This window comes from Malus sylvestris, chromosome 7, assembly GCF_916048215.2.
Source record: "Malus sylvestris chromosome 7, drMalSylv7.2, whole genome shotgun sequence".
Classification (NCBI taxonomy): Eukaryota; Viridiplantae; Streptophyta; class Magnoliopsida; order Rosales; family Rosaceae; genus Malus; species Malus sylvestris.
The window spans coordinates 2259985-2320932 of record NC_062266.1 but is presented as its reverse complement, the minus strand read 5'-3'; the positions used below and the strand labels follow the sequence as shown (position 1 = coordinate 2320932).

Sequence of the window (60948 nt, the reverse complement as noted above, 5' to 3'; positions counted from 1 at the left end):
CAATAAAATGAAAATTGTAGCAACAGTGCCTCAACTAAAAATTCGTGACCATTAGTCCCTTTCACTCATCAAAATCTCCCGCTATGGTCTTTTTCATCAATTCCATTAGAACTACTATAAAAATAAGTCACGTGTCACACACGTGATGCTAAATGAAAGAGCAAATATGAAAAACCAACTTTAATCCAATTGGAGCAATGGTCCCTCAACTTTAACCCGATTGTAGCAATGATCCTTCCAACATGATTAATTTTGATGAAATTCTAATGGAGTTGACAAAAACCACTATAGTTGCACGTTTTGATAAGTTAAGGAACCAATGATCATAGACTTTTAATTAAGAGACCATTGCACCAATTTGGTTAAAGTTGAATGATCAATTCTACAGTTTTTTCTTCAATAAATTAAGGAGAAACGTGGGAGAAATAAACAGGACTGGTTCCGGATATCATATCTCGGAAAAAAAAGAAAAAGAAAAAACATATAAACAAGAGAATCAGTCAAAGAATCATTCAAAGTTGTCCATTTGCTGAGAACTGAGGGATTGATAGAAGCAGTAGCAGCTGATGGGCAGAAGTGTAGTGTTCCTTCGCCCATTCAAAGTGAGCCCAACAGGGTCCCAATACAAACACAAACCATTTGAAGTTCACGTGCCCCATGGACCCATCACTTTCCTCCCTCTCAATCTCAAACCAACGGCACCACGGCCAGAGGGCAGGCTTCAGTCTCCCTCATCCGATGCAACTAGATACGGTGATGTTCACATTATGACCACAATATGGATTCCAGGACACCAAACCTGAATCTGATCCGATCATTCATGTGACCAATAAACACGAATATGGGGGGTTCTGGAATACATTCCTGTCATCCGTTGCGTCGAGGCAGAAGCAATAACTCTTACTATAAATGGAAGAAATCATAAAAATTAGATTAGAAAATGTTAAAGAATGGTAAAAGGTGGGATTGTGGTTGCAACTGTTAGAAAAAAGTGCAAAGATTTGTGAGATCTTTCTTGTGACTTTTTCTCCCTTCAACTTGGCTTATGTGGTGTGTGTGATGACTACTCTCTTATAAACAAAAGACCCCAAAAAGAAGAACTAAAAAAAGAAAACCCTACAACTCTTCCACTCAAATTAGGCAGTCTCCAGACGGATTCTAACCGCTGAAGACGATAGGTTGACTCAGCCACCCAAACCCTTTCCCCCCCTTTAAATACCCTCCTCAACCATTTATTTCCTTGCCATTTGTACACCTCTCCTTTTTACTTTTACCCTTTTCTTGCTAAGAAACAACTCAAAACATTAAGCTCCTTTCACCTTCTGCTTCCTCCATCGCTTCTAACCGGGCAAAAAAAATGAGGTATCCACCCATTTACTTCCTCAAACAAATGAACATGCTTATCATCGAAGGCTTCATGGTCTTGCTCGTGAGCTGCTTAACCATTAGAACGAACCTTTGTTCTCCAAACACTCCTTCGTTGAAAACACTTCCCCTCCATGGGCATTTCGACTTCCATGAAGTTCACCATGCAGCTAGAGATTTCGGCAACAGATATCAGTTCCTCCCTGTGGCAGTGCTGCATCCAAAGACGGTTTCAGACATTGCTACTATAGTTAAGCATGTTTGGGACTTGGGTCCTCGTTCGGAGCTCACAGTTTCAGCTAGAGGCCATGGTCACTCGCTCCAGGGCCAGTCACAAGCCCACCGTGGAGTTGTCATCAATATGGAATCACTCAAAGGCCCTCAAATCCAGATTCACACCGGAAGTTCTCCATACGTAGATGCCTCTGGTGGTGAATTGTGGATAAATATCCTGCGTGAAAGCTTGAAATATGGGTTAGCGCCAAAATCATGGACCGACTACTTACATCTAACTATCGGTGGTACTCTGTCTAATGCTGGGATCAGTGGGCAGGCATTCCGGCATGGCCCGCAGATCAGCAATGTCCACCAGCTGGAAGTTGTTACAGGTTTGTTAAACTAAACCAGCGGGGAGGGCAAACATCCGTGGTGATGGTGATATATCACCACGGAAGACAAGACCAACGTCAAAGGTCAAACTTGCTCATGAAGCACGCCATTACTTTGACCTTGGTCTCATGAAAGATGATATAAACGAGTATCTATGAAATTTGTATATTGATCCCATACCATCAATTTTTACTAACAGATGAACTAAAAATGAGTGCAGGAAAGGGGGAGGTTGTAAATTGTTCAGAGGAGCAGAATGAAGACCTATTTCATAGTGTTCTTGGAGGGCTCGGTCAGTTTGGCATCATAACACGGGCAAGAATATTTCTGGAAGCAGCACCTGCAAGGGTAAAAGCCATGTATCATTGAGGCTAATGTGTCAAAACTTAAGCTTCCAGGTGGAGTACAAAGTGCCAGTTGCTAACCAAAATCTCCATTTTTGTGAACAGGTAAAATGGATTAGAGTCCTGTATTCGGATTTCACGGCATTTACCCAAGATCAGGAGCATCTAATGTCTGCAGAAAATACGTTCGACTACATCGAAGGATTCGTGATAATAAACAGGACCGGTCTGCTAAACAACTGGAGATCATCCTTCAATTCAAAGGACCCAGTTCAGGCCAGCCAGTTTAAGTCAGATGGAAAAACTCTCTTCTGCCTGGAATTGGCCAAATATTTCAACCTGGACAAGAAAGATTTAATAACCGAGGTAAGCCGCACAATGGCCTACGAGCAGTCTTTAATTCTAAGAAAGCAGGTGGAATTCGGTTGTAAGTTGACTATATAACTAACATCACACTCATACATCTCTTGCTGGCAATGGCATGCAGGAGGTTGATAACTCATTGTCTCAATTAAGCTATATCCGTTCAACGCTATTCGTGTCCGAAGTTGCATACATTGATTTCTTGGACAGGGTACATGTGTCTGAGATCAAATTACGCTCAAAAGATTTGTGGGACGTTCCACATCCATGGCTCAATCTTCTCATACCAAAAAGCAAAATTCACTCTTTTGCTAAAGAGGTCTTCGGCAATATCCTTACAGAAACAAGCAACGGCCCCGTCCTCATCTACCCAGCTAACAGATCAAAGTCAGTTACATCAAATGTGTCATTATCTCCAAAAGTCCCTCCTATGGCTTGTCTTAACAACTAATCTCTTAATTCCATTTTCAGGTGGGACAGCAGGACTTCTGTTGTCATACCGGAGGAAGATATTTTCTACTTAGTGGCATTCCTAACCTCTGCGGTTCCCTCGTCATCCGGAACTGATGGATTGGAACACATCCTAACTCAAAACAAAAGAATTTTAGAATTCTGTGAAACAGCCAAGCTTGGGGTCAAGCAATACCTACCCCATTACGCCACACAGGACGAATGGAAGGCCCACTTCGGTCCACGCTGGGAAGATTTCAAGCAGAGAAAATCTGCTTACGACCCTTTGGCAATACTTGCTCCTGGACAAAGAATATTTCAAAAGGCAATACCCTTCTCATGACAGCTGCGACATGTAAATATTATAAAAGAAGAGGCCCTAAAGGCATGTGGGGAAGTTCCTTAACCAAAAAGGTTATGAGCTACTTTATATCCACGAGCCTTATATGTGTGGCAGGGAGACTGCAAGCGCTTTAAGACAACGGGTAAAATAATTTTATACAAACTAGTAAGTCATAGTTGCAAAGGGACTGGAGAAACACCAGCTCCATAGAGGATGTAAATACTAACTCTTGTAAATATGGCTGAATAATATATGTCATCAATCCAGTTCATATCTCCGATCTCTTATCAAATAATTCCTCTCTCTAATGAAAAGAAATAAAATACTCAGAACAAAGCAGGGATCGATTCAGATGAAAGGAAAAACATAGAGAAATAAAAAGGAGAAAAGGACCCAGAAGAACAATTAACCTGTAGTTGCAATCTTCAACTTATTGCCTCCGTCACCTTGCAATATATTAATATCATATCTTGCTGCAATACATCCGCTAATCTAGGACAACACTAATTCATACGGAATTGTGGCAATAACTAACTCGGAAAGAGCTGGCAACTGCAACTGGTGGGAAGGGGCTTAGACCAACAAAGCATTCATTCAGATAATAAAATGATAATGTACAATATAAAATGACATTAAAGCAATTTCTTAAGCAATTTATTTGCATAGTCAGTAACTTCATTGGAATTTTTAGGCAGGAAATATGACATACAATGTGTGTGTGTGTGTCTGTTGTAGTAGCAAAAGGAAATTGATAGAGGTTACCCTTAGACTAGTACTGAACTGCGATAAACCTGATATATAACAGAATATCATAATGACTGAATTGAAGTATGGAACGCACAGAACAAATAAATTTACTGGTATTCACCCAACTAATTTGAAACAAAGATGCATAATCTTATCCTTCGTTTCCTTTTATTGGTTTTGGTTTTCTTGTTCTTCTCTTAAATTATAAGACTCACACAGCGTTGCAGGCCGGCATAGATCTCAAACAAAATCACTTTATCAGGATCATTTTTCTCTACAAAGTGAGAATTTCCAGTTTAATGGTCCCGCTAATCATATATAATATCCATGATTTTTCATTCATGTACATTCGAAGTCAACAGAAAAAAGGATCTATCAAGTAAGTGAATTAAAAAAAGGAGAACTCTTCCATCTTTGTCTCAGAAAGTTAGAAACGTATTCAGTTGTTCAAACAATTCATGTACCGTTTTAATCACTGTTGACTGTACAGCATAGTGATTTTAAAGTTCTTTGACACCAAGACCACCTTCATAATTACAAAATGCAGTGGTTGAGAATGGTTTCCTCTATTTCAAAAACCACTCAAAACACCAGTGACTCTCAGAAGACCAAAATAACCACAACATAAAGCGAAGCTTCAGCTTCACTCATGTTGTTGGACGCTAAGGACCTTTGCTTTTGAAGATGAATTTAAATCGTTCAAACTTCTCACAACGTTAGTCTGTTAAATAAAGAGAAGAGTTCAGTTATGAACACAAGTACTCTTTCCTTTTAAAGTACTCAAATATTGACAATATCACTGAATCCACTTTTCAATTATCTGTACAAACCACAGAATCTCAAGAACGATAACGCTAAGTACCTCACTTACCTTAAATAGAATATGGATGTCTCACTTAAAAACTTTGATAATTCTAATATTGCTTCTCCAGCGACTACAGAAAAAGCTGTTGGAAAATCTGACACAACAAAAAGGTCCATTTTCAGTCAAAAGCACCAAACTTCAAGCATTTCATCAGCGCCAATTGACCAGATATACCAATAAGCATAAAAATAACTAGTTATGAAAAGGATCTAACACATAAAAGAAACACTTGCATACGCATTTCAGAGCCACAAGTTTGTGGTCAAGGAGCAATTATTGCCCCATGAAGGGCACATAATACGTCAATGGAATGTGAGTGGTTAGGTTGCTTAGTGCACCAAATTGAAGTTGTACTTCACAGGGTTCTGTCAGACCTGATTCCCATAATGGTTGGATTGGAGATACAACACAACAACACAACAACACAACACAACACAACACAACACAACACAACAAAGCCTTTTCCCATTAGGTGGGGTCGACTGTAGGGGGATGCAACACGAAGACTTCCCAGGAGGTCACCCATCCTAGTACTACTCTCGCCCAGTTGGGATCCGGTGCATGTGAGTTAATATGATCACATCCCAAGGATTTGATGTAAGATAGGAATGCCGGTTGTCGATTACCTGACGCCCTCCCCCTCCTCCTTTATCCAGGCTTGGGACCGGCAATGTAAGATAAACTTACACAGGCAGAGTTTTGGATTGGAGATACCTTGGTATAAAAACAAAATACTTAATAGTACTAAGGGCCAATTTAACAGTACTAAGGGCCAGTTCGGTATTGTTGTGCTTTTATAAAAAAAATTGTTTATGCTGTGTCGTGAGAATACATAGCTACATGTTTAGTACAGGACATGTCGGAAAATACTATTTATTTGTCTGTTTGGCAAAAAGAGACAACTTTGACAAAAGAATTTAACCATAAAACAAAATATTGTGAACAAATATTGTGGGGGGATGCAACGCAAGGACTTCCCAGGAGGTCACCCATCCTAGTCCTACTCTCGCTCAGACTTACTTAACTTCGGAGTTCAGCTGGGATCCGGTGCATGTGAGTTGGTATGATCGCATCCCAAGGATTCGACGTAAGATAGGAGTGCCGATTGTCGACTACCTGACGCCCTCCCCCTTCTCCTTTATCCGGACTTGGGACCGGCAATGTAAGATAATAATACTAAGGGCCAATTTAACAGTACTAAGGGCCAGTTCGGTATTCTTTTGCTTTTATAAAAAAAATTGTTTTTGCTGTGTTGTGAGAATACACAGCTACATGTTTAGTAAAGGACATGTCGGAAAATGCTATTTATTTGTCTATTTGGCAAAAAGAGCCAACTTTGACAAAAGAATTTTAACCATAAAACAAAATATTGTGAAAAAATTACTTCAATGTATTGTAAACGGTAATATTTTGAATAGATGCCTACAATACCGTCAGCCAAATAATAGTTCCAACATAAACATCAGTAACCCGAAATTGTACAATACATTAGGTACTTGTATCAGACCAATTCACAAGAAGCCTCAAATAGCATAACAAGATAAGTTCACAAATATGATTTGTCTGTACGCTTTAATTACTCATGTTTGAGTTTACAAAATCACCACTTGTTTCAATATCTTAAACATTGGGATCCAAATGATCAGAGATTCATGTCGCCGGTTCCAAATGAAAGGCCTACAAGCATTTGGGACCTCTAAAGTATTTCTTGCCACTTTTATTGACAGAAGTTTAATACTTTTGGGATGGATCTGTGGGGCTTTCTTCTCCCATTATTTCCATAGGTAAGTTCTCCAATAACCAAGTGTGGCTTGTTGTATCTAGGATTGTTATGATCACTTACCTCTTTGAATTTAACAATATTCGACGCTTCGATGATCTGTGGTTCATGATCCCCCCCTAACCATATCTACTTATGACGTCTAGAAAGAGAAACATTGTCCAGAAAAACGAATCAATTAGTGAAGTTGTTAACTAATAAATCGTGATGTCAAGAACAAGACATGGCAACTCCAATGATTGACTTGAGATGAGCTGAAGAAACATGAAAAATTCTAGCAATAACAAGAAGAACGGATTGAAGTATGGGTTCGAACTCAAAGCTCGGCAATAAAAACCTCAAGAACATCAGGGCTAGCTACATATCCGAATAAAAGCCTCAGTGAATCAATTTTTTCAATTGGATCAATTTCAAGTGACAACAAAGAACCCTAGTCTAAATCTACTGCACCCAAATTAATTAACCCAAAAATAAAATCACAAAAACTAGACTGAAATATTGGGTTCAGTTACCTTGTCTCCCAAGGACAACTGGAGCGAGAGACCGACGGGAGAAGATGGGAGAGACGAACGACGGAACGAGAGGAAGGAGAAAGACAGGATATATGTCGTCATTTTCTAAAATAACTGAGGGTAATATAGGTAGTCCACTTTTTAGAGGACAAGGATTGTTTACCCTCCATTTTTCCAGAAAAAGAGTTTTTGTGTGGTCATGGTTAAGTCACGTTAACATTTTATATTATTTTTTTATAAAGATAATAAGACAAAAATAAATAGTAATATAAAATGTTGACGTGATTTAACCGTGACCACACAAACAGGAGGGTTTGAAAGGGCATGGAAAAATGGAAGACAGACAATCCTTATCCCTTTTTAAGAGCCGAAAGACTTACATAAACATTTCATCGTCTCCTAATTACTATCACTATCGTACGATAAGAATTAAATTCAAAACGTGCTATGTAAAATACGTCTCTAACCACTAACCACGCCGAGGTGAATCATTGGAAGGTGTAAAATCCTTTGAAATCTATCCTTTAAAAAAATTTATTAAAATCCCCTAAAATCCAAATTCACTACACCTGTAGGTTTCTCTCATTGGGAGGTGTAACAGACTGACCAACAGCAACCGCCAACAGTCTCCATTTCTGGACAACGTGAACGCGTAAGCTGCTGCCGCGTAGAAGGCAATTACGAGCACTGCCCGCTTGTTCTTCTTCCACTTTCTCGTTGCACACGCCAAAACCCACCTCAGCAAGTAGAGTACAGGAGTAGAGAGAGGAGGCCAAGCAAGTACATTTCACCCCACATTCTCGTTTCACACGCCAAAACCCACCTCAGCAAAGAAAACCCTTTGGCGTTTGTCGGCATAAGGAGTCAAATTTGACAGCTTTTTTGGGTGCGCGTTTGGATTTGGAGAGTGCCAATTAGAAGGAGCCAAAGCCAAGTCAGTCCACCTAACCGCGTCGGCAAACACAAAGCAGAGTTTGTTTCTTCTTCTTCTTTCCTTTCGCTTTGTTTGCGTTGATTGGTTTTGGTGGGCCTTGGATAGCTGCTGAACCTGCTGGCTGAGAGTTTGAAATGTTTTTGCTTTTCGTGTTGGAATACAAATCTTGTGTGGGGGTGATCTAAAACCCAATGATTTAAAACCCTTTTCGTTATTTGTTGAAATTTTGTAGAATCTGATTTGTCTTAGGGGAAAAGGAAGGTGGAAATTTCACAAAAGGGATGTTTAGATTTTGGCAGAAAACTCACCAAGAATTCTCATTTTTATTGCTAATTGAGGTGATTTGATGGTCTGAGCTGTGCAGTTGAGGGTGTTGTGAATCTAAATCCAAAATCAGAAGTGGGTTATTTCAAACTTTGTGTGTTTATTTGAATTTAGGGAGTTCGGTTTTGCAGCTTCGAAGAGCGAAGAGATCTTCTTGAGATTGGTTATTGACAGTTTGATTGTTGTTTCGTTTTTCGGAGAATATTAATATTGGAAGCATTTCTAGTGTCTGTGAGCATTTGTTCGTGTAATTGACTGTGCTAGTCTTAAGTTTCTTGGAGTGGAGTTTAGAAGAAAATGGCTGCGAGTACTGATGGAGTGACCGATAAGGTCTACTCAAATGGGTTGATTCACCACTCAAGTGACTCTGTTGAGGAGAAGCTTGATGAGCTTCGGCATCTAATGGGGAAAGCAGAAGGTGATCCACTTCGGATAGTTGGTGTCGGTGCAGGTGCTTGGGGAAGTGTATTTGTTGCTATGTTGCAAGACAGTTATGGTCATTTGAGAGATAAGGTCCTAATAAGAATATGGAGAAGGCCAGGAAGATCTGTGGATAGAGCCACGGCAGAACATTTATTTGAAGTGATCAATTCAAGGGAAGATGTACTGAGGAGACTGATTAGGCGGTGTGCGTACTTAAAGTATGTTGAGGCAAGATTAGGTGATCGGACACTTTTTGCAGATGAGTTACTGAAAGATGGGTTTTGTGTGAATATGATTGACACCCCTCTTTGCCCTATGAAGGTTGTCACAAATTTGCAGGAGGCTGTGTGGGATGCTGATATTGTGGTGAATGGGCTGCCATCAACAGAGACTCATGTTGTCTTTGAAGAAATTAGTAGGTATTGGAAAGAGAGAGTAACAATGCCAGTCATCATATCACTTTCTAAAGGTGTTGAAGCTGAATTGGAGCCTGAACCGCGCATAATTACTCCTACTCAAATTATCAATCGAGCAAGTAAGACTGATTCCATACTTTTCTTGAATTGTTGGCAATGCACTGGTAGCTAAGTTTCTGATACCTATTTTTTCCTTGTGCATTTCTTATTCTTGGTTGTTTTCTATCTGTTTCAACATTTCAGGTGCTCGTTGATGCTGATTTAGTTACCTAGTGTGTTATATAATTGTTTTAATGATCCCTGCCTTGAGTTGAAGGCCTTGAGATTCTTAGTGGGGGTTTCTTTCTGATTATAAAAGTGATCTTTAGTAATTGTTTTATGCAATTAGAGTGGTTGATACTTGATAAAATGGCTGTATGGTTATGATAGATATCCAATCAATTAATTTCTTGGTAAGCTTTTGATCCTGGCTATTCTCTTCTCTTAATTTAATTTGTACTGTTTTTGCAGCTGGTGTTCCCAATGAGAACATTCTCTACCTTGGAGGACCCAATATTGCCTCCGAGATTTACAACAATGAATATGCTAATGCTCGGATATGTGGAGCTGACAAGTGGAGAAAGCCCTTGGCCAAATTTTTAAGGCAGCCCCACTTTATAGTGTGGGACAATGGTGACCTTGTTACTCATGAAGTTATGGGTGGCTTAAAGAATGTCTATGCCATTGGAGCTGGTAAGATTTTGTTCTTCACATATCCTATTTGATAAACGTTAAGAGGTTTAGAACTTTTCTTGAATGAACCCTAAATGGTTGGACTGCATTGCAAATTAATGCATACTAGAATGACTAATTGTCTCAGGTGATGTAGTTTCATGAATTACAGAAGAGATGATAGTGAGAGAGAGACTACTTATGAACAAGGAATTGCAAGAGATGTAAATATAGATTATGCTAAACCATATCTCACTGTAGTTTTTGGCAAAGCTGAAATATTAGTAGGCTTTGATAATCAACCACAAGGTGCTGCATTTTTGTGGATAAAGCTCAGTTAGTCTTGAAATTGTTTCATTTATATGTGAGTGTGTGTGGTTGGAATTCTAAAATTATCTGCACTTCATTGATTGAAGGCTATAACAGAGTGACTGGGTCATGTTTAGGCTCCAAAAGTTCATTGAATGCCTCACTAATTGAAAGCATGAGTAGTTGGTGGTTCAATTTTACCTCTTGATTCAGTGTCATATAGACCTAAGTATGCATGTTAGATAAGGAAATTCTTATGGACCTCAAATATCCGCCTCTTTATTCAGTCCTGTGTTGTTGGAATTTTAAATTATCTGCACTTAATTACCTTCTTTAGTGGATCACATCACATGTCAATTGGAAGGTTGATATGTATCATCCTCGTCCCTTATGTTGCCCTGATGTATGTTAGTTATCTTTTTTATTTCGCGTACTAATGCTATCCTTATACAATGCGACAATTATAATCAATTGATTTTATCTCACTTTTAAGAATGTTTATTTGAAGGCTTTAATGTTTAATCAATACATTAATCTTTAAATCATCACTTAACAGGAATGGTAGCAGCATTAACCAACGAGAGCGCCACAAGCAAATCAGTATACTTTGCACATTGTACATCAGAGATGATTTTTATCACTCATCTGTTGGCAGAAGAACCAGAGAAGCTGGCAGGACCTTTGTTGGCTGACACGTATGTAACCCTGTTGAAAGGTCGTAATGCATGGTATGGGCAACAGCTGGCCAAAGGGGAGTTAAGCCTTGAAATGGGTGATAGCATAAAGGGCAAGGGAATGATTCAGGTAAGGTCTCAATCACCTTCATATTCGTGACTTCACAAGCATGATCTTTGCGTTGTATTATTGTTATTGTTTAAAGAAATATGGGCTTTGAACATGAACATAGAGAATTGACTAATAGGTTAACCTTTGTGAGGATTATAATGACAAGTCATAGCGATCACGAATCACATTCCAAAGAGTTATTTGATAAAATGATGTTCTGATGGCCGATAAATCATCAACATATTGGACCTTGCTGATTCTGCAGTTTAATGCTACATACAGTTGTCGCATGAAGGATCGCATCATATCATATCAAATATACAGTTTTTTCTGTCGTGTGACTGCTTTCTGTTGGATCTCTTGACGAAGAAAAGAAAAACTCTGTTTGGAGGTCTGCTGATGAGAATCCTACTTTTATCTTACAGGGTGTCTCTGCTGTGAAAGCATTTTTTGAGCTGCTAAGTCAGCCCTCTTTAAGTATCATACATCCCGATGAGAAGAAGCCCGTTGCCCCCGTTGAGCTTTGCCCTATCTTGAAGATGCTATATAGAATTCTCATAATAAGGTATTGCTTTTCGACATTCCAAATGAAATTAAGACAAATGCATTTTGACCAAGTTGGTTGAATTTAATGTGAATCTTACTAGAAGTGAATTTGATGTTGTCTCGTTATGTACATCTTTAGGGAGTTCCCGCCACAGGCTATTCTTCAAGCGTTAAGGGACGAGACCATGAACGACCCTCGGGACCTTATTGCAATCGCACAAACCCATGCTTTTTACAGGCCATCCCTTCTTGGTCAGCAGCTTTGATGTGAATTCTCTCTCCTTTGCATGTAATTTTATTAGTTCTCAAGCATGTAGCAAGAAGCACTGGCGTTGTGGTTTTGTATAGCAGTCTGCCGCGTGAATAATGTCTCAGGAGAACGCTTGGTTATCGGATGGTTTTTCCGATGGTGAATTTTGTTTTGGCAGTAAACCCAGAATTTAAGACCTCTCACTAACCATAGCATTAAATGATGATATTGGAAATATCGGCAGTTAAAAAACACGGAAATTTCGATGGAAATATCGGGATATTATCGATATCGATAAAAATTGAATAAAAACCACGGAAATTGTAAGAACTTTGCATGATGTTTATTTAGTCAATTATCTATTAGTTTATTATAAAAAATTGGAAGGAAATGCATTGCATGATGGATTTAACTGATTTAAGTTGATTATATAGTGAGCTGGTAAACATTGTGAGTGTAGAAAATATGTAGTAATTAATAAAAGAAGTTTAAACACACCATAATCATTTATATATAATGAATTAGTACAATATTTTACACTTTATACATTGCATAGTAAGATACATGAGTGACTTAGTACCATATAGAGCTTTTATCAAGGTTTAAAATATCGATGATATCAGAAATATTGGTAGTTCAAAAATACGGAAATTTCGATAGAAATATCGGAATAATATCGATATTTTAGACCTTGGACGTAGTTAAATTGGCTGACGGTATGTTTGTTTTTGCACCCAAATTCAGTACCCCTCTGTGGCTCTCTGTTAGGGCCGTAAATCGATTCGAAACAGTTGTTTGGCCCGTCAAAAAAATCCAACCTAGATTGGCTCGATTTTATGACAAGCCAACCTTGAACATTAGTATGTTTGGCTCTTAAAGCTCGTGAGTAGCTCGAAATTTTTTACGAAGGAGCTCGAAGTAAGGATTGAGCTCGGCTCAATCCTTCACGCTTGACACGTAATAAAATATGGTTTAAGGAAAACTAATGAAAATGACTTGAAGACTTTGAGTTTTAATGATAAGGACAAAATAAAGAGTAAAGTAAATAGTATCATGTTTGACTTTTTAGAATAAAAGTATGGTTTTTCGTTAAAGTGAACAGTACCGTGAACTTTTCGTTAAAATTCTCTAAAATATATGAAAAAAAAATATCATCCAGTCTTGATTAGACGTGGTGTAATCATATTATTTTATTTGCCTAATACGTATTTAGAGGCCCAAGTCAAACAAACTCAGCTAACAAAACAAGTTGGCGCCCAAAGAACCCTAAACATTCAAAAGCCAAAGTCCTATTGCCGAGTTGTTCATTGTTCCAAGTACTTATGTCTACTTCGAAAGGTTTACGCTTCTTACCTTAAAGTAGTGTGTTTGAAAGTTTTGGATAGAACTTTTTGGGGGCGTTTGTTTCACCTCCTTAGGAGGGACTGGACTGGACTGGACTACAGTCCCATGTTTGATAGGTGATGGGACTAAGTTAAGTGGGACTAAAGGGGACTCGTGTGGACTAAAGGCCTCCTTAAAGGTTCTTAGCGAGGCACTCCCCAAACCATGGGACTTGCTAAGACCGGTTTCTTCCTCCTCCCTGAGAGCCCTTCTGTGAGTTCTAGGCTTCTTCCTCCTCCCTGCGAGGGTTCTTCCACCACCAAAAAATGGCCAAATTTGTTCTATCACAAACTACAGCAAGCACATAACAAACGCAAAAATTCAATCTTTTCTCAGTTTTCCTACCAACCAAACAAAATTAAACCCAAAACCACATGAAATGAAAGAAATTAACCTCCAGAACTCCTCGACGGTAATGAAGGTGTAGATCGGGCCGATGGAGCTGCCCCAATCCTCCTGCTTGGACTTGGCGGACTTTGCGGCAGGGCTATTGAACCAGAAGGTCCAGGAGTGCTCCAGGGAGTGAGACTGCGGCGCAATTCCCTTCGAAGGCTTCGACGACGCCGAGTCTTGGTTGCCGACGATCTCTCCTTCTTCAGGCTCGTCGTCATCCTCCCTCGGCTTAGCGTTCGCCTCGGTCTTTAGAGGAATCACAATAGCAAAGAAAAGGAAAGGGAAAAAAAAAAGAACAAAAGGGGGTGATGAATGACGCTGTTTTGAGGGAGGAGAGAGTGGAAAGGAAAAGAAAAAGACGAAGAGAGGGAAAGGGTCGGAGCAAAATTAGGAAGAAATGGAGATGGGTGGTTTCAGAATGAAAAAGCAAATAGACAGTGGAAGTAATAAAATATTACTAAATATGTATTAAATAATATAAAATATTAATAAAATATAAATGAAAAAATATAATATTAGAATTTGTTGTTATCCTGTTGTTTAGTCCGACACTGCATCAAACGCTTCACTAAGACAGTCCAGCTTAGTCTAGTCTAACCCAGTCCAACTTAGTCCCTAAAGCTAGTCCAGTCCGAGATAGTCCGGTGCAACAAACGCACCCTTTATGTTTTATATGATCTATTATTGACATGTACTGCCATGTAACAAAATTGTTTACACAATCCAACCAACTTACAATAGAAAATAGCTCGAAATAGTTTGTGATTGGTATCGAGCTTGAACATATGAAGCTCGCTAGAGCTCGGCTCATATAAGTAGCGAGTCAAGCCTGAGCTCAATAATTGTTAAACCAGTGAAATTTAAGCACAATGATATTCAGTTCGACTCCCTCATTTAGAGCCCTCCTCTTTGTAATTTAAAACTTTAAATTAGATTATATTATCGATGTCTAACTACAATGATACGTCTCACTCAGTGGTACAGATATACATAATTAAACCGTTTGATTTTTCGGACCACTAAGTAATACTTTCAATGAAAGAAAAATTAAAGTATTGTTAATTAAATATAGAGAAAATTGTAGCAATGATCCTTATAACTTTAACCCAATTAGAGCAATTGTCTCCCAACTAAAAATTCATGACCATTGGTCTCTTAACTTATTAAAACGTGTAGCTATGATAATTGTCGTCAACTCCATTAGAATTCTTTCAAAATAACTCATGTTGAAAGAACGGTTACTCCAATTGGGTTAAAATGAGGGACTGTTGCTCCAGATGGGTTAAAGTGAGGAACTGTTGCTCCAATGAGGTTAAAGTTTAGAGACTATTTCTCTAATCGGGTTAAAGTTGAGGAATCATTGCTACAATTTTTTCCATTATTTGGTTTTCTATATTTGCCCCTTGATTCAGTCTCACGGGCATAACACGTGACTAAGTTTTAACGAATTTGACGAAAAAAACAATAGCTACACGTTTTGATAAGTAAAGGGACCAGTAGTCAAAGATTTTTAGTTGATGAACAATTTCTCCAATTGTGTTAAAGTTGAGAACCATTGTTGCAATTTCTTCTTAAATATAATATGCAAATTTATGCCAATATAGAAAGAGAAAAAAAAATATTGCAGAAGGAGCAGCGTTTTTATTACCGAGCAGGCCAAAATAACAGCGGAGACGGAAGAGGCATAGAGTGAAAGCGTGAAAGAGAAAAGCCGAAAGATGTCGTTGGTGGACTACCCATCTTCAGACGACGAAGTACCGGAGGAGGAGGAGGTTAGGGAAAACAAGGAAAACGAGCCACAACAACAAGTTCCCAGAGACATTCCGGGTCTTCCGACTCGTCCTCACACCCAGTAATTTCTTCAATTTCTTTGTTAAAGTTGAAATCTTTTACTTCTTTCGAATTTATCACTATTTTTTTATGATTTTATTTATTTGTTTATGATATTCTGAGTAATTTTTATTGTTTTTGTTCAATTTGTAGAAAAATTGTGTTGGGATGCTGTTATTTTTGCGTATTTGAGTTGTAAATAAGAAAGGAAAATTCAAGGATTATGGGAAGAAGCATATTGTAATTAGCTTAATTACAATGAGGGTTATATCCCCTCTTTAGGAAAATTTAGACTTTTCTCTTTTTAGAAACGATATTCTACACTAAATTCATCTAAACAATATTCCACACTGCTCTAGTCAACTTGGCTAACTCCCGGTCTGCCGGAAAATTAAAACTTAGAGATAGGCACAGTATACAAGATAATTTCATTTTTTTTTAATTTTTCTTGGGTTTCTATGTTGGTTGACAGAATGGTGTTGCATAATGTTGTATTAAATGAGGGTTTTTCTTAGCAGTCCTAAATTTTTACAGCTCGGAAAATAGTCACAGTGTTTTATATAAGCTTCTCCTTCCTCGAGTTGAATTTTAATTTGGTATATTTTTTTCTGTGTAATAGATCAGTTGTTTTATCACACCAGCAGCCGGAAAGTTCTGCCCGTTCATCAGCTCCTTCAATCCAGCAACTTCCTGATGCTTCGCTGCTCTTGAATTCTCCTGTTTTCTCATCCAATATGGTGAGTGGCAGCGACCACTCTTCTCGTGTTGCAGCTGCAATGGCTGAGAGTTCATCACGTAAGAGAGAGTTGAATGCATTTGCTTCCTCTGTTCCCCGCACTAAAGTTCCCAGAGGTAGCTTGCCTCATTCCAAGAATGTTCCAGATACAGTTGGTGGTCTGCTGGTTCCGCCTCAGCTTAGTGGAAGGTCAGTTTGAATATCTGGAATTTAAATTCTGCTTTTGTTTAACTGTTTAGCTATACTCACATACTCTTTTGTATGCTTTCATAACTTGCAATATGAGCTTTAATTTCTTGAATATTGCATCTTAAGTTGCTTAATCTGAGTAATCACAACTTCAGAATTCATGCAGTCATGATTTGGGATTTAAATGCTAACTTGCTATGTTGTTTTTGGAATCCCAACTAAACTCGGTTCACATAGAGATCATGCTATGACGATATTGAAAGGGAAAAAAAGTTTATAGATTTGTGTTAGCAATGAGTTTTGGTGAATAAATTATACGATTACAACGAGTGAATAGAGTGTGAAGTTGTACTTTAAAGTTTAAATTAGAAAAATTTATCCCTCATAAGTTCAAAACTCTTCCATATTCTCTGCAGTTACTTGTAATATTTACATGAGAGAGCCATATGCTGTATAACTTAAGACTTTTAATGAAATGGACTCTTTTTAATGGGTAAAAATTGCACACATGGAGTGTGCAGTAGTGGCTTAACACTTAACAGTCATGATGACTTAGTTGAGTGGACTCATTTTAAGTTGGTCTGTAATAAGAATCCTGCTCCACAACTCTATATTCTTAGGGTTCCGCAGTACTTGTATTGGTTCATCCTTTTGCCTTTGCTTTTACATGAAAAGATGTATTTGGGTTGCTTACTACTGCGCCATATTTGATTCCGTGACTGGATACGTTCTTCATGGGATACTCCTCGGAAAACATTTGTTAAGTCTGTCTTCAACTGTAAAGGGCCAGGTTTGTGTATTTGAAGGTCACTGTGCATAAATCTTGCTAAAACGATGGCTATGTTAAAGAATTTGTAGGTATAGATCAAATACAATTTTCTTGTGTTTGGTAAAGTTTGGAAATTGATTACAATTCTAAAACTGTTGGTCCTTTTTCTTCCTGATGGTGGCAATCCCTGAACTTGGCGTATTGTATCTGTTGAGCAACATTAAATATGCCAACTTTGTTATACGTCAGAGTTTTCGTTCTCATCATCGTTTTTTTCTCTTTTTTGGGTCCAGGAGCAACATTGTAACAGAAGATGTAGGAAAGCTATTTGTCAAAAAGCAAGCTGACCATTCACCAAAGTAGACGATATCTAAAGGGGTGATGATGTAGTAGGAGTCTTAGTTTATGTGGTTTCTTTTTGTTGTTTTGGAATGAGAGTCGGGATAATGTCTTTCAGAATCACATCAACTACTGAGGATTTTAGTTGTGTACAATATAAAGAATGTTAGAGGACCCTTGTATTGTATTTTTGTTCTAGCTTGCCTTAGTTGTGCCACAACAGTTAATTAGTTCTGGATCAATGAGTCAATGACAATTATGTTTTGAGAGATCGAAAAGTAGATTTTTCTGCTTCTGATGTTTTTTTTCTTTTATTTATTATTATTATTTTTTTCTTTTCATTTATGAGGCATGCTTGGCCGTGAGGCACTGGAGTTGTAGGCTTGTAGCTTGTGAGTTTCTGGAGCGACTCAAAATTTAAAGCAAGTTCAATGCCTTGTCCAATTTGATGGTCTATTTCCCTTGATTTGATGAAGAAATTGTTTCCTTTGGTCTGATCAAATGGCTTACCCTTGGATTGTTGCTCATAGAAAAAGCAAACCCTTCTTGAAAGGTGGTATTAGAGTATTCATGGTATGGCTGGTGATATCATCACTCTTGTTAGTAGAACATCATCTCCGAATGGAGTTTAGTAGGTAACAAACCCGAAAAGAAATGTCCCCTAGACTTTTTGCGCATCAAATTTTCTGTGTGAAAATGAGATTAGGAAACGGTTTCTTCATTCTTTTTAACTAGAAGAAATGGCTTCTCGTTCATTAGTTTAAGTTCGATTTACCTATAATTGTATGTAAATAACATTTTTGTACACATTTTATGACTGCAGTGCTGTAATTCCCAATACTCTTTTCTTCTTGTTACTGTTTTTATTCATCTTCACATGAATCCTCAGTTCTTCACCCCAAAATATTGATTAATACTCACAATTACTTGATACCGTCGAAAGAAAACTACGAGGCCTGAGCTTCTCTTGCCAAGAAGATGTTCTTCTCACACAGGGATGGCTTGCAACCAACATGGATGTCGTGCACATAAAAGGTCAATCAAAGACTACTTATTGGGGGCGAGTGACGGATTATTTTCACAGCTACAAAACATTTGCAAGTGATCGAGAGGAGAGGTCACTACTACAACGGTGGTCAGCTATTCAACAAGCAACCAAGAAGTTTTGTGAGTATGTTACTCAAGTGGAAGAGAAGCACAAATACGGCGTGAATGGGCAAGATAAGGTAATCTTCTTTTTCTCAATGTTATTTATGGTAATCATAGTTTGGTAGATTTAGTAATGATCTTTTTTTCTTCTTCTTTGGGCAGTATTTTTATGCGAAACAGTTATACGAAAAATTGGAAAAGAAAAAATTTCCTTTCGATCATTGTTGGAAGCTGTTGAAGGATGCGCCAAAGTGGTTGGATGATATGCGGAAGCCCAGGAAAAAACCAACAAATAGAGGAAAAGGTACAAGTCTTGCTCCTGAATTCTCTTCTCCTTCTACTTCAGAGAGTTTGATAGGTCTTGTAGAGGACGACGTCCCAAATACTGAATCTGGGAACACAGAGAGGAAGAATGTCCCAAATACTGAATTTCGGAAAAAGGAGAGACTGCAAATAAGGAAGGATGCCCCAGATGGTAATTCTGGGAACAGGGAGAGACTACTTATTGGGAATGATGCCCTGAATAGTGATGTTTGGAACAGGGAGACACCACCGAAAAGGATGGACATCCCAAACACTGGTATTGGGGATATGGACGTCCTAGTTACTGATTTTGGGAATACGGAGAGACCACCCATGAGGAAGGATATCCCGAATACTGATTTTGGGAGCATGGAGAGACCACCAATAAGGACAGACGTCCAAAACACTGATTTGGAGAACATGGATGCCTCAATTACTGATGTTGAGAACATGGAGAGACCGCCATTAAGGAAGGGCATCCCAAATACTGATTCTGGAAACATGGAGAGACCAACGACGATGATGGACGTCCTAGATGCTGATTTTGGGAGCATGGAGAGACCACCAGTAAGGCTGGTTGAGAAACAAAAGATCGAAGAAAACCAAAAGAATGACGATGCAAATAAGCAAGCCGTGGATCTCCTACACATGATGGAGGAATGGAGAGACCAAGTTAATGAAGAGAAAAGGCAATATCGGTTAGAGAAATTAGAGATGCTTAGGGAGAGGCTTGAGATGGATAAGGAGAGGCTTGAGATGGATAAAGAGAGGCTTCGACTCGACCGTGAGGACAAAGAGGAGAGAATAATGTTGATGGATACAAGTATAATGCCTCATCAGCTTCAACAATACTATCATCGACGTCGAATGGAAATTCTTGCTAGAGGAATGGGTGGTGTCTGAAGATTACTTGTTGCTTTGTAATTATTTGCTATCTCAGCGTACCTTGTTTTTTCCTTTGATAGTCAAAACTAGCGTTATATTTAGCCTCGAACGTTCATCTCGCTCACTACTCTCACTGCAACCCAATCTTACTTACCTAGGAAATTTGCAGTTGACCCAACTCGACACAGCATGCACACTCACCGCCATCTCTACTGCATATACGGTATACCACCGAAGCTCACGCATTCAATTTGACCGCCAACCAGCGAAGCCCCGCCAATCAACTCCACTGTGGCAGCCGAACCCAAGCAAGCATCTCCACTGCTTTCTCTAAAGCTTTTGATTCTATCAGGGGCCTAGCTCCTTTCAATTCAACTGAGCGGGAGGAAAGGGGTAGGTTTGTGACATCCCACATCGTCCAGGGGAGTGATCCTTAAATGTATATTCTCATCCCTACCTAGCACGAGACTTTTTGGGAGCTCATTGGCTTCGGGTTTCATCGGAACTCTGAAGTTAAGCGAGTAGCGTGCGAGAGCACTCCCATGATGGGTGACCCATTGGGAAGTTCTCGTGTGAGTTCCCAGAAACAAAACCGTGAGGGTGTGGTCGGGGCCCAAAGCGGCCAATATCGTGCTACGGTGGTGAAGCGTGCCCGGAAGTGGTCCGCCCCGGGTCGGGATGTGACAATTTGGTATCAGAGCCTAACCCTGGCCGCGTGTGTGCCGACGAGGACGTCGGGCCCCTAAGAGGGGGTGGATTGTGACATCCCACATCGCCCAGAGGAGTGATACTTAAATGTATATTCTCATCCACGAGGCCTTTTGTGAGCTCACTGATTTCGGGTTTCATCGGAACTCTGAAGTTAAGCGAGTAGCGCGCAAGAGCACTCCCATGATGGGTGACCCACTGGGAAGTTTTCGTGTGAGTTCCCAGAAACAAAACCGTGAGGGTGTGGTCGGAGCCCAAAGCGGATAATATCGTGCTACGGTGATGAAGCATGCCTGGGAAGTGGTCCGCCCCGGGCCGGGATGTGACAAGGTTGCTTTGGCGGCCGCAGCCCGGGTCTTGGTGCGTACTGGCTCGCCTAGTCCCTTAGGACACGAGTTAAGTTTTCACCCTTTCGGTGTCTTAAAATGTAGTTAACAACTTAATAGCAAAGAGGTTAATAGTTGAAAAATGAAAGCAAACTGTATAAAACTCAGCCTGCAAGTAAATATTAATCCTCCTGGGTTTTCCTGCTCCCAAAAATACAGTTCCCAGATCAAGTGTGTATAAATTGAATTTGAATAAAGACAGCGAAATGGCGAAAGGAAGGCCGATTTCTAGCTGATCTCAATGCAGACTGAAATGTACAAAAAAAAATGACGAGAAATGGTGTCCAAAAATGTTGCGCAAACATGCAACGAAACAATGAAGAGATTCCTCCAAAATTCTGCACAAAAATCATTCACGAGCAAGCTGTTTCGATCTTTCATGCATTGTCAGGGCCACGGAGGAGAGGTTCGTAGACATCCTCGTGATTCCGAGGAGTTTGTTGTTTCCTGACAGAAACAGGAATGAACTTGACGACGACAGCGACGAGCAAACTTACAGCGCCGATCAAGACGCTTGTTAACCACAACTCCCAGCTCAGTGGCACGGTTTGTGCAAACTTTCCCAAGAATTCAACGATGATGATCTGGAAAACAACGGTGCAGATCATCACCATCATGAAGGTGTAACTGCTGAACATGCCACTGAACACATTGATCTTCTCCATATCACGACTGTTTATCTCGTTGAATACCTGCAATACATGCAAAATTAAATCCCCTTTGAGCAAAGCAAATAAAATATCAGATTAAAAAAAAAAAAACTAATGAAAAAGGTTTGAAAACTTTGAGTTTTAATGATAAGGACAAAATAAAGGATAAAGTGAATAATATTAGGTTTGACTTTTTAGTGTAAAAATGTGGTTTTTCGTTAAAGTGAACAGTACCGTGAGCTTTTCGTTAAAACTCCCTAAAAAAAAACCCGTAATCTATTGTAAATGACCAATTTACCCACCACTTTTGACGTCACCCACATTTTATAGAGATGACACATTTGAGAGAGGAAAAAATAACAAATAACATTTAATTGCAGGCCATTCCTGGGCATAACATTGACCAAAACAAAAAGTTCAGAAGGAAAATCAACGGTAAGGTACAACAAGTTGATGGGGAAATTGGCGAAATACTCATAAAAAACTTGGGAAAATCTGATGCAATGTTTCTGAAAATAATTTGATAATTATTTTAATAGCTGAAACAATCATGAATTAAACAGATAAGAACAAAAATAGTACAATGTATATGTAAACACGAAAATTCATGTAACGAATAACAGTAGTACCTGGCAAAACACAAAAGAGTTGAATATGACGGTATTGAGAACGAAATTTGCATCGGAACCAGTTAGCTTCAAAAGCCGGATTCCGCAAAACTTGAGAACCAGAAGGACAGCAATTTGGTAGATACTCTGGCCAACAATGTTCCTCCACATGATCCCGGTTATGAACTTGACGTTCCTTCCGACCGGTGGTCTTTTCATTAGGCCCTCGTTTGGTGGCTCCGTAGCCAGCGCCAAAGCACCAAGAGTATCCATGATCAAGTTCACCCAAAGCATCTGGACAGCCGTGAGAGGCGCGGATCCTGAAAGTTATTTCGCACGATCATTACCGCCTGCAATGCATTTGGTAAATATGTACGTTGAAAGGTTTTGAAGTAGTTCCGCAGATGAACAAACCTGAGACGCATGCTGAAACGAAATTGAGCATCAGAGCTGCGATGTTAACTGTTAGTTGGAACTGTACAAACTTTTGAATGTTGATGTAAACCGCCCGACCCCATCTTGCAACGTTCACTATGCTTGTGAAGTTGTCATCCATTATGATAACATCGGCATTCTCTTTCGCAACCTGTGGACCGGCAGATGTTTAGCCGATTATTAGCATTTAAGAAGAAACCAAATTGTGTAGGATGAGGTCTGTAACAAACCTCAGTTCCCGCAATACCCATGGCAAGTCCGATGTCTGCCTCGTGCAGCGCAGGAGCGTCATTCGTCCCATCACCAGTTACTGCCACAACTTCTCTAAGCTCATTCCTCAACTGTTTCACCAAGGTGTGCTTGTCCAAAGGCAAGGATCGAGCCATTACCTGCACAGAGAAATTTTCACTAATTTCCTGACAGAAAATTCATCCGGAAACTACTTCCCATTGATACAAATGTGAATTTAATGTTAAGAAGTTACTAAAGCAATAGAAAAACTAAAACCTGCAGTTTCGGAATTATTTCCGCCATCTCCTGTGAGCTCTTATTTCGGAAATCTGGCCCTTCTATAGCCAAACCACCTTCTGTCAAAATACCACACTCCGTAGCTATGGCTTTAGCCGTATTAATATTGTCACCGGTGACCATCCTTACAGTAATCCCAGCATCTAAACAAGTCTTCACTGCTTCCCTCACTCCTGGACGCACAGGATCCTTGATTCCAACAACAGCTATTAACGTATATTTATCGTCAGGAATACTGTTTTCACCAGAGGAATCATCTATATTCTTGAAAGCTAAGCATAGAGTTCTTAAAGCTTCACAAGAAAAACCATTTATGATATCTGAGATATTCGTTCTTTGCTCGTCTGATAGAGGCACAGCTTCACCATCAGTGCCAACAACATTATCACACATTTCTAAGATTATTTCTGATGCTCCTTTGCAGAATGCTCGTTTCTTTCCTCCATCAGGTAGAGCCACTAGCACCAACATCTTTTTCCTGACTGAATTGAATGGTTCAACCGTAAGTATCTTATAATCCTCACTGTAAGATTTAAAATCACCTCCCAGAAGCATTCCAAATTCAATTATCGCCGTCTCTGTTGGAGTCCCCATAATGCTATTCTTTCCATCTTCCCCCTTGACTACCTCCGCGCTTGTATTCAGAAAGATGGACTGTAAAAGGAGGTTATGTACTCCTTCAGAAGCTGACTTCAACATGTCATTGTTCTCATTACTCGTTATAGTCTTGGTTTCGTTACAGACCCATATCTTGTTCACAACCATATGATTTGTTGTCAAGGTTCCAGTTTTATCTGTGCAAATACAAGTAGCAGAACCCATTGTCTCACATGCAGAGAGATGCCTCACAAGTGCTTTATCCGACATGAGTTTTTTCATTGCAAAGGCAAGACTTAATGTCACTGCCAGAGGTAGCCCTTCTGGGACTGCAACAACAATTATAATGACGGCAGTCGAAAAGTAATTCAAAAGCATTTGTGCATCTTTGGAAGACCAGTCTTTCATGTGATGGTGAACCGCCTTGTTTACTAAAAACCTTGAAATCAGAACTATAAATGTCAGCACCGCGAAAGCCAAACCAATTTTTCCAATAATGGTTGCAACTCCATTAAGTTTCACCTGCAGTGGTGTCTCATTGTCTCCCCCTTCACTCAGAGTAACCATTAGTCGTCCCCATTCGGTCCTCATACCAACTGATGTCACCAGCATTTTACCAGAACCATCTTGCACTTTGGTTCCTGCAAGAAGAAAAGGTCTATCTTGATTTATGTCCACTGGCTCACTCTCGCCTGACAAGCTTGATTCATCGACTTGTAAGCTGTGGCCTGATATGAAAATACCATCAGCTGGAACTTGATCACCGATGGAAAGATGAACAATTTCTCCAACCACCAAATCGTAGATAGAGACCTTCTGTCTACGTCCGTCTCTAGTCACCTGAACCATTATGTTTTTCTTCTCCTTGTCCAGTTCTTTAAATTGCAGTGACTGCTTGTAGTCGCTAATTGCAGTCACCAACACTACTAACAATATGCTAACTATTATTCCCAAGCCATCATACATACCTTTCGGCATTCCTTCAGTTGCAATTCCAACACCTATAGAGACCGCAGCAGCAACCATGAGGATAATTAAAGTTAAATCTTGTAAGGCTTCCCAGAGAAACATCAAGAAACCTTTAGAAGGTTTCTCTGCATATCGGTTTAAGCCAAATATATTCTGCCTAATAGGTATCTTGCTTGAAACAACACCATCTTTCAGCGATACAGAAACCTCTCCTGCTAATCCTGATACTCCTCCGTGTCCTTCCAAACCCTTCGTATCATGAGATCGAGCAAAGGATGCAATTTCTTCAGGATCAATGCCAAAACCAGCATCTTTTACTTCTTTGGAAAGATTATATCCCCCACGATTGCCAGCTGAATTGTACAAAAAATTATACATGACTTAGAAAGGAATCAGAAGTTTGAATGAAGGAGATGTTACTATATAAGAAGGATATAATACCATCGATGAATTGCAATGCCGCTTTTTGTACGTAAAGAGCTACACGTATCTTTTCCTGACAAGAATCAACAGAAGCATAGCGAAAATGGTAGATTAAGAAAATAATTCAACCAGTATTCAGAGTTAAATGAACACGCTTTTCATGCTTAACAGATGCCTAATGCCATCAAACCTGATGCAGATATAATCATATATTATATATCTATTTAACATTGACAAGTCTAAATTTCCTGCCATTGAAGTATAGTTCGATTGAAATACTAGTCTGATGTGCTGACACTGCACGCCATATCCTCACACAAGCATATAAATTTTTTCCTTATCAAATGAAAATCCCGACTTTATCAACATGAAACCTTCATTCCTTTGATTTTCATTCATTTTCTGTCTCACTATGAAAGCGTGACGCTTTCAAATGGAGGAAACACAAAATCAACGAAACCGACACCAAGAAACGCAATTTTCTGAACAATGTGCAGCTTCATGGCATCTGTGGTTGGATTTTTACCTCAATACACATTATGGGAATTTGAGCCTCTTCGTCCCAATTTCTCCCTAGGCCTTAGGCCTCCATTGAACTATTTCATTGTCATTGGTATATTCAACTCCATCAAACCCTCTTCTATTTGTACCACTTTCATATACTTTTTTTGGCGAAACAAGGAAGCCAAACAGCACAAAACAAAGGCACAGAAAGAACTTAGCCCGAGAGTCTATACAGATGACTCTTATTTCTCGAAGCCCCACAGATCATCCATCACTTTCGTATACTTGAGACAATCACTTTCATAGAGTGAAAAAATATTTCTTCGATGGTTTAATTGTTTAATTAAGCTTGACATTAGTAACCCCCATGAGCATAAAAAACCATAGCTACTATTCAATAAATAAGTTTAATGCACAGTAATAAAGAGATTCAACACGAAGACCTTTAGAAAATAATAAAGTTTATGAAGATAAAAACATAACTGCTGAAATAAATTCATCAAACTGTAGCAACTCTACTTAGGGAAAAGTTAAGACACCTCTTTTTCTTTCAGAGTAAGAAGAAAAAAAAAATAAGCACAAATGTTAAAGTTAAGCTAAGAGCTTAACGATTGAGATCAATAGAATTTATCTTCGCTTTTCGAATTTGTAACAATGTAGCGCATTTAGTGGCTTCGTTTGTTGCTTGAGAAGAGGGTTTCATTTTTTGGATGGTCTTGAGCCTTGACTTCAGATATAAACGTTTCCATTCAAATTTTATCTTTTTCTTTCAAAGTAAGAATAAAATATATAAGCACAAATGATAAAGTTAAACTAAGAGCTTAACGATTGAGGTCAATGGAATTTATCTTCGTTTCTCGAATTTGTAATAAGGCAGCGTATCTAGTGGTTTTGTTTGTTGCACTGGAAAGGGATTTCATTTTTTGGATGGTTTTGAGCTATAATAATTGTTTAATACTTTAACTTTTGATGTAAACATTTTCATTTGAATTTAATAAAATTCTTACCTTTGGAGTAACAAAAGAAAAAAACCACTAATTCTTGTGGGTCCCAATATTCACAGGTGGGTCCCACCTTTGTAAAGCTCAAAAAATCAAATGAAACGATTTCATTGAACGATACGGACTCTGCAGCTTTGTGGCTGCCTAAACCCAGTATCAGAGGAGAATTTTTTTTGTGGCCGAAAATATGATGAGGTACATCAAGTATTCTATTACAATTAATTGAACTTTCTTTTCAAAAATTTTCAATTAATTATATTATTTTATCGATACACTAACAAGTCTCCCGTATCATATGCCGCCTAATGGACTTCTGAATAACACCACCACCACCCCTAATGGACTCGTGGATTTTGACCCCTGCCACCTCTCAAAGAATGAGGTTTGCTCACCCGCGCACATGGATATGTGCATGATTTGTGTAAATAGTGTATTGACAAGGTATACTAACTAATGGTCCGGATCTCTTTCCTCCAAAGCCACCAAATCAAGTGATTCAGGTCTTTGAAATTTGATCCAACAATTTAGTAAAAACTTTTAAAAGTTATAATAATTTTTTACCGTTGGATCAAATTTCAAAGGCCCGGATCACTTGATTTGGTGGCTTTGGAGGAAGAGATCCAGAGATGATCTCTTTCCCTAACTAATGTATCGTTATGGTAAAATTATTATTCTATTAACATAATGGTGCACTGTTCTAAAAATTATCGCTTAGGACTGCCCTGATTAGTCCCTAGACGTTTAAAATTTAAGAAAGTGCGCCTAGACCCTGTTAGGCACTCTCTTAGGTCGCGACTCTCACTTGGACAGAAAATCAATAACTTTCTTTGTGCATTTTGTTTTGTCAATAAAATGTAAGAGACTTCTTGAATACTTGGATGAAAACTGTTTGGGCCCAAAATAATAGTTTGGGCCGAGGGTAGGATCACTCTCGGCCCAGGAGGCCGGGCGGTAAAAGGACCATGGATCGGTCAACCCGTGGGAGTCCAAACCTAGGGCGGTTAAGACGAATCCTCGTGCAATAGGGAGTCTCGACGGGATCGGATATCCAGGAAATTAATCCAGCTTAGCTAAGGACTAGGTTCATAGTCCTAATAGGTGTAGGACTGGTCGAGGTGATCCGGAGAGGGAAACCTAGTCCGAGTAGGAGGTAAACTCGGACTCAAGGTTCAGTACTATAAATAGGGGACGCTGTGCATCAGGAAAAGCCCCTACAAAATCAATACAAAATTGCCCTGCGCAAACTCTCACAACTTGTGATTTTTCTTTTTCTTTTTCGCTGACACATCTTCCGTTGGCATCAACAGCACTGTGAAAGCAACCGGTGATATCTTAAGTCGGCATAGATAGCTCTGTCACCGTAGAATCAGCCGATCTCGCAGCATCTTCCGTTGGCATCAACAGCACTACGGCGAGGACGACTGGTTACCTATCCAAGTCTCGGTCGAGAAGGATTTCCGAATCCTTATTGGTCGAGGTCATCTCATCAGCCTTCTCGACGAAGTGAGGTGTTACCAGGTTATTGTATTCGGCACGTTGAAAGCCGAATTCGGTTCGTGAACTTCGCATTTTAGCAGCCTTGTCTTCAGGCTCTAGAACCCAAGAGGCCGAGAATTGTTCCTTCCTCGGCCGCAATCGCAAGACACAGAAGTCATCAGCGCGCTCAACGCAACATCAACAAATTTACTTCTCGGCCGAGCTCGGCCGACGAGTTGGCACGCCCCGCAATCACCGAAGGACGTAGTTAGCTTAGAAAATACTCGGCCTGCGCGCCACGTAGGCTCTGTAGTTTCTAGGGTCAACAAAAACTCATTATGTATTTGTTCTCTATGTTTTCAATATGTTATAATACTTTATAATCTATACGTCATTTATTTTGCAATTTATGTATGCCAATACATTATTGCTAGCCTATTATGAGGCTAAGCACACCCCCTACTCCTTAGTGTAGATAATATCGTTTGTTAAAAAAAAACATTTATGTGTTTTTTTATAATATAAATAGGCACTTATTTATACAATATATAATAGATTTACTTATCCCCCTCCGCCTAGACCCCCGCCTAGGTCTGGCCTAACCGCTTAAGCGTTTGGTCCCAACCGACCGCCCGACTAGTGGTTAGCTCTTTTAGAACCTTGAATGTATGTCGTCAATACACTACGTATCTATATTATGCACATCAGCACAATTCCGATGCGCAGTAAGAATTAATGCTCAAAGCACAATGCAATGGCACATTGTGCATTGGATTTTAGCACCCAAAAGAAAAACAAAATAAAAGACAGTTTGTGGAGCAATCATGCAACTCAATATTATGCGCATCATGATTAATTAGTTGATTACTTGATGATATGTTCATCATCAAAGGCATTTCAAAGCCAAAGATCATACAAATATTATAACAAACAACACATCTACTACAAGTCACTTCTCCCTCACAAGTATAATTATCTAAGACTCGCAAAGGCCTGTTTGGTTTCCAAGAAAATCTTAGGCTCCAAACAAGAGCACAAACACAAACAATAAAAAATTAACACATGCATCTCATCTATTCCTCTGATTTCGCCATAAATTTGTGAAGCCAAAACAGAACGTGACATGCAATTAAAGTAACGAGCCATCGAGTAGTTTGAATGTGACAAACACAATGGCGAGAATCGAAATAATTAGTTGAAGAAATTATATATAGGAACTACGATGATCCAGATATTGAAAGGAACCTGGAGGTTCTTGCGCTTCCGCTCGTCCTCGGCGCGCTTGGCGAGATCAGCGACCATGCGGAACCTTCGGGTAGGATTCTTGACAATGGAAACCGCGGATCTCCACCGCTTCAGGGCCTCCTCGGACGGCCGTTTGGGTTCGACGTCGAAGTGCGTCCGCAAGTATTCCTCCATTTTCTCTCTCATGATTTCTCTCTCTCTTCTTCTGAATACGACGACGATGACCACTCTGACCGACTCGCTCTGTGTGAATGAGTTCGTTCGGATCTGTGAATTAGTTCGTAGAGAGAGATAGAGTTTTATTTGGTGTTATAGAAACGTTCAAAAGGAAGCCGACAATGGCGGGAATGTTTGTGTATTAAGAGTATGTTTTGCACAAAATCTCGAGGGGAGATATTATCTATAAATTACCGACTAATTAGCTCAAAACTAATTAGCTAGCTAACCAAAACTAATTAGCATGGAAGGCGAAGCCAAGATTTTGTAGCAATGTGGGCGTGACAAAGAAGTTCTCTAGTATTAATTAAAATACGTCTGTTCACAATTATTTCATACATGTTTTCATATTTATAGTCATATGCATGACTGATATATTGTATCAAATTTAATTTCCGATATATGATTTTAGTCATTTGAAAAGGTCCAAATTCAAATCTCCTCGATGAAATATTTATAATCTAAGGGTAATGCTATATAGACTAAAATTTTAAACTAAATGATATGTCAACAGTAAAAAATAAGAACATTAATCAACACTTAAATAATAATTCAATATTTTCTATAAGAAAACAAAGTTTGCTATGTATAAGTTAAGCCGAAATGAACAATAAGCAAGTGTTTCGGGTACTTAATCCATTTATTGTATCTAGTGTTCTAAAAATCAAATCACATTTTATTGGCAGAAAACACAATAATTTTTTTTTAATTCATATGATATTATCTACATTAAAAAGTCAGGAAGTGGGCTAAGCTCACAATAGGCAAGCAATAATTTAGTTCGAAATTGCTTTTGGTCAGAATCAAACCTAATACTTCTCACTTAATGAAAAAAAATATTACAGTCTACCCTACACTGTAATATTAAGTAACAACACAATGCTTTAGAGAAAGAAAAATCACAATGTTATGGATTCACTGTGTCCTTCACAATATTATTATAAGTGTCGTGCTTTTTCCCCAAGCCTTTCACAATTCATTCATTTGATTGATACTTTCCCTTTTTTGCTCATATTGATCCTTGCTTTGGGTTTAAGGATTTCTTTCCTCGTTTCAGCTTGGAAATGGCCATCCAAATAAGTTAAGGAATAGCAAAAAAAATTTGTTGTTTTACGTACGCATTTGCCCTTTAAAAGAAGGGGAAATTAAATTAGGTATAGTGTATTTTTTTGCTCACCTCTACCGTGAAGGTGATGCTCACCCAATACTGGTTGTTATAAATTAGTTTAAATTTCGAGTTTCATGTATTAGATCAATTAAACAAACTAATCAAACGGAATTGGGGTGAACATCAAAAAGGGAAATATTGACGAAACATACTCTAATTGTTGTGTGATATGAGATGCAAGTAGTGGATTGCTTTAATGTTTATGTTTTTTCTTTTCAACCCACTGCGTTCCGGTCTCAAGCCATCTATCTTTTTGTACTTTACATAAACTTAGTATAAATTATCCTATAGTTTCTCAAAAAAAAAAAAAAATCATCTTATATGGGGTGATATGGGATACTGCAATCTAAGTCAAAATCTGATCCAAGTTCAATTAATCCAGTTACAAATGGGATACACATGACAAACCTAAATTTCAACCAACGAATACAAATGGTATTTCTATTCTAAATATTGCTAAGAAGAGAAGAAGAAGAAAAAATAAATAAATAAATAAAGAGTTTGACGTAGTGGTTTAAAAATAATTAGCCTAACTAGTAGGACAATCCAACACTTACAACACGAATTGGCGTTGACGTGCTAGATGACAAGCATAATTAGAGAACCAGTATTAACAACACGATCCAATCATGCAACCTCAAAATACTCCACCACCACCACAACCTCCTACACCGCCGTCACCACCACCGCCATAGCCTCCTCCACTCCCACCACCCCCACAGCCTCCACCGCTGATGCTGCCAACATGACTATTTACGGTAGCTACAGCAGTTGAATTAGCCAAAGTAAAACCAGCTGCTCCCAAAACAGCCACACCACCGTCTTTGGTTCCACCACTTTCAACATCGCGGCGCAGAGATCGTTGATAGGAGTGGTATGACACGGTGCCTGGTGATGATTCATCCATCACGTTATATGTTGTATAAATATAGAAACAAGAAAAAACTAATGCAGCAACGATTGCAACCCCAGTAGCACAATATGCAGCGAATGGCATCATCTCGCACAAGTTTATCGTTAAAAATAAAGGTTTTACGATAAAATTCCAGAATTCTTTGATAATCTCACAGTATTATTCTTTCTTCCCCATCTTAAAGCAATTTATAAGAGAACAAAAGTAATAAATAGGAAATAAAATCAAAATAAACCGTCCCTAAAAAAAGTAAGCTTGGTACCTAAGCGTGATTGGAAGTGATTTTAAAATGACTGAAAATGTTTTTTATGAAAATGTTTTTTGAACTAATCCTTAATAAAAACACAAGTAAATTCCGGATGAACACTTGAAGTGTTTTTAGATCCCAAAAACATTTTCTATAAAACATTTCCAGTCATTTTAAAATCACTTTCAAACACTCTAAAACAAAGAATCTTTAATTAAATCAAATCAAAAATAATTTATATTTTACTTTTTAACACCCCCTCAAACTCATTATTTAATAAAATAAAATCCGTAATTAAATGAAGTAGATTTAGTCAATAATTCTCAATATACGAGAAAGGGCGCGTAGTGCACGCTTTATATATACCTTACATATTGCGGATATCAGATATTTTTGTCACGCCCCATTCCAAGAAAATTGAGAAATACCAATTTTCGAATTAAGGCATGATTGATTTATTTAGAATCATAATTGCAAAGCTCTTATTACACATTGAAATGTGTTGCACGGACTCCATACTCTCCACCAAATACTTTGATAAATTTTATTCAAAACTTACATGTCTATGGATTAAATTAATTGATTGGCATGCTAATTTAATTGGGTGATGCTGTTTATCTTGTACACTCAATTGAAATTCAAGCTAGCATGGAGTGTTTCTTCTTAATGGTGTAAGTGTATATTAAATGGTAAAAAATATATAATGTATTAATTTCTTTTTTCCTTTTCAAAAAAAAAAAAAATTAAAGGCAAAAACTAACCATGGTTAATGTTTTAGATGTGCGACACAATTCTACAAAGACGGAGCTGCATAAAAACTAACCATAGTTAATGTTAACGGAGTCTATGTTCGCATCTACTTGTTGGCAAACTCATGTCATGTGCCGTCATAAGTTTGACAGGGTGTTGAAAAATTAGTTATTTATTTTATTGTTATTTATGATTTTCTTGTGGGCCAAGGATAAAGATTTCTTGCCCATTAAGGTTTAGGGTTTATTTTATGTTTCACTATATATATGAGTGTTTGTATTCATTTATTTTATATAAGTCTGACAAGATATATTCTTGAAGGGTTATGTAGTCGCCTCAGCGATTTTGTAATTTTTCTTTGTTTTTCGTCAATAAAGAGATATTTGTAGTTTTATCATATGGTGCCGTTTGTTCGTTTGCGCGGTCTAATGTCCTAACTTATGAATTAGTTATTAGTCAATCTTAAATCTGGGTAGATGAGTTTATGAATTAGATCCCATTTTTCTTGTTATTTTACTGGTTTAGTACATGGAACTTGTTTGTTAATTTCTTTGTACTTAATTAGATATCTCAAATGTTTTCGATTTGACTAATATTTTGCAAGGATAATTTATAAGATTCAACTTGAAAAATAGACGGTTCAAATAGTTGAAGTTCAATATGATGGAGCCCCATAACTAATTTCCATTAAAAAATAAATAAAAATATATTCCCTTAAAAGCCTCAATATACATATATACATGATGCTAGTTTTCAGAAGGGCATCAAAAGAACTTATTGGCTATTAGATTTCTTTATGTTCCGAGACTTTTAATGAGATTGCTAAGCGTGGTCGCGGCTTGTGTGTTTTAATTTGTACATTTCTTTTATTTTTTACATCCTTCATACCTCATTTTTTTTCTATGTATTTACTACTAACACGGAAAAGTGAAATAACAAAATCGAAAACTAAAATAGCTATAAAATGAGTGTTCAAAGTGTTTCTAATGCATTTTAAAGAAAGAAATGGATGACAAATTTCTAATTTTGTCCAAATTAAAGGTTATTCACAGGAAAAAAAAATATTCCTACTAACACCACAAAAATGATAGAATTAAAAAGTACAACTGCTTTTCACGAGTAACATTTAACATGAATAAAATAAAAAATTTGTCATTTATTTCTACTCACTTTTAATATATAAATAGTCATATCCAAAGAAATTTTTCTATAATTATACATACAAATTGATACACCACGACCAAAGTCAAGACGTATTGGCCATCACGTGAGGGTAACATAGCCAAGTGCGCAACAGAAGTGTATACGATAATAAGAAAATGCGAATAAATAAAAACCAACCTAAGCTAATTTAACCAGTGATAATGACACGCTCCGATCCCGATATTCTTTGAAATTCCAAGATAAGCACGTTCTGGCCGACATCCGAAGGTGACGAAAGCCATTTATTGAATGCAAGTGCTGAGAACAAGGAATAAATAAGACTTATAAATATAAAAGATAATGAATATGCATTTTAGGAACGTGTTCAGAGCATACAACTAATCTAGAACGCTTAAATAATTAATATAAAATTGAATGAACAAATGAATGGGTCCTATACCGAGAGGACTCGAAGATGCCGATGCGGAAGTGCCTTGACGTCGGGATTGTATGCCTCGATTCTAAATTCTGAAGGGGGCGCAAAACAAACATAAGTGGACCAAGTTGATATATATATATATATATATATATATATATATAATAAAACAGTTATCAACATACTAACCCCCAGGTTTTATGAAAACACATATATATCATGATAAACATAGGTTTTCCGAAACCTAGCATGTTGTGCAATGTCTCAAATCATAACTTGTATGTATAATAACCACTAGTGAATGTTTAATAACTCTCCAGGCCCCATGCCGGCTCCCCGTCTCTAAGCAAATAGTCAGAGGAAAGTTACCCCCAAGCACCATGCCAGCTCCATGTCCCTGTGCTAATAGCCAGAGGAAAAACACTTCAGGCCCTATGCCAACACCATAACCGTCACCCGAGACAGATCGGAATCTATCCATTCGTCCTGTAGCGGAATAGGGACCACTAGGTAAGTACAAAACCATTGAACATATATATATTGAAAAACAACTTCATAGTATAAAGTCATCCATCATCTATACTATAAAGAGGTGTTCGAAACATGTTCTAAATATCATATCGTCATCCATCAGATATTCTATAAGAACACGGGTTATAGGAAAAATAGTAATAATTCAAAATAGCCTCAGTAAGCATGTTATCTCAAAGCGTTTCATAGAACATAATTGCTAAATCATGCTTTTCCATGTATGCATTTCTACTATTAAAACATGCATTTTAGAAGGGGTCCACTCACAGATACTTTGCTGCTGAAGAGTCACGCAAACTAGCAAAGACGGAGACGCCACAAATAATTGCCCCTAATCACATAAAGGGTCAAATTAATAAAACTCTATTATAACAATTGAATTTAGGAAAACGGATATTGGAAACGGATTTAGGACATCGAATTACCCTAAGAAGTGTCCCGGGTATTTTTCCATGAAATATTCCACCAGGTTGGGCTTAGGGTTAGGTTTAGGTTAAAGGGTTTAGTGGGCCGAAAGCCCTAGGTTCAAAGGGTTTGGGTTTTGGGTCATTTGGGCTGCAAGGCTTAGGTTAATAGAAATGGGGCTTGGGTTAGGCTAGGTTAGACGATTAGGTTTTGGGTTTGGGCCAACTACATAGCCCAATTGTTTAGGCTGGGTTTTTGAAAAGGGTTTAAAAGGTTTTGGGTTGAGGTGACCCGTTTTCCAGCCAAACCATTATGATTTGACCGGCGTGTAGGGTATCAATCTCTTCATCTCGTCGAGTACTAAAACTTTCATGTTTGGATCACTTGATTTGGTTAAGTGACGAATAAGTTATGAGCGTTTGAAAGTGTGCCAAATCCCTGGCCTGAAATCGAGTCACCTTAACCCAAATCGGGGGTGTGGAACAAGAAGAAAGAAAGGGAGAGAAAGTGATGGGAAGAGAGAGAGAGAATTGTGTGTGGGTGTGTATATGTTAGAAATAAAAAGAAATGGAAGAGTCGGTGGAACCAAATCAGAGGTGGGCCCCTTGGCACACCAATTAAGACCCAAAAACAATTTTAAAAGAAAAAGATCTAGCCTAAGATGCAATTTCACGAAAATACCTTATTCGTTCCAATAAAATCGGGACGGGTTGTTACAGATAATAAATAAGTGCGTGAAAGTGGTCAAGTACCAAATACAAGTATTCAGAGCATAGGCAATCCAACAGTGCAGTCAAACCAAGTAAGTGCTAATTATACAAAATAGGGATAAGATCCCTACTTATTTATGGATATGTCAGAACTGCCGGGAAGTCCTCGTGAGCCACCTAAAGATGATCAGCTACCTAGAACCTAGAGGGGTGCAAAACAGAAGGGTGAGTGGGCAAAAACAAAACGTTTGAAGCACACATTTATCTTTTATGAACATAATAACCCCTCATTGTAAAACCCGTATAATTTCCAGAAAATAATACTACGTATATATGAAAAGCAATGCATAAGTGCATTGATACCCAAAATATGCCATGTCATAACGTTTCAGCTCTAAATCATGTAAGCCAGGTGTAGAATCAATATAAAATAACATGTCAGTTGGAGTCACCTAATGTGACCTATACGACTGGAACCATAACTCATCAACCTAGGCTAGCACACGAGTCGGAGTCACCTGATGTGACTTGTACGACAGGCTAGGTATAAATATGTACGCTCAAGTGCTACGATCACGTGAAGGCTGTGCGATAAATCGCGGGTCACCTAAGAGTCGGAACCACCTATTGTGGTCTATACAACAGGCTGGCACCAAACTTGAATCTAAGGTGATGTGCTGTACAAGAGTTGAACGATCACATGAAGGATGTGCCCAAATCCCCGGGCAAGAGCACTAATACCGGGTGCAGCCTTGATGAGCTCTAAATAAATACATGCGTACCAATGCAACACAACCCATTCAATCACATCATACTCACCTGAAGCTTACATGAGTTTCCACAGCATCACCCAATATAATTCACATGTAACAGTGCAATACTTAAAATGCAACTCATTACGACATGGCATTCAAAGTATAAATCATTTAAGAAAACGTTTTGGAAACCATATCATATATATATATATAAAGAAAATGCCCACTCATTGATAAGTAGCAGGATCGTAGCCCTCTAGCCTCGCTTGTCCACGCTCGTCCTCAAGGTACGTCTCACTTATATGTGAAATAACTAATTTTACATTAATTTTAAAGCACATACACAAACCTAATGAATAACTTCTCATATGTTGCTCAAATAAGGTGTTTGAATATACCAACGTGATCTACTCAACAACATGAACACCCCCATATTTTTAGAATAATTTTTAGACGTCACACGCGCCCTCACGTGGCGGCCATGCGCCCTCATGTGGCAACCACGCGCAAGCACATACCTGACACACTGACGGAATCCCTAACGGCGTTAGGGAATATTTCGTTAAATAGTAGAATATTCCATTAAAATCCTAATGGAGTTACCTGACACCGTCAGTATATTCCATCAAAGTTGACAAAATATTCCTCTTTTTCTCCGATGACTCGCCGGAATCCTCCGTTGGCCGCCGTCTGTTACGCCGGAAACTAGAAAAACTTCAAACTTCAATATCTCTTTCATTTCATCACCAAAATTCATAAATCTTATATGAATTTGAAGCCCTCAACTAGTAGATCATAACCTTACCTATTAGAGATCCTAAAACCGACGAGAAGTAGTTGGAATAAAGCTTGGAAAAAATCCGGCCAAATTGGAATTCCATGAATCCTCTTATCCCCATGTAAACTCCACCCTAAAACTACTCTAAGGTCTCTATGGAGTTGATTAAGAGCTTCCTTAAGCTTTAAAACTTCGTGGAACGTCCACAATCACGACAAAGTAACAAAGCACCTCGTTGGGGCTCGTGAGTTCTCGGGTTTTCGACGTCTATTCCTCAACCTAATAGTATGGATGAACTCGTAACCTTGAGAGGAGTATGATGATAGTTTCAGTAGGGTCGATCCGTGGACATTTTGGTAAGTTTGAAAGTGATGGTCGTACGGTGTACGGACAAGGGAAATTTTGAGAAGATGAGGGAGAGGGTGAAGGGTTGCATGTGTGTATGTGTGTGCGTGTGTGATGGGTTGGCCAAAATAAAAGGGGTCACAAGCCCTGATTGGGCTATGGGATTTAGGGTCTAATTAATTGGTTCAAAGGAAATAAAATAAACACAAAAATTCTAATTGGGCTACATAATCCCAATAGACTACATCGTGACTGACTTGTTGATTAACTAATACAAGCACTACTATATATAGTGAAAACTAAAGCAAAATCCTAATCCTTAAAGGATATAGAAAACTCTAATATCCTTGTCCCACAAGGAAACCATAAACAAAAAATAAAATAATAACTAATTTTCCAACACCCCCCGTCAAACTCATGGCGGTACACGTCATGAGTTTGCCAACAAGCAGATGCAGATGCAAGCTCCGTTAGGCGGACAAGACAAGACGAGTTCCGTTAGGCAAACAAGTCAAGACAAGCTCCGTTAGGCGGACACGACAAGGCAAGCGGTTCAAGCGAGCAAACAAATAATCCAAGCGAGCAGGCGAGCGAGTGAACAAGCAATTCCAGCAATCAACAAGGCCCAACTAAAGGCCTTCAAACAAATCATAATAGCCCAACAGATTGTGGGCTCAATACCTTTTTTTTCTTTTTTTTCTCTTTTCCGGCCTTCTTTTTTCTTATTTTTTATTTCCTTTCTTTTTCTTCTTTTATTTCCTTCTTCTTTCTTTTTCTATGCGAACAAGTGCAAACAGCAGCGAGACTTTTGGTTGCAGACGACAAATGCTGGTAACATCGTTCGATGGCAATGGCATTCTAGTGCAGCGGTTGTTCCAGTAGGTTCGAAACTGCAGTATAGTACAGGGAGAGGACAAACTCAATCCGAGTTTATGGTTCTCGGGTCGAGCAGCAGCGGTGGTGGGGCAGACGGGTTCAAGGGTTCAGGTGGGCGTGGTGGCGGGTTTGATGTAGGTCTGATGTGGGTTCAGGTGACAACGTGATGTTGGGTTCGTCGGATTGAGTTCTTCAGGTTGTGGGTCGGGATTTCTGGCAACAAGGATTGTAGCTGTGCGTGTGTCGTCGGGTCTCAAGTTGGGTACAAGGTGGTGCAACAGCAAGTGGCAGCATGATGTGGGCACAAGTTTGTCGTCTGGTGATAGTGCAAGGTTCCCGTCAATCGTCAGGACGCATCAAATCTTTCACAGCTTCATATCAGAAGTAAAGGCAAACGGGTATACTGATAAACAAATACCAACCCAACCAAGCAGATTAAATCCTGAAGGATTGAACCTACTCTGATACCAAGTTGAATATCAGAGTGCGCAACGAACGAGACTAACAAAATAATAAGAATATTATTAAACAAACTGAATGCCGAAATGACTACATAATCCCAAGAGACTACATCGTGACTAACTTGTTGATTAACTAATACAAGCACTACTATATATAGTGAAAACTAAAGCAAAATCCTAATCCTTAAAGAATATAGAAAACTCTAATATCCTTGTCCCACAAGGAAACCATAAACAAAAATAAAATAATAAGTAATTTTCAAACATTCCAAGCGTACCTTTGATCTGTAGAGTGAGAGCCTTTTCCCACAGGTCCCTCGAATCATTATGGCCGATTTTCATCTATGTTCGACTAATAGGTCTCACAATCAAGCAAGCTTATAATACTCTCAACAACAAAAATTTTAGCTTGAGCCTACTGTCACACACCTCCGTTACTCTTTAGGACGCATCTGCTCCAAATAAACTACCCACCTCACAGGCATCCTTAAGCAAGAGAGTGACCTTTCCGAATTGGTGTTGTGTGTCACCATGTCCCACCTACCCTACACATTCAATCAAGGTTGTCATTGCGAAGCTATAGTTACATGCATATGCACGCACACACATATAAATTAGGATCAAAGGACACAAATATAGGCACAATTTAATATACTTTTTTGTGGTTCTCATTTTGTAACATTTTTTCAAAGATCTGAACCATCAAATATTTCAATTTTAATTCATAGATCTTTTTTGTCAAAAATTAGATAAATTCAAAACCATTAAGACATCTTTTGTAGTGAAAAATTAGACAAATACAATTTTAAAAAGAAACACCTAGATGACTATTATTTAATCCAAGAGTCATATAATTTTACAACTGAGTAATTTTTGGTAGAAATAATTTTTGACTAAAACCTAAAAATAGGCGATCAGATTGCTGCATATAATACAAAGTGAGCCCTAAGGATATGTCAAAAAAATGTGTCCCCACTCTTTATACAATACAGATTAGCACATCGAGCCTTGAACCTTCCCTCTTTAATCTTAAGCTTATTTTTTTAGCAACCGTGAAACTCAAATTTCATTTCATTTTCGTCCGTGAAATAAAAATATCACCATCTTACACTTCCTAAAACTAGATTTTCATCCCAAATTGTCTAGATCCTGCTAAGCTGCTTATGACCCTTAACACAACGATATGACGCCACTTGGATTTACATATTAAATGAAAGTTTTAAAGTTTTAAAATACTAAATTCATAAAGAAATTGAATAGAAAAACAGAAAAATATTGTATAAAAATCAGAAAAGATAACAAAAATATGGAAACTATTGAATTTTGATGTATATTTGCTTGATGAAACATATATATAGGGAAGAAAAAGATCATAAGCCTAATTTTGCCTAACTTACCTATCTTGCTTGACTAACCTAACTTGCCTAACTTTGAACAAGAAACCTAACTTGCCTAACTTTGAACAAGAAAGTTGACTAGCCTAATTTCACTAGTCATCCAACACCATTATTCCAACATGTTTATTTCATGCATTTTAACACTCCCCCTCAAGTTGGAGTGTGGATGTCGATGACACCCAACTTGCTAATTAAGACCTCAAATTGTGCCGAGCTTAGTGGTTTGGTGAACAAGTCTGCAGGTTGATTCGAGGTCCGTATGTAAGCTGTTTGCACCATTCCCATTTGAATCTTCTCACGTACTAAGTGACAGTCTATCTCTATATGCTTCGTTCGTTCATGAAACACTGGGTTCGAAGCAATGTGCATGGCAGCTTGATTATCACAAAACATTGTGACTGGTTGTGCATGATTTACTTGCAAGTCCTTCAAAATGTTTCTTAGCCATATAACTTCACAACAAGTAGTAGCCATAGAACGGTATTCTGCCTCTGCACTAGAACGAGATATTGTGCTTTGTTTCTTCGTTTTCCAAGATATCGGTGCTTGTCCAAGGAAGATACAATAACCAGTTATTGACCTTCTAGTGTCTTTACACCGAGCCCAATCAGCATCACAAAAAGCTTGTAATTGTAGTGAACCTGTAGAAGGCAAAAGAATTCCCTGTCCAGGAGATTGTTTGATGTACCTGAGAACCTTATGCACCGCTTCAAGGTGTGGTTGTCGTGGCTTGTCCATGAATTGGCTCAACATATTAACCACATAAGTCAGGTCAGGCCGCGTGATGGTTAAGTAAATCAGCCTCCCTACAAGTCGCCTGTATGAAGAAGGATCATGTAGAAGCGTCCCATCAGTTTGTGTAAGGGACAGGTTTGGTTCCATTGGTAATCGTGAGGGCTTCGCACCAAGGAACCCAGCATCTTCTAGTATCTCCAATGCATATTTGCGTTGGCACAAGGCAATCCCTTGTTTAGATCTTGCAACTTCTATCCCCAAAAAGTATTTGAGTTTTCCCAAATCCTTTAGTTTAAAATGTTGGGAAAGGAAGAGTTTAGTCTCTTCAATTTCTCTCAAATTGTTACCTGCAAGTATCACGTCATCAACATACACAAGTAATGCTATGAAACTGCCTTGACGGTTTCGGACGAACAATGAGTAATCTGACCATGATTGATGAAAACCAGCAGTCTTGAGAGCACTAGACAACTTGATAAACCATTGTCTCGAGGCCTGTTTTAAACCATAAATGGATTTGTGTAATTTGCATACTCGTGTCTCCCCCTTTCGTCCGAACCCAGGAGGCAGGGACATATAAACCTCCTCGTATAAGTCACCATGCAAAAATGCGTTGTTCACATCAAGTTGATGAAGATGCCAGCCTCGTATGGAGGCAATACTCAGGAGGACGCGGACGGTGGTGAGCTTGGCAACTGGAGCAAAAGTTTCCCGATAATCAAGCCCCTCAATTTGACTGTAGCCTTTAGCAACGAGACGAGCTTTGTAGCGTTCAACACTGCCGTCAGGTTTAAGCTTCACCTTATAGATCCATTTGCAACCGATGGGATGTTTGTGAGGTGGTAAGGGCACAAGAGTCCAAGTGCGATTGTCATGAAGGGCAACAATCTCTTTTTGCATGGCGTCACGCCATTTTGGATCCTGAACAGCCTGCGAAAAACTGGTGGGTTCTTTGATAATGGTGAGGGTGGTGAGAAAGGTTTTGTGAGTGGGGGATACATGGTCATAAGATAAATAACAAGATATGGGGTGAGATGTACCTGATGACTGGACCATGCTTGTGGAAGATGTGGGAGCAACACGGGAAGGGAGGGCCACCTCAACATGAAAGTCCTGCAAAAATGTGGAAGTTTTGGTCGGTCGAGTGCTACGACGGAGTGGAGGTGGTTGGTCTGGTGATGGAGTGGTTGGAGGTGGGGAAGAGTGTAGGGTATGTGAAGGTGGTGATAAGGTATCTGGTGGTGGAGTTGTAGTAGGTAAAGGAGATGAGAGTGGTGTGATGTTGGCAAGTGTGGGAGAGGTGATGTTTATTTCTTCGGGTGCAAGGCTTAAGGACGACTCAATGGGAGAGGTCAAGTCAAACGTGATGGGTGAGGGTGTAATGTTTGATGGAGATGGGGCAACGGAAGTGGTATGATTTTGGAATGGAAAATGATCTTCAAAAAAAACAACATCCCTAGAAACAAAAGTCTTATTGTGTTTTATATCAAACAATTTATAACCCTTTTGACCATAAGGATACCCAAGAAAAATGCATTGGATTGCACGAGGGTCGAATTTAGAGGGCCTTTGGGCGTGTGTAGAAGCAAAACATAAACTACCGAAAACCTTTAAATGGGAATAGTTAGGTGCTTTGTGAAACAGTTTTTCGTAAGGTGTTTTACCTTGGAGAAGTGGAGTGGGTGTTCTATTGATGAGGTAGGCTGAGGTTAAGATTGCATCCCCCCAAAAACGTTTTGGCAAACAAGCTTGAAAGAGCAAAGCCCGAGCAACATTGAGCAAATGCTGGTGTTTACGTTCGGCAACACCATTTTGTTGTGGTGTGTTGACACAACTAGATTGATGTATGATGCCTTTGAGAGCATAAAATTGCTCAAGCTTAAACTCAGGGCCATTGTCACTTCGTATGATTTGAACTTTGGTATTGAATTGAGTCTCAATCATTTGAATGAATCCGACTAAAATGTCTTTTGTGTCAGATTTATGTTTCATCAAATAAACCCAAGTGCTTCTAGTGTAGTCATCTACGATGGTAAGGAAATACTTGGCACCTGAAATAGAAGCAACTTGATAACCACCCCAAATATCAATATGCAATAATTCAAAACATGATTTGGTAGAAATAGAGCTCAAAGGGAAGGGTGATCTTGTTTGTTTGGCCAATGGGCAAATTAAAATTTTTTCCAAATCACAAGCCTTATTGTTAAATAAAGGTAATAACGAAGTGGCTTTATGAGATGGGTGTCCTAGGCGTTGGTGCCAAAGCTTTGGTGAGACGGTTTGAATATTGTTGCATGTTCCTTTCTTTGATGGGTCGAGGTAGTAAAGTCCATCCCTTTCAGTTCTTGTCCCAATCATCTTCCCCGAGCGAAGGTCCTGAATGACACAAAATTGGGTGAAGAAAATGGTGACATATAAGGAATCATAGGCTAGTTTACTGATAGATATTAAATTCAACCTAAAGAACGGCACACATAGGACATTTTCAAGGATAAGATTATGAGAGAAAACAACTTGTCCAATGTGAGTGACTTTGGCAACGGAACCATTTGGCAGTTCAACTGTATGATTTTCAACAGCTCGTGAGTGTGTAAGGAGACTAGGACTGCAAACTATGTGATCTGTGGCACCACTGTCCAGGATCCAAATGCTTTTGGTTCCTTTACATGAAAAAGAGAAGGCTTTACCTGAAAGTTCTTCATGACTATGAGGATTACTGACTTGATTGGCAAATGATGATTTGTTCTTGTTCAACATCTAAAGGATTTGCTTGCAGTCCTCCTGAGAGAACGGGAAATTAGGCACTGTCTCTTGCTTGTTACTTTGTGAAACTTGATTCCCCTTTGAAGAAAAGAGACGATTGGATTCGGTCTCTGTGGCTGCTTTCCGTTTTCGACAGAAATCGAAGGTGTGGCCTTTCCATCCGCAAAAAGTGCACTTGAGATGTGCACGACAATTTTTGGTGATGTGATTGGTTTTATTGCACTTTCCACATCGCATCTCCTTGTCTTCAGGTGTAGGTTCTCGCGAGAGATTCTTCACTGCAAAGACAACAGTTTCTAGTTGTGTGATTTTCCCATTGGAAACCTCTGCCTGGCGTTCATGTCGAAGGACCAACGCATATGCCTTGTTCACCGTAGGCAGTGGTTCGAGAAGAAGAGTATTGCTTCGAACCGTAGCATACGATTCGTTCAGTCCCATAAGGAACTTCATGGTTTTCTGAGTTTCAACATATGAGTTCATCTCATTCTTTGTTCCACAACTGCATGCTGGAATGGAACACAAAGTATCACGTTCATCCCATAAACTTTTAAGTTTAGTGAAGTAAGAACTTACACTCATATTGCTTTGGACGCAATCATGGATCTCATTCTCAACATGGAACAGCTGAACTACATTCACATGTGAGAACCTCTCCTGCAGATCGGTCCACATTTGTCGAGCATCCTTGTAGTTGATGACACTCCCTGAAATCTCCTTTGACATGGAGCCTAGTAGCCATGTCTTGACCAAGTTGTTGCAGCGATTCCATTGCTGCAGCTCCTCAAAATTATCCTTACTTGGTTTGTTGATCGTCCCATCAACAAAACCAAGTTTGTTCTTGACCGTTAAGGCCATACTCATGGATTGAACCCATGTGTTGTAGTTGTCTTCCACCAATGGTTGTGGTACGAGGATTGCACCAGGTTGATCCGAGTGGTGGAGATAGAGCGGGTGGTTGGGATTTTCCCATTTTGAATGAGAGGCCATGCCTAGAATGGTTGACCTCGTGGCTGCTTTAGAGCTGTGTTTTGTGGTTTCTCCCAGATCACAGCTCTGATACCATATTGAATTTTGATGTATATTTGCTTGATGAAACAATTACAAGATGAAACATATATATAGGGAAGAAAAAGATCATAAGCCTAATTTTGCCTAACTTACCTATCTTGCTTGACTAACCTAACTTGCCTAACTTTGAACAAGAAAGTTGACTAGCCTAATTTCACTAGTCATCCAACACCATTATTCCAACATGTTTATTTCATGCATTTTAACAGAAACGGAGAGAAGGAGAAGAGGAACAGACGCGCGGGGGGGGGGGGGGGGTGTTTGACTTCGGCGACCATTTGTTGGCGACATAGGATTGCGTCGGCAAAGGTTTTGTGATAAAGTGGTAAAAAGTGGTGAAATTTATGTTTCGAAAGGAAAAGTGAGATTAAGTTTGAGTTTTATTGGGCATACTAAAAAATAAGCTTTGATTTTATATGTGCACCAAGAAACTTGTGTATCTTTATATTCTGAGCTACTAGAGCTCCATGGATCTCATCGGAAGACGTGCTTTGAATTTGGGTGGCTGTTGGAGTGCATTGAACAATATTTAGTAGAATTACGAGAGCGCTCATCGCGGGAGGCTTGACCACCTCATTTTCATTCGCCTTTTGGTTCTTTGATTCTACTTCTCCATTCCTCTTTTTGGTTCTTTGATTCTACTTCTCGGTGGCGGCAGCTTCGTGGCAATGGAGTGGCTGTTAATTTGGGTGGAGCCGGCTGCTTTTATGTTCCAAATCTAGTGTTTTACGTTTTGGGGTTGTTATGGCCCCTCTTATCGAGCTTGTTTCCCAGTCTTTGAACTTTCCTAAATCCTAATCCTACAATATTCTAATAAAAAAATTAAAATGAAAAAGCCAAAAGAGAATACCTTGGATCCTCTTCCGGCATAATCATGTTCGTTTAGACGTGGTACATGCATGAAAGAATGATGATAGAGCAGAGCAAACACAGCTTTTCTTTTTTACTTTCTGCATTTTCTCATTTGGCATTATTAATTTTCATACAATCATATCCCAAACTTTACACCCAATTCTGGGCCAATATTCGCCTTTTCTCCTCTAGGAAATCATACCACATCGGCACCTACTAGTTTTTTTTCTTTTTACACAATTTTTATTCTTATCATTATGTTTCCAAAAAATTATTCAAATATAACGGACATGATTAAACAAAAAGGTATACAACGAAAAGTACAGTTAATTTCATAAGCTGTTGTCTTATTTATGACTTAGGCAATCGTTACTTTAATATGTAAGTCATATTTTCTTTTATTGAATTACATTCATATTTGAAAAACATCAAAACTGTTTGATAAAGACATTACACAAAATTGCACACGTATAGAGATACATAAACCAAGTGCAACTAATCAAAAAATCTTATAAGGAAACAGTCTTGTTCTTTGTGTTAATAGCACAGCAAAAAAATTTCTATGTAACTTCACCACTGTCGCATCAGTGGCAAAGATGAAAATTGTCGGAGGAAGGGACAAAACATGAAAGGGTAGAAGCTTCTGCTTTATTTTTGTCACTCTTCGTAAAAATATATTCAGTTGCGAAAACTCGTCGAACACTTTCACAACCGTGTCCATTTCTTTTCATTTGAAATACAATTCAATCAACGCATAACCACAAACGTATTCAATGCAACCTTGCCGTGCATCTTCACAAACCCATGTATTATTTTCTCATATATGAGTGCCTTAACCTCACACACACCTTCAGAGTAGTGGGAATGGAAAATTATCAGGCTTATCATCATTGCTTCTTGACTCAGATATCATGTTATGCAAGAGATACAAGGTATATTCTCATCGATTCTCTCTACCGTAGCTCCTAAGCATGGCATTCAAAATAGTGACAGTTAAGTGGGGTGTTTCATCAAACACCTTGCAAGCATGACCGAGTGACTTATATAATTTATAAATATGCCTATTCGGCTCTATTCCCTCACTCAACATTGCATTAAAATACCTCTTGGCCATTATCTACCGGTTGTGATGCATAACGGCCTTAAATAGAGCCTCATAGGACTTGAAACTTCTCCGCACACCCAATTCCTTCATACTATCAAATAACTTAACAAACTCTTGACTAATAACAATTTTCCTTAACAACGTTGTTCGAATATATTTTTTTTTTTAATCCTAGTACCAAAATGACGTTGTTTTGACCTGAGTTTTTAAAAAAATATAAAACGCATAAAAAGTAGCAAAGCATATAACACAGAAGCAGCGAAGTAGCACAACAGATTTCGACGGCAGTTCAAAGGATCTAAAAGGCGAACTCCTTACTCTCAATAGTGATTTCCAACAATCGAAGGGGCGGCCATCCCTCCTTGTCCCCATGTAGCCTCGCTCGTGTATATCATGGTAGTATCAATTCATTCAGATAACACATGTATTTATTTGTACAGAATATACATTAAATTTAACAATGAAATAATCATATCGTCAAAATATATTATAACACGATGATTACTATTGCTATATGTTGACACCACATTGTAGGGTGACAATCAACAAATGTCTTGCCCCGTTTCAGTCTTTTTAGTGCGCTACCGCATAAGGTAACCTCTTTTTCTTTTTTTCTTTTTTTTTTTTTTTTGGGTAAAAAGGTTACCTCATTTTGGCATTACATGCCAAAGTAACCATTCATCAACTGAAGTCATGCGCATAATGGCCTAACTTAGTATTCTAGTTACACAAGTAATCACCTTTCTTCAACTTAATAATCATGCCATGCCTCATAATTTAAGTTCATTAGCATATAGTTTATATAAAACCCGTACCAAGCCAAATGCCCAAAGAATATGCTCAACAGAATTAGGGCTACATTTAGCCGCTTCACCTAGCAAACCAGCATCAATGGAGAGACTTATGGCTCGTTTGAAAAGTGATTTTATATGATTGAAAGCGATTTTAGATTTCAATCATTTAAAAGCACTTTTAAACGATCTCCTCAGCCATGCATGACTGGAGATGAAAAAAATGTAACTCTATTCTTTAAAATATTAATTTTGAAAGACTAAAGCATAATTAAAGCAAAAATGTTATTTTTACCATTTATTTGTACAATCACTTGTACCATCTCTCTATAGAGATGAAACACACATGCGTTGTCGGATTTTACCTCTATTATAAAAAATATAAAAAATAGTACAAGTAATTGTATAATTAGATGGTAAGTATATGACTACTCTAATTAAAGACTACGTACGTTTAGCCCTCCATAACATTAATTATCCTTCAACACTAAGTAAGATTTTTGCTTTTACCCCTTTTCACTCCCGTCACTTTCATCTATTAATTTACCGGAGTTAAAACAACGAACCGAAAACGTCATAGTCAAAAGGGGCCAAAGACTTCAACGACTTATTAATTGCTGAGCCCTTCATTCCAAAACCCTAATCATAAATTCCCAAAACCAGTTGGGAAACAGCGCAAGGATATGGTCTTACACGGTAAAATAGTAATTTTGTAGTTACCGAGATATTTTGCCTACCTATTTTTCAGACAATACTAAGAAGATCAAAACTAAATATGTATCATTATAAATAATAAATACGTTAATAAATACCAAACTAAAATTATCCACGTTTCTCACCACCACCCATATCCATTTTATCCGGAAAGAGATCTTTTCCGAATCTCTTTCATCAAGGCAACCTGATCAAGTGATCCGAACCTTCTAAATTTTATCAAACAGCCCATTTATTTTGATTCCTTAAAAAATATGATAATTTTTTACTATTGGATGAAATTGGAAAAGTCCAAATCATTTAATCTGGTGATTTTGGTAGAAGAGATATGAAGAGAATCTCTTTCCATTTTATCCATCTAACTTAGATTTATTTTAGAAAACTTTAATGAAAAGGTACGGTTCACTTTAACAAAAAATCACATTCTTATATTAAAAAATCAATCATAATACTATTTTTTTTATTTTATTTTTATCATTAAAATTCTAAATTTTCAAATTTTTCCCATTAATTTTTCTTTTATTTTACTGGTCAAGTAGGTTAGCTACAAACTCCGAGCCAAAGAGTAAATAATATATCTTGCAGTTACTGCCAATTTTGTCACGCATTCACAAAATAGGGCTACGGAGCCCAAAAGATTCCAGTATCCGTGCACTTTTGTCATACGTGTGGGCATCACATCTACTTTTAGATCTATGCATGTCCCCTCTCTTTTTCCTGTCAATAAAAAGAGAGAGAAAGTAGAGAGAGAAAGCTTAGAGAGAGATAGTGGCATGGCATAGATTGCTCACATGGGTGGGGTATTTGGTGCGTAGGGACCCAACCCCCAATCTGGCATTATATAAATGAGTAGGACCCGCTTGCAGCGTCAGCAATCCCATGTGACACTGTGCACTGCGGTCCCCACTCAGCTTTGGTCCTTAGGGCCCCATGTATCCCGCCAATTACAAAACATGAAAAAAAATAGAAAAAGCTTTTCACAAACGGACAAAATAACAAAATAAACTTTGAACTCGTTTAGAAAGCACATGGATCCATTGGTTTTAATCCATAAAGTGACTATTAAAATTTGATCGACTATAAATAAAAATTCATTTTAAAAGTTATAATAACTTTAACTGTTACATCAAATTTTAAAAGTCCGAATTATAAGCTTTTAAAAGGATTGAGAGCATTTTTAGTAAAAATGTTTTTAAAACTAACTTTTGATAAAATATAAAACCAATTATTTTTGGTAAAAATATTTTTAAAATCAATCCTTAATGAAAAGATATTTTGAGAAAACACTTAAAAACATCATTAAAAAATATATAACTGATGCTTCCTAAGAATATTTTCTCTAAAAACAATGTAACAACTTACATGCGACTGATTCACTGTCTCATAACATGTAATCTAATAATCTTATGTCACATGAACAGGAGCTTAGACGTGCCTGGGATTAAACCGGAAGACCAAATGACAATAGACATGCATGAGATTAGCCGGAATACCACATGACAATGAACACGTTTCATGTAAAATCGTTAATATATATAAGGGCAATGAGGGTATAGAAAAGAGTAAAGGGTATCAACTTGACTTGTTTCATTTCTGATATTGTTCCTAAACTTTTCTTACTGTTTGATAACAACTACAAGCAGCAGGAACACATGATTGATAGTGGTACAAAAAAATTTCCCAATATCTAACTGGAGCTCATCTGACAGTAATTTATCCTTCTTCCCGAGCTTTCCCTTCATATCAGTGAATCAGCCTTTGTAGTTACAAACTTACAAATTTACTTTTTACCTCTTTCTTTCTTCAGCTTAGCTTCTTCTGGGTTCTTCTGCTTCTGCTGTACAAAGATTTTGATTACACTTGAAATAACAGAGACTAACAGTAACACTCGTCTAGCACTAAACCTTTGGGCAAATGTTTCACTTGGAAGGGTGAAAATTAAAATTACAGTGCCAAAAGTTACAACAAACTAACATTTTTTTTTTTACCGTGTCTCCTTTTCTTTTAACCTGTGGTGCTTTGATTTCTTCCGACTTGATAAAGCTAGTGCAGAAAATGGGGGGAGTAGATGTGACCGAAAATAGTACAAACAACAAATAAAAGAAGGAAAAGGTTAATGGGGATGGGACGGGGACCCACTTCCTTCCTTTCACTGCCCTTTTTACGTATGCATTTTTGTATGGTAGTAACTAGTAAGTAGTATTGTTGGGTATTTGGATGGTGGTACTGCTGCTGCTGGCGGTGTGATGGTGGTGGTGGTGGTGGAGAGATTGGATATCATTTGATTCTCTACAGATTGTCGGGGGTGGCTTTTGTTTGGTTATACTTAAAACATGTTGACCCTCCTGCAAAAAAAGACAAATTAATCATATAGATTAAGTGTTTATCTAAACAAAATCTAATCTTAGGTTTGAAAGTAACTTTTACCTAATTAAGCTTGATTAGGAAGTTCCAACCGGGCATTTCGGCCCGGCTCCTGTGCCGGCGTACATCCCTATGGCTCCGTGGCCGGAGTTCAACCTGAAATGTAATTAAACCTTGCACGTTATATATATAATTCACTTCACACCGTGATGAAATGAAAAAAAATTGAGAGTACGACATTAGGGTTTACCGTGGAATTTGGCAGTTTAAAGACTTGAAGGATGCCATGTCCAGGGTGGAAGACGCTGGAAGAAGGGAATTTGCCACGTTAATATTAGCGGTTGCAGCTGGGGCATCGGAACCATTGGCCTCGCTAGGCCCATTGGGGAAGGCGGACAAGGCGTACCCTCCAGCGGCCTTTGTTGGAGATGCGAAAGGACTATCGGGAAGATTGTGCTCCAAGCTGCAGGAACTCAATTGTATAAGCTTCTACACATTGTCCTTACAAATTTGAAATATGGGTAAACTTGATGCATAACCCGGCTTACCCTTCGAGCAAGTCACCAATCTCATCATGGGGGGTCTCCTTGCCACTACTATTGCCACTTTGGCTACCACTGCCATTTTCGTCATTGTTGGCAATTGAACCTTCACCTAGAACAGCGGCAGCTGCTTCCTTAAGCAGCTGATCGGCATCCACTGCTGGAGTCATGTGTGGCATCGGAGAAGAATAGTTATCTGCAATCAAGAACAAATAAACATTACCAACTGCATTGAACCATGACACGGTTTTGTGACCAGGGTATGAGTGACAAAATACGTACCGTGGGGAACTTCTTGGCCGCTGTGAACCGAAGGATGCACCAGGTTTTGATTGAACATGTTGGGAGACTGGGTAGGGGAGTGAATCGGACTGCTGGCAGAAAGCGTGCAGTGGTGATGCTTCTTGACATCAAGTAGCTGCAGGCCCATCAGTCTTCGACTTTGAATTTCAAGTGCTTGCTGCAACTCAGCTTGCTCCTCCAGCTTCCTTCTCCATAGCATATCTTGAGGATTGTAAAACATCCTCGGTCCTAAAATAAAAAACAAAATAAAAAAATAATTAAGCATGTGACAGAAATGGAATGCATATCGTCAATGTGTGAAAATTAATAAATATTACAATGTAAATATTTTTGTTTAATTAGCTAACCTAGTTGGAGATCATAAGGGTCTCTAGCATCCAGCCCAGTAGGTGTACCACAGGGAGACAAATCTCCTCTTTCTCCTTGTTGCTGTTGTTTCCTGGAAGATTAATAACATGCAAAGCAGCATTATTAGCTTATTATTCACTAAAATATAATTTAATTAAGGTAATGATATAATAATTAGTGGAAAAATTAAAACAAGATCAATTGAGAAAGTGAGAGTTCGTGTACTTTTCATGAACTTTGCCCTTCTCCTTGTAAGGCTTGACAAGCACTCTTGCATCACAAACAAAATGAGGGTTCCCTTTGGCCAAGATGAGCTTCACCGTCTCCGGGTAAACGAATGTAACGAATCCAAACATCCTCTTCTGCTGGTACGGGATTCGCACGTCTTGAACCGGCCCGTAAATACTTCATTGTTTGCCGATCAAGGACAACAAAAACAAAGGTCAGCAAAACGAAAACACCCCGTGACCTTCAAACTGACACTAAAACGGAACCAATAAAAAACAAAAGAGAAGAAATTAACCTGAAATAGTTTGAGACATCTTCCTCTCTGAAAGTGCTCTCGGCCGGGAAAGTCAGGTATATCTGCCTTGAAGCTGGGTTCACAATCCCCGCCCCGCCATTCATCGAAAAATCGGATCTTTCGAGGCGGGATCGGCTGAATTTGTGCATATCATCACCCATCAAGGCAGCTGCTGCAGCCCTACATGTACAATCAACAGAAACGATCAACTTACATGTAACGCAAATGATTAAAGATAAGAGCTTTAATTAATTTCTAAAAACAGATAATAACTTCTTTAAATCATGTACCTTTGGGCGTCAGTTTGTTGCTGCTGAAGAAGGAAGTTCATGCACTTGTAGGAGTACGGGAAGGAGTTGGCTGACGCCGCCATGAGCTGAGAAGCAGCAGCAAGTCTCTGCTGCTGAGCGGTTTTAGATCTAACAAGTGCTTCGTGGTCCATCATCTCAAGCTTGCTCGGCGACCCAACAACCACCTGTCCACCGCCGTCGACGACGGCGTCTCCAAGCCCGCCGCCGTGCAAGAATCTGCAGCTGGCTCCGTTCTTGCAGTAGCCTCTGGCGAAATACAAGCAGGGTTTCCACCCAAACCCTGAGTTGGGGTCCTCCAAGCTCACGTCGCTGACTGAGCAACTTCGTCGGTGGAGCGGCCCACCACCGCCACCGCCTCCACCACCCCAATTAGCAGAGGCGTGGAAGGAGGGGAAAAGGTTCGGATCAGAAGCGGTGGTGAGACTGGGACTGGAAGACAAGTCGGACTGAGGGTAGAAAAAATCAGGCGACTTGGGTCCCACCATTGGTGGCGGACAGCCGTCGTTAAGGAAGGAGAGCTGCTCTTGGAGCTGAAACTCATCCATCACATCAGTTGGAACTCCTCCATAAAAGCTGTTTATTTCTTCTTGGTTTCTGAGCTCGGAGAGAGCAGCCCAGGAAGCCGAGGAAGAAGGGTTTGGGATAGTGAGAGAGAGCCTCGAGGCGGAAGAGCAAGAGTTCTGCCTGGAGATAGCAATGGGGTTTGTGAAGGGGGAAGGAGAAGGAGGGGTGGAAGGAGTAGAAGAAGAGTTCGATGATAAAGGCACTCCCAGCTCCTTCCTTGCCTTGAGAATGACCGAGTGGAGAAAAGCTTCAGGCCCAAAAGCAAGCCTTATCATTTCCTTCTCCCCATGGTCTTGTATCAGAAGTAGACCCATGATTTTTGAAGCATTTTCTGGGTCCAAATTTTGGATCCTTGAGAACACAATTCTTGTAGCTTCGTAGGAATCCATGGCGGATAGAGAAGTTGGGTTGGTGTGTGTCTTGGAACAGGAACTGGTACTTCACTCGCACCACCAACCCTAAAAAATTTCTGTGTTTCTTGGGAGGAACAAGTGAAAATTTCAATTTCTTTTGCTTTTTCCCAACCCTTTTACCTACCAACTTGTTTTTGTGATGAGTAGGAGGAAGAGTACAACAGAGAGAGAGAGAGAGATAGAGAGTAGTGTTCTCTTTCTCTTTCTTTTTCTTTCTATCTTAATATTCCTGCAAAACCCAAGAAAAATTAAATAAATAAACAAAGGTAGAGAGAAAAGGAAAAAAATTATGATAAAAAAAGTTGGAGTGTTAAAAGTAGTATTCTCGTGTGGTTTGATTGATTAAAAGGAAGCAACTAGTAGCTGAGGCTGGAGAGAGAGAGAGAGAGAGAGAGAGACTTTATTTCTCCAAAAAGCAATTGAAGAGGAGGAAAGTTGGGAGGACTCGTTAAGTATAAAGAAATAGCAACAAAATTGAAAAGTTTGAACTCAACTGAACTGAAATAAAATCAGCAACAAAATAATCAATTTTTTTTCGAAGTTTTTGATGCCAAATTGAAAGCTGAAACCAAAATCTGTGACTAAAGTAACGCTTACCCACGAAAGATGAAAGGAGTAGGAGTGTTGCTGCTGTTCTGGTTTCTGTGTGTCTTCCTGCAGCTCAACTACTTGAAACATATTATTTGCTATAAATTGTATAAAATCCCAATCTTATAGCTATGGAAAATCCGAGTCAAACTTTTACTACAAAAGCAAACCACCGCCTTTTCTCTCTAGTTTTTAGGCCCTCTTTTGCCGCGGCAGAAGAACCATCAATTGCTTCACTGCTGCTGCTGCCACTGTTTCTGCTGCTGCACTGCTGGGATTTTGGGTTCTGAGCTTCTCTCTCTCTAACTTTGGTTTGGTTTCGATTTTTTCTCTCTCCTCCTCGTATCTCTCTCTGTTGGGTCTCTCTCTGAAGTTTATAGAGGACAAGGACCGGGTGATGAGAGAGAGTGAGTGAGTGAGTGAGTGAGTGTGTTGAGTGTCCGAGTCGAGTGCTTTGAGTGGGATCCAGATCTGTGTGCTTGCTTCAAATACTGCACGTATTCTTGCCCCTAACCTCTGACACTCTTTAAATTTCTCCCTCTAATTGTGTTTTTATTTCCCAACTCGAAAACAACCTGGTTTGACTCCACGCTGCTTGTGTGGGGAGGTCAGCACACGCGCCAATGGTGATCTTAAGGGATTCATCGAGGACCGTGGTTGATTGCAGTGTGGTTTGCACGCTCTTGGGGTTTGGTTTGTGGACGGATTCTATCTGTGTTTCTGTAAGTGAGTCAATGCCTCTATCTGTATTAATAAGATGAGTGATCCGCAAATGGGATTTTTCTGGGTATTATTGTTTGGAATTAGGTTAAAATAATTAAAAGCAATTTTATATTACAAAAAGTGTTTGTTATATGTTTAAATGAAAAAATTAAGTGCTTCTGGTTTGAAATAAACTCGCTTAATTAAAAATACTTTAAAATAACTTAAAATGCTTTTAAATTGTTAAAATTACTTTTGACTATATTTGGCAGAACAAATTAATATTTTTAGAGTAATGTTATTCATGCTATATTTTTGTATCACATTAGGTGACATTTGATGTGGACAACTACATCATTAGAATTAATCATATTTTTAAATTTAGTTCATTATTTAATAAACTAATAATTAAAAAAAAAACTAGTTAATGAAATGATGATTGTGGTATACGAGAAGTATTTCTCCTTCATTTCTTTGGGTTTTGCAAATTTTTCAAATGATGTGACTATCTACATCAGATGCCACCTAAGGTGGTATAGAAATGTGGTATAAAAACATAGTATGAATAGCATTACTCATATTTTTGGGTTAAAAAAGGTACTTGAAGTGCATTCTAGAAGAAGCTGCGTTATTTGCTTCTTAAGAAATACTTGCATTTTTATTAAAAATTTCAATGTACTTCTAATAAAAGCACTTTTATTATAAATAAATTTAAACGAGTGTTTGTTAAAGAAATCATTTTAAACAATCTCCTTAAGTGAGTTTGTAGAGAAATATATTTTTAATAAAAGTGTTTCCAAACGAGTAAAAATATAAAAATTTGCCTTACAAAGTTTTTAAATTTTCTCTCATCAACCACATAATTAGGGGTCACTGGAGGTCATGTCTCACTATCTTGAAAATAATTGATATTATGATGATGGTTTTTTAGGGGAAAAGATAGATCTCATTTCAAACAAAACAATCCAAAACGTATAAGAAGATGATTGGGCATGCCCAAGAAAAAGGCTTCTGAAAAAACCTCTCACAGTTAAAACCACTTAAAAAAAATATCAAGAAAAGAAAAAGAGATCAAGCATGCCAACATAAACAAAAACATACGCAAAAAGGGAGGATGGGTTGTTTATTTCTTGAGATTTTTTTTTATGGTGAGTGAAAACTACAAATGGTATGGGGATTTGTATATGATAGGGAAGCATGGTTCATGCTCTTGCATTTTTTGAATAAGATGCCCCACAAACAAATAAATGATGACTGAATCCTTCCCTTATCTCCTCTCCTTTTCTCACTGTCCAAGCACCCAACTCATATCACATTATAATTTTAAGAGGCAATGAGCCCCAATCACTTTTCTCCCCCACCTTTTTATGTTCATTACTCAGTTATATGCACAAAGAAAGATAAAGGAGGGAGTACAAAATTGTTGCCTCTTGGTGGTGAGTAACAAAAGTAGTTGGGAATTGAAAAGTATAGCTTTTCATTAGAGAGAGAGAGAGAGAGAGAGAGAGAGAGAGAGGGGAACCATGGAGAGCTTCCACATGGGGTGTATGGCCAATCTCATAATTCTACTTTCAAGCAAATGTTCATGTTATGAGGTATGCACTATATACCCTATTTTTATTCACATGTGTGAGATTCTCAATTTGTACCATACATTTTAGAAAATTTAGATAACAGGAGTAGTCCAGTGTTGAGGATATGGTGATGGATATGAGTAAGCGACATATTCAAAATTCAAAACTCTCATTTGTAACAAACAAAATTGACAAATTATGTCATCGTCAAATAGATTTGTTTGGTTTACTGGCCGTAACAATCACTTATACATGCTAATTTGTGAAACGATTACTTTTCAATACTCGATTCATGTATCTTCAATGGTTGATTGATATGTTGTATGTATTTGATTTTGACAAGTCCAGCAATTGAGATTTACAAATTGACCATTTCAGTCGATTTTTTATTAACACAATTATTCACGTAATTAGTATGAGACTTACGATTTGATGACATAATAAATAAGTAAACTATTTAAGCAAATGATTACTATTGAGGAAGGGTAAGTGATATTTAAAATTAAAATAAGCTTAGAGTTCAATTTTATGACGATGTAACTGAAAAAAAATTATTAGACAATCGAATAAGAGATTCCTATCATGCATTCATTACCAATACCAAAAATGATGATAATCCTCTTACATGGAGTACTTTATGCTCCACGATATTGTCTTCTTTAATTTCGTAATTAATCGAAACATTAATCAAACCATTGAACCAAAATGAAAACCAAACAATTGCATGTTTTGAGCTATGTAATCACAACATTCTTTGCGAGTCAATTCCGCGCGTGACATCTTGAAGCTTAAACAAGCGCGTGGGAATAAATCCACTTTTCTTTTTTTTTTTTGGTCGAAAAAATTCACTTTGTTTCTCTAATCTAATGTATGATTGGCCATTGGGTCATGAATATATTTTTTTAAATAAAAAATTAGGGGTGGGCACGAGTAGGGTCAGATCCAAATTTAAAAGAATTGGATCGGATCTGTTTGGAAATGAAACGCAGTTGGTTGTTTTTCAAAAATGAAAATAGACCAACCCGACCCGTTTGTTCTAACGTTTCCATAGGTCCATGTCCTTGTGCAACCTGAAAAACCTGATGCAGAGAATTGTCTGAAGGCAGCATTGAGTAATGCTTGAGTTTATGTTCTATTTCCTCACTCTACAAATTCCTACTAAAACCAAAATGTAGAAAAACCTAAATCAGTGAAAGAACAAAAAAAAAAAAACTCAAATCAAACCCAAAGCAAACCTAGGATCAACGGAGACCCTGATTGACGAAGATGGTGGTCAAGTGGTGGGTGGGAGGTACCTCCATCGACGAAGATAGTGTTGATGTGGTGGGTGAGGGACCTCGATCAACAGAGATAGAGATAGAGAGTAGATAGAGAGACGAGGGAGAGACACAGACAGAGAGAGAGAGAAGAAAATGTGATATCTATATGATACGTGTGGAAAATCACAAATCAATGATAGAAACCGTTCGTTAAATTAATAAATTTACTTATTTCCAATACTATTAAGGTGTGTTTGTTGCACCGGACTATCTAAGACTGGATTAGCTTCAAGGATTAAGCTGGACTAGCTTAAACTAGACTAAATTGGACTGACTTAGTGAAGCGTTTGATGCAGTGTCAGATTAAGAAACAAAATAATTAATAAATTTTAATATTATATTATATTATATTATTAATTTATCATTTTCCTTCCCACTCTCTCACTCTCCTCTCCCTCATTTTCTGCCCTTTTTTTCCTCTAGCCCATTGTTTTCTTCTTCCTTCCCACTCTCTCACTCCCCTCTCCCTCATTTTCTTCCCCTTTTTTTCTCCGGTCGACCATCTCCCTCCTCTCTCTTCTTTTCTCCCCCATTTCTCCCAGTTTTCTTTCTCAAAGGAGGATCTGTGTATTAAAAATGAGGATATTTCCATTTTCTTCCTCAAAATGAGGTCTTTTTTCTTGTTCCTCAAAGCAGAGAGAGCATTGCAAATTGGAAATCACATATCAAATTTCTACTATAATTTATGTTTTACAACTCCAAATTTGATTTTGTTTTTTCCTACAAATTTCTGGAGTAGTGCACAGCAACCCAAGGTAATAGATTTCTGGATTTATCACAGATTTTGATATTTTTTGTAATTGGGATTTATAAGCTTTAATCTTTGAATTGAATTGTTGTTTATGGTGGATTAAACTTATTGCAAGCTTAACTGGACAAATTCATCGCTGAAGCAAAGAGGGGGTTGGGTTCGTGGGACAGATATCGGCGAGTTTCTGATTTGATGACTGGAGAAGGGGTTGTAGCTCATGTACAAGGAGAAGGCAAGATTTTGTGACTGGGTTAACAGAATGATGGAGATTGGCATCGCATGCTTGCAGATGATGCACGCACTAGAGACGGGACTAGCAATTCTCCAGTTTTTGGGGGGGGGGGTCTCACTAAGAACAGCTAGTGAAGCTGTTAGTCGGTGCGAGTCCGACTTTGTGTCATTAAACTTAATCCTTGTGCAGACCAAACAAAGGACTATAGTCTAGTCCAGTCCAGTCTTTCCTAATCCAGTCAAACAAATGGGCCTTTAATTTATAAGGATTTAATTTTACAAATATATATGTTCCATCCTTAACTTGGCTCTTTAGAGCTAGAGTTTTCAAAATTGTAGTAAATGATTAATTTTAATGTCAAATTTTTATTATTATTTTTTTTGGTCATTGGTGGGAATTGGAAAAATAAATTAAAATGCCATTAAATCAGTATCATATGAAAAGCAGGATCCTCTCCGGAGCTTAAGAGGTTGAGCCTCCTGAGCAAACCCATCGAACTGTTAAAATTTGATCCAACAGCGACAATTATTATAACTTTTAGATAGGCTTTCTGTTTGTAGTTGTTTGATAAAATTTCAAAGGTCTGATGGATTTGCTCAGGAGGCTCAGGATAGGATCCAGATCCCAAAAGGATGGTTTCCTCCTCTATTATGTAATGGTACAACAAAATGTTGGATTCTTGAATTGTGATATCCAAAAAGTTATAAGTATTGTGTTCATATCAATTCACATCATAGCTTCCTTTGAATGACATGATAGATGGTCAATAGATATGGGATTAGTTGGGCTTTGATTTTTTAAAAATAATTACCACATAAATGTAAAGATTATTGCACCATTACATATTTATTTCACTGCAAAAAAATGGTTTGAGAATAATATTAGAGAATTGATTTTCACTCTTTCTCACTATACACATGTTGATGCACAAAATCATTGAGGACTTTGGTACAATAGAAAGTGTTAAATTTGTGACCTTCGCTAGATTGCTCCGGTCACTAGTGTGGATAAGTATGCAAATGGATAGAGACAGGGAAGCAAACACAAGATGTATGTAAGATTGGCTACGTCCACGGAGTAGAGGAGTTCTCATTAATTGTGAAGGGTTTACACAAGTACATAGGTTCAAGCTCTCATTTAGTGAGTACTAGTGAATGATTTAGCACACTGGTATCCACACACATATATAGTTTCATAACGGTTACATTGAACAATTAAAGTAAAATTATGATCAAAATTAAAATAGGATGTGCACAAAATAAAAAGAGTGTGTTAAGAATTACTTCTCTAATCTTATATAGCCTAAAAGATAACGTTTTTTGTGGTTCGTATGTGATTCGTAACAGTTCTTTTGATCAATAGAAGAGAAATTTCGATTTGACATCTCTTCCAACTTTGAATCTTGCAGGATTGTTTCATTTATTTTTAAGCACTCTAAGGATACGAGAATAAATACTACTGCTTGTTTTAATTATATCGTAACATTTTTAATTATTCCCAAAAACAAATAACATTGTTACTAAATACGTGTACTTTCTTTCAAAATAAAGGAAGATTGATCAATAAGCTCTTATGCTAACGAAAATAGCAAAAGTATAAAATTTAAAACATACAAGAACACTCAAGCGCTAACTAATTAGTAACATTCGATAGAAAAACTAATTATAAACTT

The 60948-nt window shown here is 38.3% G+C and overlaps 8 protein-coding genes, 2 long non-coding RNA genes and 1 other non-coding gene across 11 annotated transcripts; 3 read left to right on the top strand and 8 right to left on the bottom strand.

Moving 5' to 3' along the window:
• The first annotated feature begins 751 nt into the window (after nt 1-751).
• On the top strand, nt 752-3747 carry LOC126628434 (cytokinin dehydrogenase 6-like). Its single transcript, XM_050298114.1, has 5 exons — nt 752-1973; nt 2195-2322; nt 2424-2684; nt 2806-3068; nt 3153-3747. Exons 1-5 carry the CDS (start codon nt 1358-1360, stop codon nt 3472-3474), a joined length of 1590 nt encoding a protein of 529 aa, XP_050154071.1. The 5' UTR covers nt 752-1357; the 3' UTR covers nt 3475-3747.
• An 887-nt stretch (nt 3748-4634) lies between these two features.
• Nucleotides 4635-7563, bottom strand: LOC126628442 (uncharacterized). The gene is made up of 3 exons (XR_007625428.1): nt 7379-7563; nt 5093-5180; nt 4635-4942 (listed from the first exon to the last, which is right to left on the bottom strand). It is a non-coding gene; the product is annotated as an uncharacterized LOC126628442 (long non-coding RNA).
• On the bottom strand, nt 6043-6161 carry LOC126630843 (5S ribosomal RNA). Its single transcript, XR_007626125.1, has one exon. It is a non-coding gene; the product is annotated as a 5S ribosomal RNA (ribosomal RNA).
• Nucleotides 7564-7977: 414 nt separating the features above from the next.
• Nucleotides 7978-12280, top strand: LOC126628437 (probable glycerol-3-phosphate dehydrogenase [NAD(+)] 1, cytosolic). The gene is made up of 5 exons (XM_050298115.1): nt 7978-9594; nt 9986-10207; nt 11052-11299; nt 11707-11846; nt 11967-12280. Exons 1-5 carry the CDS (start codon nt 8934-8936, stop codon nt 12091-12093), a joined length of 1398 nt encoding a protein of 465 aa, XP_050154072.1. The 5' UTR covers nt 7978-8933; the 3' UTR covers nt 12094-12280.
• A 1400-nt stretch (nt 12281-13680) lies between these two features.
• On the bottom strand, nt 13681-14521 carry LOC126628440 (uncharacterized). Its single transcript, XM_050298120.1, has 2 exons — nt 13855-14521; nt 13681-13751 (listed from the first exon to the last, which is right to left on the bottom strand). Exons 1-2 carry the CDS (start codon nt 14069-14071, stop codon nt 13681-13683), a joined length of 288 nt encoding a protein of 95 aa, XP_050154077.1. The 5' UTR covers nt 14072-14521.
• A 932-nt stretch (nt 14522-15453) lies between these two features.
• Nucleotides 15454-20154, top strand: LOC126628433 (uncharacterized). The gene is made up of 4 exons (XM_050298113.1): nt 15454-15705; nt 16303-16608; nt 18660-18942; nt 19028-20154. Exons 1-4 carry the CDS (start codon nt 15572-15574, stop codon nt 20069-20071), a joined length of 1767 nt encoding a protein of 588 aa, XP_050154070.1. The 5' UTR covers nt 15454-15571; the 3' UTR covers nt 20072-20154.
• A 1068-nt stretch (nt 20155-21222) lies between these two features.
• LOC126628431 (calcium-transporting ATPase 4, plasma membrane-type-like) lies at nt 21223-29929 on the bottom strand. Its single transcript, XM_050298111.1, has 7 exons — nt 29584-29929; nt 25376-25430; nt 23348-25287; nt 23071-23229; nt 22820-22991; nt 22427-22725; nt 21223-21839 (listed from the first exon to the last, which is right to left on the bottom strand). Exons 1-7 carry the CDS (start codon nt 29767-29769, stop codon nt 21525-21527), a joined length of 3126 nt encoding a protein of 1041 aa, XP_050154068.1. The 5' UTR covers nt 29770-29929; the 3' UTR covers nt 21223-21524.
• A 1675-nt stretch (nt 29930-31604) lies between these two features.
• LOC126628897 (uncharacterized) lies at nt 31605-31874 on the bottom strand. The gene has a single exon (XM_050298756.1). It carries the CDS (start codon nt 31872-31874, stop codon nt 31605-31607), a length of 270 nt encoding a protein of 89 aa, XP_050154713.1.
• Nucleotides 31875-38208: 6334 nt separating this feature from the next.
• On the bottom strand, nt 38209-39883 carry LOC126628441 (uncharacterized). Its single transcript, XR_007625427.1, has 2 exons — nt 39596-39883; nt 38209-39259 (listed from the first exon to the last, which is right to left on the bottom strand). It is a non-coding gene; the product is annotated as an uncharacterized LOC126628441 (long non-coding RNA).
• Nucleotides 39884-43618: 3735 nt separating this feature from the next.
• LOC126628438 (uncharacterized) lies at nt 43619-45465 on the bottom strand. Its single transcript, XM_050298116.1, has 2 exons — nt 44137-45465; nt 43619-43825 (listed from the first exon to the last, which is right to left on the bottom strand). The coding sequence occupies exon 1, from the start codon at nt 45197-45199 to the stop codon at nt 44207-44209; it is 993 nt and encodes a 330-aa protein (XP_050154073.1). The 5' UTR covers nt 45200-45465; the 3' UTR covers nt 43619-43825; nt 44137-44206.
• A 4845-nt stretch (nt 45466-50310) lies between these two features.
• On the bottom strand, nt 50311-55222 carry LOC126628432 (zinc finger CCCH domain-containing protein 53-like). Its single transcript, XM_050298112.1, has 10 exons — nt 54708-55222; nt 53113-54339; nt 52823-53002; nt 52525-52704; nt 52299-52390; nt 51931-52179; nt 51655-51844; nt 51357-51569; nt 51170-51262; nt 50311-51087 (listed from the first exon to the last, which is right to left on the bottom strand). Exons 2-9 carry the CDS (start codon nt 54084-54086, stop codon nt 51184-51186), a joined length of 2157 nt encoding a protein of 718 aa, XP_050154069.1. The 5' UTR covers nt 54087-54339; nt 54708-55222; the 3' UTR covers nt 50311-51087; nt 51170-51183.
• Between the last annotated feature and the right edge of the window lie 5726 nt (nt 55223-60948).

What these genes read in the sequence shown, in the direction of transcription:
- LOC126628434 (XM_050298114.1), top strand. Translation starts at nt 1,358, where the DNA reads ATGAGGTATCCACCCATTTACTTCCTCAAACAAATGAACATGCTTATC. An exon ending in TGGAAGCAGCACCTGCAAGG is followed by an intron (nt 2,323 to 2,423) that starts GTAAAAGCCATG and finishes TTTTGTGAACAG; the next exon opens with GTAAAATGGATTAGAGTCCT. An exon ending in TACCCAGCTAACAGATCAAA is followed by an intron (nt 3,069 to 3,152) that starts GTCAGTTACATC and finishes TTCCATTTTCAG; the next exon opens with GTGGGACAGCAGGACTTCTG.
- LOC126628437 (XM_050298115.1), top strand. Translation starts at nt 8,934, where the DNA reads ATGGCTGCGAGTACTGATGGAGTGACCGATAAGGTCTACTCAAATGGG. An exon ending in AGGGCAAGGGAATGATTCAG is followed by an intron (nt 11,300 to 11,706) that starts GTAAGGTCTCAA and finishes TTTATCTTACAG; the next exon opens with GGTGTCTCTGCTGTGAAAGC. An exon ending in TATAGAATTCTCATAATAAG is followed by an intron (nt 11,847 to 11,966) that starts GTATTGCTTTTC and finishes GTACATCTTTAG; the next exon opens with GGAGTTCCCGCCACAGGCTA.
- LOC126628440 (XM_050298120.1), bottom strand. Translation starts at nt 14,071, where the DNA reads ATGACGACGAGCCTGAAGAAGGAGAGATCGTCGGCAACCAAGACTCGG. An exon ending in ACCGTCGAGGAGTTCTGGAG is followed by an intron (nt 13,752 to 13,854) that starts GTTAATTTCTTT and finishes TGCTTGCTGTAG; the next exon opens with TTTGTGATAGAACAAATTTG.
- LOC126628433 (XM_050298113.1), top strand. Translation starts at nt 15,572, where the DNA reads ATGTCGTTGGTGGACTACCCATCTTCAGACGACGAAGTACCGGAGGAG. An exon ending in CCGACTCGTCCTCACACCCA is followed by an intron (nt 15,706 to 16,302) that starts GTAATTTCTTCA and finishes TCTGTGTAATAG; the next exon opens with ATCAGTTGTTTTATCACACC. An exon ending in CCGCCTCAGCTTAGTGGAAG is followed by an intron (nt 16,609 to 18,659) that starts GTCAGTTTGAAT and finishes TACCGTCGAAAG; the next exon opens with AAAACTACGAGGCCTGAGCT.
- LOC126628431 (XM_050298111.1), bottom strand. Translation starts at nt 29,769, where the DNA reads ATGAGAGAGAAAATGGAGGAATACTTGCGGACGCACTTCGACGTCGAA. An exon ending in GGAAGCGCAAGAACCTCCAG is followed by an intron (nt 25,431 to 29,583) that starts GTTCCTTTCAAT and finishes GATTCTTGTCAG; the next exon opens with GAAAAGATACGTGTAGCTCT. An exon ending in AAATAATTCCGAAACTGCAG is followed by an intron (nt 23,230 to 23,347) that starts GTTTTAGTTTTT and finishes TTCTCTGTGCAG; the next exon opens with GTAATGGCTCGATCCTTGCC.
- LOC126628897 (XM_050298756.1), bottom strand. Translation starts at nt 31,874, where the DNA reads ATGGATGAATCATCACCAGGCACCGTGTCATACCACTCCTATCAACGA.
- LOC126628438 (XM_050298116.1), bottom strand. Translation starts at nt 45,199, where the DNA reads ATGGCCTCTCATTCAAAATGGGAAAATCCCAACCACCCGCTCTATCTC.
- LOC126628432 (XM_050298112.1), bottom strand. Translation starts at nt 54,086, where the DNA reads ATGGATTCCTACGAAGCTACAAGAATTGTGTTCTCAAGGATCCAAAAT. An exon ending in CAACAAACTGACGCCCAAAG is followed by an intron (nt 53,003 to 53,112) that starts GTACATGATTTA and finishes TTGTACATGTAG; the next exon opens with GGCTGCAGCAGCTGCCTTGA. An exon ending in CCCTTATGATCTCCAACTAG is followed by an intron (nt 52,180 to 52,298) that starts GTTAGCTAATTA and finishes TTTTTATTTTAG; the next exon opens with GACCGAGGATGTTTTACAAT.